The sequence below is a fragment of the Euphorbia lathyris genome, chromosome 3 (genome assembly GCF_963576675.1).
Source record: "Euphorbia lathyris chromosome 3, ddEupLath1.1, whole genome shotgun sequence".
NCBI classification, from domain to species: domain Eukaryota; kingdom Viridiplantae; phylum Streptophyta; class Magnoliopsida; order Malpighiales; family Euphorbiaceae; genus Euphorbia; species Euphorbia lathyris.
In genome coordinates, this window is record NC_088912.1 from 54,876,248 (window position 1) to 54,948,336 (window position 72,089).

The 72,089-nt window shown below is 37.4% G+C and overlaps 2 protein-coding genes across 2 annotated transcripts; one reads left to right on the plus strand and one right to left on the minus strand.

Annotated features, from left to right (window-relative positions):
- The first annotated feature begins 44,273 nt into the window (after positions 1–44,273).
- On the plus strand, positions 44,274–56,214 carry LOC136222953 (BRASSINOSTEROID INSENSITIVE 1-associated receptor kinase 1-like). Its single transcript, XM_066010652.1, has 11 exons — positions 44,274–44,734; positions 45,241–45,373; positions 45,475–45,546; positions 47,763–47,906; positions 52,400–52,471; positions 52,585–52,656; positions 52,740–52,816; positions 54,346–54,474; positions 54,559–54,900; positions 55,164–55,558; positions 55,645–56,214. The coding sequence occupies exons 1-11, from the start codon at positions 44,653–44,655 to the stop codon at positions 55,960–55,962; spliced, it is 1,836 nt and encodes a 611-aa protein (XP_065866724.1). The 5' UTR covers positions 44,274–44,652; the 3' UTR covers positions 55,963–56,214.
- LOC136222954 (pentatricopeptide repeat-containing protein At2g13420, mitochondrial-like) lies at positions 55,967–57,956 on the minus strand. The gene has a single exon (XM_066010653.1). It carries the CDS (start codon positions 57,875–57,877, stop codon positions 56,342–56,344), a length of 1,536 nt encoding a protein of 511 aa, XP_065866725.1. The 5' UTR covers positions 57,878–57,956; the 3' UTR covers positions 55,967–56,341.
- Between the last annotated feature and the right edge of the window lie 14,133 nt (positions 57,957–72,089).

A 72,089-nucleotide genomic window follows, 5' to 3' on the forward strand; every position in this document is an offset into this window, starting at 1 on the left:
CTTTAGCACCTTTTCAATGTGTGTAGCCTGTGAAAGACCAAATAGTCTTCTTGATCTATCTCTGTAGATCTTTATACCAAGTATATAAGCTGCTTCACCAAGGTCTTTCATGGAGAAGTTACCTGATAACCATACTGTCACCGACTGTAGTAGAGCTATATCATTTCCCATTAGTAATCTATTGTCCATATATAATATGAGAAATGCAACTGAGCTCCCACTTTCTTTCTATGTCCAGCTTCTCGATGCTTGCTTGAGTCCATAAATGGATCTCTGTAGTTTGCAATCCTTGTTTGCATCCTTTGATGTGAAACCTTCAGGCTGCATCATATATACATCCTCAAGCAGGTTTCCATTTAGGAAAGATGTTTTCACATCCATTTGCCAAATCTCGTAATCGTAGTTAGAGGCAATAGCAAGCATTATTTTGATTGATTTGGACATAGCCACAGGATAGAAAGTTTTGTCATAATCAATTCCTTGTTTCTGACGATATCCTTTCGCTACTAACCTGGCTTTGTTGGTGCTAACCTTTCCATCCATGTCAGTCTTCTTCTTGAAGATCCACCTGCACCCAATGGGTTTTATCCCTTCGGGTGGATCAACCAAACTCCACACTTGGTTGGTGCACATGGAATCCATTTCAGAATCCATAGCCTCGAGCCATACTTTAGAATTTGGACTGGTTAGAGCCTCTTCGTAATTTTCGGGTTCGTAATCTAACACGGGAACCTCATCATCATCTCCCACTAGAAAACCATATCTAACTCGGAGTTCACGAACTCTTTGTGATCTACGAGTAGGTGGCACTTGAGTCTCATCTAGTGGGACTGGTTCGGGTTCCTCAACCGCCTCTGTTGTTTCAGTCGGTGTTTCTTCTTCTTGAACTTCATCAAGTTCAATCATGCTTCCCTTTTCTGTTTCTTCGAGAAACTCTTTCTCCAAGAAGGTTGCGTGCTTGGATACTATTACTTTCTGATCATCTGAATGATAGAAGTAATACCCCATAGTTTCCTTAGGGTATCCAATGAAGAAACATTTATCAGATTTAGAATATAGTTTGTCTGACGCTACGCGTTTGACAAATGCTGAACAACCCCATACTCTCATGAATGAAAATGTGGGTTTCCTACCAACGAACAATTCATATGGTGTGGAACTGGCGGATTTAGTTGGTACTCGATTTAGGGTGAAGAGGGAAGTTTCTAAGGCATAGCCCCAGAATGTATTTGGAAGTAATGCTATGCTCATCATAGATCGTACCATATCTAGTAAGGTACGGTTCCTCCTCTCGGATACACCATTGTGTTGTGGTGTATAAGGAGGTGTCCATTGTGAGCATATCCCACATTCAGTTAGATAATTCAGGAAATCATCTGAAAGATATTCACCACCTCGATCAGATCGAAGTATCTTTATTTTCTTTCCTAATTGATTTTCTACTTCATTCTTGAAGCATTTGAATTTCTCAAAAGATTCGGACTTGTGCTTCATCAAGTAAACGTAACCATATCTGGTATGGTCGTCTATGAAGCTTATGAAGTATCTGAATCCTCCTCTTGCTTGGACTGATATAGGACCGCATACATCTGAATGTATTAATCCTATAGTGTCTGATACACGCTCACCTTTATTGCTAAAGTGTGTTTTTGTCATTTTACCTTTTTTTTTTGGTAGAAAAGGAAAAGAAAAACGAACAACAACAAACTACCCAGGAATTAGCCTAGGGAAGCTAACCCCAATTCTATCTTCTAAGAGAAGAGGAGAGATGAAACTAGGGGAAACAGGAAGGGTAGTAACGCCTAACGTCCCTTCATGGCCCGCCGCCGCCAAGCGATCAGCAACACGATTCTGCTCTCTAAAAATGTGTCTGAACTCTACGAACTCAAAGGAGGAGCAAAGCCTTTTAATAGCTTTGATGAGGTTGCGACTGTTAAGACCCATAGAATGATTCTCAGAAATCATTTTGATTGCTTCCAAATTATCAGACTCCACAGAGAGCCTCTTAACACCCAGCCTTTTAGCAAGATTGATTCCAGTAAGAATAGCCCAGAGCTCCGCAGAAAAGGAAGAACCCAACCCTAAATTCTGGGAGAACCCAGAAAGCCAGGCGCCCCCTGCATCTCTAAGCACACCTCCAGCCGCAATCTTACCATTACTGAGGCAGGAACCATCCGTATTCAGCTTCACAACCCCCTCTCTTGGCCTGCTCCATCCCACGAGATGGACATCACAACACTGAGAGGCTCTGGCAAGGAACTCTCCTTTAAAACTATCGATAATAGAGAAAAGTTTTTTCGAGAAGAAATCAGCTAAGTTTGTCATAAAAACAGTTTTATCTCCAAAAATCTCCTCGTTTCTCCATTTCCAAACTTGGTGACAGATAATAGCAAAGAAAATGTCACCATGCTCCATGTATGGAAGCAATTTTCCTCTAACACCATCAGAGAACCAGTCGACCTCAGAATGTGCCATGAAGGAAGAGAAAATATGGTGTGGGAGAATTTTCCTCCAAACCTCTTTACTATTAGAGCAATCTCTAAGAGCATGACACAAAGTCTCAACATGGCCTCTGCATCTACTGCAAGCTCCAGAATCAGCCAAGTGCCTTCTGTGCCTATCCGAATTAGTAAGAAGCCTGTCCTTAACGCCCAGCCACAGGAAACTCCTAATACGGAAAGGAACTTTAAGGGTCCAAATCGACTTCCACACATCCGAGGGAGGATCAGATCTAAAGAGAGAGAAAGCTTCAAAGGCCGATTTGCAAGAATAAACTCCATTGTTAGTCAGCGCCCAGCAGTGCCTATCCAAGTCTTCCTCTTGATTACTCACCTTCACTCCCCGCATTCTAAGGAGAGTCTCAAGGCTAAAGAAAGTATCAAACTTTGACAAAATCCAGTCCCCTTCCGAGTCAACCACATCGGCAATCCTCCAGTTGCGTATATCACTAGGCGGGGGGGGGGGGGGGGGGGGGGGGGGGAAGAACACACCTCAATTAACGGTTTATCCCCAATCCAGTTATCAAACCAGAAACTAATGGACTTACCATTCCCCACCTCCAGGCCAACTCCCGAGCAGAACTCATCAAACACAGCACTAAGTCCTTTCCAGAGGAAGGAACAATTAGCAACTCTCTCTTTCGGGCCCCTGAAGATTTTGTCTTTCTGATACTTACCACAAAGGAGGCGAACCCAAAGAGAGGAGGGGTTTTGCTACATACGCCAAAGGAGTTTCATTAATAAAACTTTATTATTGTCCTTTGCTTTCCTAATACCCAGACCCCCAGAATCTTTAGGCTGGCAAACCTCACTCCAAGGCACAAGATGGATCTTCCTGCCCTCCGCAGCTTCCCCCCACAGGAACCTACGGTTAATCTTGTCAAGATCATTAAGCACAGGATCCGGAAGCTTACAAGCCTGCATGATGTGATTGGGAGCAGCACAATTAACAGATTGAATTAACATGAGGCGGCCAGCGATAGACAGAGTCTTAGCTTTCCAAGTGGCACACTTCGAATTAGCTTTATCCAAAGTCTCTTTGAAGGAGCCTTTAGACACACGCTCACTGTGGAGGGGAACGCCCAGATACTTCCCAAGAGAATCAGTAAGAGGAATACCTGAGAGATCACTTAATCTCTTACAGACTCTCTGATTCATATTCTTAGAGCACATCATCCTAGATTTCTGGATATTAAGCTTCTGCCCAGAGGCCGAACAAAAACAATCCAGAATATCCATAATGACTCTCAACTGCTCCTCATTACCCTCAAGAAAGATAAGGACATCATCTGCAAAGAATAAGTGAGTCACCTGGGGACAGAAGCTGTTGATCGCCACAGGGTGGAAACTCCCATTATCAATCGCATCCTGAATCAGGTGAGAGAGCCTCTCTATAGCAATAACAAAAAGGAAAGGGCTCATAGGATCCCCCTGACGGATTCCTCTGCCCGGGGAAAATTCCTCCGACATATCCCCATTGACCATAACTTGAAACACAGGAGAAGAAATACATACCTTAATTAAACTTCTCCACCTGTCCGGGATTCTAGCTCTTTCAAGGCTCTCCATCAAGAAATCCCAATTAATTCGATCATAGGCCTTCTCTAAATCCAGCTTCAGAGCCACAATGTCTTTCCTCCCCTTCCTAATCTTCATCGTGTGGACCATCTCTTGGGCGATCACCACATTATCCATCATTTGTCTACCAGGCACAAAGCTACCCTGATTCTGACAAATGATCGCAGGAAGAATGCCACGGATTCTATTAGCCACAATCTTTGTAACAGTTTTGTAAAGAACATTACAAAGACTGATAGGTCTCATATGCAAAAAGGAAGAAGGCTTATCAATCTTAGGAATCAGAACCAGGAGGGTTCTATTAACCAGCTCAATATCCTTCGAACCACTGAACACCCCCAAGACAAAATTATAGATGCCTTCCTTCACGACATCCCAATGCTTCATGTGTTTCCAATGATTCAAAATCAATTGAATCTATAAGCCCATCTTGATATAGCTTAAGCATGCGTCTTTTGTTTATATGGCCTAAATGACAATGCCACAATTAAGTCGAATTATCTAGCTTATGTATTTTGGTATCAATCGCGAATACAAAAAATTTGTCATCTAGCACATAAATCCCATTTTGTGATATTCCTGAAAAATAAAAAATCCCATCTCTATAAAACTCGCAATGTTTGTTCTTTATTGAAATATGAAAGCCGTCATCAACAAGACAGCTAATAGAAATAATGTTTCTAGACATTTCTGGAACATACAAACAGTTCCTTAATTCTATTACAAGCCCAGAGGGCAAACTCAAAGCATAATCTCCAACAGCGAGGGCGGCAACTCTTGCTCCATTTCCTACTCGCAAGTTTACGCTTCCCTTCTTCAATTCCTTAATCCAATTTAGTTCCTGCATATACGTACAAATATGAGATCCACATCTGGTATCAAGTACCCAAGATTTAGATTATGAAATTGTATTTATTTCAATATAAAACATACCAGATGTTGAAGCACCGTCGTTTCCCTTCTTGAGGGATGCTAGGTACTCCTTGCAATTCCTTCTCCAATGCCCGTCTTTACCACAGAAGTGGCACTCTCCTTTGCGATTCTTCACTTCCTTTCCCTTAGCTCTAGTGGGCATGGCCCTCTTGCCTTTCTTGGAATTTTTAGGATTGGGAAAATTCCCTTTCCTCTTCTTTGATCCCTCTATGACAAGAGCCGGTGTCGCCTTGTCTTTCTTCATATTGGGCTCAACTGTTTTGAGCATGTTTGCAAGCTCTTCAAGAGAGGTTTGCAAGTCATTCATCTGGTAGTTCATGATGAACTGTGAATAACTCTCTGGGAGGGATTGAAGAATTAAGTCCACACTTAGTTCGTTATCCATCGCGAATCTAATATTAGAAAGCTTGGTAATATAGCCAATCATCTTGACACAATGTGTCATCACAGATGTGCCCTCTTGCATCCTGCAATGATATAACAATTTTGATATCTCGTAGCGTTCGCACCTAGTCTGTTTCCCAAACAACTCCTTTAGGTGCATGATGATGGAATAGGCATCCATTTCCTCATGTTGCCTTTGCAATTCCGGTGTCATCGATGCAAGTATGATGCATCTCGCATGATCGTCATCAGCTTTGTGCATTTGGTAAGCATTGATCTCTTCGATGGGAGCATCATCAGCCGGGCTAGGGGGTATCGGTGTATCAAGTATATACCCTATCTTATCGAACTTCAAAACGATTTTGAGGTTGCGATACCAGTCGGTGAAGTTTGAACCGTTCAACTTGTTATCGGTAAGTATATTTTGCAGATTGGTTTTAGTCATGATTTTAGGAGTGTTTTAATTTAACCTGAGGGTGAGAAAGAGTAAACGTATGTTATTCATTTGCTTTAAAGTACATCAATCTAAAATTATAGGTCTTTTAATTTATTTTAAATTGCTCCCACTATTTTGCCAAATTAATAGCCCTCCATATTAATTCGAAGAATTTCACAAATCCTTTAGTGAGCTAGGATCCTAACTCCTGAGATTTCACATTGAGTTTACTCAACAAGCTAGTCTCATTTGTTAGGTAGATTCATGAAATCAATCACATCAATAATGCGATTCCTAGGTTACTGGGTTACTAACCACATTAGTAACTAATATGTTATTCATATTAATCCCAACCATATTGCCCATTAGTTTATGATAACATGAGTTTACCCATCCAATTATCATAATCTAATTTAAGTATTACCCCATATTCATGAAAAATGATTTTTCGATAATTCAGGTGTTACCATAAGACCCCGAGCTTGAGTTTACTCAACAACCCAAAGGCCCCCAGTACTGCCGGTTGAATTATAATATTAGGGAGGGGCAACCGATTTTAATAACTTGCTTATTTACTTAACTTTTAATTAAAGAGGGATTTTTATTTTAAGTCTCATAATCTAACCTAGTCTTGATTTGCTTTAGCATACATCAGACACATACATTGGTGTAATTGACATATTATCTAAATTATTCTGTTGAGCCAGAAACGGAATAAAAGGCCAAACCTAGGGAAATACTAACTATTACATATTTCTCTTTAGGTCCTCCGTCTTCTCCATGGCGCCTTGAAATTACATATTAATTTCTATACTACTAATGAAAACTTCAATTATCTTGAAGGGAATTAGATGAAAGGCGAAATTACAATAGATAGTAGATAGGCAGGACACGCAAGCCCTATTTCAAAAATACCAAAAGACTAAATAAAGGGTCCAAATATGTCCATAACTCTAAACATACATAGACTCAATTAAATAAATTTAATTAGTTGATTACATAAAATATTTATGTAATATTTAGGTTAATCGCATTAACTTATCAAATTAACTTTCATCCAATTTTAATTCTATCAGTTTCGTATCTTCTATATTTAATCTAATTAAATGTAGCAATTCATATTAGATTAATACAACTATACAAAACCTTATATATGCATATCCCGGTTATTTTGATTTTAATTCATTTAATACTTTTGATTTACAAATAGGTAAAACAAACTTTTAAATAAATTCTTTTATCCGATAATCAAAAACAGAAAACTATTAATTTCTGAAACATATATGTATATAAATATATTTAAAAACTATTTTAAAACGATTTTAAAATATGTAGGTTTCAGGCCGGGCCCGAACACGTGGCTGTTGTCGTTTGGCAGCAGCCGTTGCATCTGGTCCGCCGCTGTGCGGTTGCTACCGCGAGGCAGCAACCGCAGGACAGCGGTCGGGTTGCGCCGTGAGGTGCAACCCGAGCTGCTGTCAATTTTTTTTTTAAAATAATAAATAAATATATATATATATATATCAGTTTTAAAACGATTTTCAGAAAATAAGAAAAAACCCATTAAAGATTTTCCGTTTTATCTTTAGAATAATAAAACTAACTTTTATCAATCTAACTATAAAACTAATAGATTTTGTTATAATCATTATCAACCAAAATAATTAGGAACATATGCATAATCTATTTTAATTAACAATTAATTAAAACTTATTTATCTTTAGAATTAATTAATCAAAACAGTTTCGTTAATTAACCTAACTATAAATATTCATTCAATCTGATTGAAAAACTTCTTAATTTTCATATATGAAATAACGGATTTAATGCAGTCTCTGATACCACTGAAGGAAAATAGGCTAACGTTTGGCAGCGGAAATATAAAAAATTTAACCTTTTTCCATTAACCAAGATCTGTTAATCGTTATTTCATATAAAGAGGGATAGAAGGAAATGCCTTTTGAAGATCTATCTACCGTTGCAATCGTAGTGCCCACAACTCTTACTCCGAGTTCCCGAGCACAAGACAAAAACACAATTCAAAATATGATTAGAACTCAACCGTATAAAAGCAACCAAAGTAGATTGTCTCTAATAAATCAACACAAGATCAAGGATAAGAGAAAGAGATTAATAATCAATTGAATGGGAGGAAGCGGTGGATTATTTCATCCTCAACTGGGGTGTCAAAATTCTCTCTCTTCGGTTAGCTAGGGTTGGCCGAAATTCTCATGTAAGGGGGGTATATATACTCTCTTGTATCAAACCCTAGTTAGATAGAATCAGGTTACTGAATAAGAATTTAATTCGGAATAAAATTCTTATTAGTTATTATCTATAATTATATCTAAATATAAAGATAATAATAATAACTTGACATGATAATAATAGAAGCAATTTAATCTCATTAAACCTCCTAACTTTTTTTTAAAAAAAAATTTTGCGCAATGCGCTTACATTAAAGAAGAAAGAAAAATCTCCACCAGATCCAAATGTGATTCGAACCCATGACCTCCCAAGGCATAGGTAAGCTCTCAACCACTAGGCTAAGAGCTTCACCACATTAAACCTCCTAACTTATTTATCCTTTAATTAATTTAATTCACAATCATAATCTAATTAGAATTGTTAAAAATCAAATTAATTATTTATGTATTTTATATACATAAAATCGCCCCCCTATGTACTAGGCCTTAGTGGACTCAGTTGGGCTTCCATCAATTAATTAACATCTGTTTCTCTTTTGGGCTCCAAGACTTATGTGTGACCCATTAGGTTCTTATTGCTTCTAGTCGTATGCAACCATTAAATTAATTTTCTCAGAATTATATTTAATCTTTGCATAATGGAATGAGTACGCGAAATGTGATTGGCAAATCTGAAACATTCCCCCAGAGCTATAAGAAGACAGGTTGATTCTGTCATTGACCTTTCCGTATTAGTTACAGTATAATTCGATCCTTTATCAACTACATCCTTGAACAGAATCTTATGACTATGGATAATGTCAAGTCACATATAGCGAGACGTTCATTTTACTTGTATAGGCCGAGTTAACTCCAATTAGATAGGTTAAGTGAAATCTGCATTTCAAGTCTTAAGCTACCACCTTGCAAGGATTTAGAGTCAAGTCTTCCACAAGCGATCCTTGGACGTATCTCCCATTTATCAGGAGTGAAAAATGCTCAATCCAATGTATAACTATCCTGCAATTACTTCCTGTGATACCCAACGTCTGCCGTTCACACCCCAGAGTCATCTCTGTTATGGATCGTGTTACAACAGGATCAAAGCATCACATTCCATAATCCAGAATCACTAATTAACATTCCTTTGAGTCTTAGGATTACTTATACCTATTAATACCAATGAGATGAACAGGTGACAAGGATAAATCTACCCATCCTGTTATCTCAAGTCGGGTCCCCAATCCTAATGAACTCCCTTTCATCGGATCCATGTAACTGTCCAAATATCTGCATATCTGAGGCTTGTGAGATCAGCTCTCTGTCTCGACAGAAGACATTGTTACATGCAAGTCGCAACAGTGATATGTCAATCCTATTTCTAAACATATTACTTGACTTGGGGTGGTTTTAAGTTTATTAGTTTATTATAAAGTTTCGTCTCACTTCATGCTTGTATGAACACTTTATAATCACTTTAAACAAACTTAGGGATTTCCTTTTATTAGACTTATTTAGTTCTTAAAAGAGGTTGCCTTTATATAGTTATGAAACCATATCTTATTAAAAAAATGATATAAAGAACATTTCATTTACATTAAGTTTATATCCTAGAACAATTGTCTATAGGACACTAAACCCCAACATACTCCCACTTGGACTAAAGCCAATTGTTTCTACAACTTATCCCAGTAGAACTTGGATGACGATCATGTACTTTCTGGGCTAAGGGCTTTGTCAACGGATCTACAACGTTGTCCTCAGTAGGTACTCTTTCTATTCTCACATCTCCTCTTGCAACAATCTCTCTTACAAGGTGGTATCGCTTTAGGTAATGCTTGGATGCATTATGAGACCGTGGTTCCTTTGCTTGTGAAATGGCTCCACTATTATCATAGTACAGAGTAATGGGATTTACAATATCAGGCACCACACCAAGTTCTGTAATGAACTTCTTAATCCAAACCGCTTCCTTTGCTGCTTCCGCAGTAACGATGTACTCTGACTCGGTCGTAGAGAAAGCTATGCTTCCCTGCTTTGAACTCTTCCAACTGATCGCACCCCCATTCAAGATAAACATGCATCCTGATTGGGATCTAAAATCGTTCTCATCTGTGAGATGACTGGCATCTGAAAATCCTTCTATTTTCAGATCCCCTTCTCCGTACACTAGGAACATGTCTTCAGTCCTTCTCAAGTCCTTAAGAATGTTCTTGAAGGCATTCCAATGCTCGTCTCCCGGATTACCTTGATAACGACTCGTTATGCTTAACGCGAACGCTACGTCAGGTCTAGTGCAAAGCATAGCATACATAATCGAACCGATTGTGCTGGCGTACAGAATTACAGCCATGCGTTTCTTATCATCTTCGGTTTTAGGACATTGGTGATTGCTTAACTTTACTCCACGACCATGGGTAAGTTACCTCATTTCGATTCAAGCATGCTAAACTGCTTTACCAACTTTTCAATGTATGTAGCCTGTGAAAGACCAATCAATCTTCTTGATCTATCTCTATAGATCTTTATACCAAGTATATAAGCTGCTTCACCAAGGTCTTTCATGGAGAAGTTACCTGATAACCATACTTTCACCGACTGTAGTAGAGCTATATCATTTCCCATTAGTAATATATCGTCCATATATAATATGAGAAATGCAACTGAGCTTCCACTTGCTTTCTTGTAAATACAAGCTTCTTCGCAATTTTGTTCGAAACCAAACTGTTTTATGGTTTCGTCAAAACACTTGTTCCAGCTTCTCGATGCTTGCTTGAGTCCATAAATGGATCTCTGTAGTTTGCAAACCTTGTTTGTATCCTTTGATGTGAAACCTTCGGGCTACATCATATATACATCCTCAAGCAGGTTTCCGTTTAGGAAAGCTGTTTTCACATCCATTTGCCAAATCTCGTAATCGTAGTGAGCGGCAATAGCGAGCATTATTCACATCAATCTAACTATAAAACTAATAGATTTTGTTATAATGATTATCAACCGAAATAATTAGGAACATATGCATAAACTAATTTAATTAACAATTAATTAAAACTTATTTATCTTTAGAACTAATTAATCAAAATAGATTTGTTAATTAACCTAACTATAAATATTTATTCAATCTGATTGAAAAACTTCTAAATTTTCATATATGAAATAACGGATTTAACGCAGGCTCTGATACCACTGATGGAAAATGAGGCTAACGTATGGCAGCGGAAATATAAAAATTTTAACCTTTTTCCATTAACCCAAGATCCGTAATCGTTATTTCATATAAAGAGAGATAGAAGGAAATACCTTTTAACGAACTATCTACCGTTGCAAGCGAAGTGCCCTCAACTCTTACTCCGAGTTCACGAGCACAAAACAAAACACAACCCAAATCAAGTTAGATATCAACCGTATTAAAACAATCAAGAATAGATTGTCTCTAATAAATCAACACAAGATCAAGGATAAAGAGAAAGAGATGAAATCAATTGAATCGGTAGGAAGCGGTGGATTATTTCGTCCTCGACTAGGGGGGTCGAAATTCTCTCTCTCGGTTGCACTGTGTGTTTCGAAAATCACAGGTAAGGGGGTATTTATATTCTCTTGTATCTAAACCCTAATTAGATAGAATTAGGTTACTGAATAAGAATTTAATTCGGAATACAATTCTTATTTATTATCTATAATTATATCTTAAATATAAAGATAATAATAGTAACCTTATAGGATAATAATAGGAGCAATTTAATCTAATTAAAACTCCTAACTTATTTATCCTTTAATTAATTTAATTTACAATTATAATCTAATTAGAATTGTTTAAGAATCAAATTAATTATTCATGTAATTTTCTTACATGAAAATCGCACCCCTTATATACTGGGCCTTAGTGGACTCAGTTGGGCTTCCATTAATTAATTAACATCTGTTTCTCTTTAGGGCTCCAAGTCTTATATGTGACCCATTAGGTTCTTATTGCTTCTAGCTGTATGCAACTATTAAATTAATTTTCACAGAATTATATTTAATCTTTGCATAACGGAATGAGTACGCGAAATGTGATTAGCAGATCCGAAACATTCCCCCAGAGCTATAAGAAGACAGGTTGATTCTGTCGTTGACCTTTCCGTATTAGTTACAGTATAATTCGATCATTTATCAACTACATCCTTGAACTGAATCTTATGACTATGGATAATGTCAAGTCACATATAACGAGACGTTCGTCTTACTTGTACAGGCCGAGTCAACTCCAATTAGATAGGTTAAGTGAAATCTGTATTTCAAATCTTAAGCTATCACCTTGCAAGGATTTAGAGTCGAGTCTTCCACAAGCGATCCATGGACGTATCTCCCATTTATCGGGAGTGACAAATGCTCAATCCAATGTATAATTATCCTGCAATTACTTTCTGTGATACCCAACGTCTGCCATTCACATCCCAGAGTCATCTCTGTTATGGATCGTGTTACAACATGATCAAAGCATCACATTCCGTAATCCAGAATCACTAATTAACATTCCTTTGAGTCTGAGGATTACTTATACCTATTAATACCAATGAGATGAACAGGTGACAAGGATGAATCTACCCATCCTGTTATCTCAAGTCGGGTCCCCAATCGTAATGAACTTCCTTTCATTGGATCCATGTAACTGTCCAGATATCTGTATATATGAAGCTTGTGAGATCAGCTTTCTGTCTCGACAGAAGACATTGTTACATGCAAGTCTCATCAGTGATATGTCAATCCTAAACATATTACTTGACTTGGGGTGGTTTTAAGTTTATTAGTTTATCATAAAGTTTCGTCTCACTTCATGGTTGTATGAACACTTTATAATCACTTTAAAGAAACTTATGGATTTCCTTTTATTAGACTTTATTTAGTTCTTAAAAAGGGATTGCCTTTATACAGTTATGAAACCATATCTCATTAAAACAAATGGTATAAAGAACACTTCATTTACATTAAGTTTGTATCCTAGAACAATTGTCTATAGGACACTAAACCCCAACATACTCCCACTTGGACTAAAGCCAATTTTTTCTACAACTTATCCCAGTAGAACTAAGATGACGATCATGTACTTTCTGGGTTAAGGGCTTTGTCAACGGATCTGCAACATTGTCCTCAGTAGGTACTCTTTCTATTCTCACATCTCCTCTTGCCACAATTTCTCTTACAATTTGGTATCGCTTCAGGTAATGCTTGGATGCATTATGAGACCGTGGTTCCTTTGCTTGCGCAATGGCTCCATTGTTATCACAGTATAGTGTAATGGGATTTACAATGTCAGGCACCACACCAAGTTCAGTAATGAACTTCTTAATCCAAACCACTTCCTTTGTTGCTTCCGCAGCAGCGATGTACTCTGACTCGGTCGTAGAGAAAGCTACGCTTCCTTGCTTGGAACTCTTCCAGCTGACCGCGCCCCCATTCAAGATAAACAGGTATCCTGATTGGGATTTAAAATCGTTCTCATCTGTGAGATGACTTGCATCTGAAAATCCTTCTATTTTCAGATCCCCTTCTCCGTACACTAGGAACATGTCTTTAGTCCTTCTCAAGTGCTTAAGAATGTTCTTGACGGCATTCCAGTGCTCGTCTCCCGGATTACCTTGGTAATGACTCGTTATACTTAACGCAAATGCTACGTCAGGTCTAGTGCAAAGCAAAGCATACATAATCGAACCGATTGCGCTGGCGTACGGGATTACAGCCATGCGCTACTTATCATCTTCGGTTTTAGGACATTGATGATTGTTTAACTTTACTCCATGTACCATGGGTAAGTTACCTCGTTTCGATTCAAGCATGCTAAACCGCTTTAGCACCTTTTCGATGTATGTAGCCTGTGAAAGACCAAACAGTCTTCTTGATCTATCTCTGTAGATCTTTATACCAAGTATATAAGCTGCTTCACCAAGGTCTTTCATGGAGAAGTTACCTGATAACCATACTTTTACCGACTGTAGTAGAGCTATGTCATTTCCCATTAATAATATATCGTCCACATATAATATCAGAAATGCAATTGAGCTCCCACTTGCTTTCTTGTAAATGCAAGCTTCTTCGCAGTTTTGTTCGAAACCAAATTGTTTTATGGTTTCGTCAAAACGCTTGTTCCAGCTTCTTGATGCTTGCTTAAGTCCATAAATGGATCTCTGAAGTTTGCAAACCTTGTTTGCATCCTTTGATGTGAAACCTTCAGGTTGCATCATATATACATCCTCAAGCAGGTTTCCGTTTAGGAAAGCTGTTTTCACATCCATTTGCCAAATCTCGTAATCGTAGTGAGCGGTAATAACAAGCATTATTCTGATTGATTTGGACATAGCCACATGAGAGAAAGTTTCGTCATAATCAATTCCTTATTTCTGACGATATCCTTTCGCTACTAACCTAGCTTTGTAGGTGTTAACCTTTCCATCCATGTCAGTCTTCTTTTTAAAGATCCACCTGCACCCAATGGGTTTTATCCCTTCGGGTGGATCAACCAAAGTCCACACTTGGTTGGTGTACATGGAATCCATCTCAGAATCCATGGCTTCGAGCCATGCTTTAGAATCTGGACTGTTAAGAGCCTCTTCGTAGTTTTCGAGTTCGTCGTCTAACACGGGAACCTCATCATCATCTCCCACTAGAAAACCATATCTAATTGGGAGTTCACGAACTCTTTGTGATCTACGAATGGGTGGCACTTGAGTCTCATCTAATGGGACTGCTTCGGGTTCCTCAACCACCTCTGTTGTTTTAGTCGGTGTTTCTTATTCTTGAACTTCATCAAGTTCAATCATGCTTCCCTTTTCTGTTTCTTCGAGAAACTCTTTCTCCAAGAAGGTTGCGTGCTTGGATACTATTACTTTCTGATCATCTGGATGATAGAAGTAATACCCCACAGTTTCCTTAGGGTATCCAATAAAGAAACACTTATCAGATTTAGAATCTAGTTTGTCTGACGCTATGCGTTTGACAAATGCTGAACAACCCCATACTCTCATGAATGAGAATGTGAGTTTCCTACCAACGAACAATTCATACGGTGTGGAACTAGCGGATTTAGTTGGTACTCGATTTAGGGTGAAGAGGGCAGTTTCTAAGGCATAGCCCCAGAATGTTTTTGGAAGTAATGTTATGCTCATCATGGATCGTACCATATCTAGTAAGGTACGGTTCCTCCTCTCGGATACACCGTTGTGTTGTGGTGTATAGGGAGGTGTCCATTGTGAGCATATCCCACATTCAGTTAGATAATTCAGAAAATCATTTGAAAGATATTCGCCACCTCGATCGGATCGAAGTATCTTTATTTTCTTTCCTGATTGATTTTCCACTTCATTTTTGAAGCATTTGAATTTCTCAAAAGCTTCGGACTTGTGCTTCATCAAGTAGATATAACCATATCAGGTATGTTCGTCTATGAAGCTTATGAAGTATCTGAATCCTCCTCTTGCTTGGACTGACATAGGACCGCATACGTCGGAATGTATTAATCCTAGAGTGTCTGATACACACTCACCTTTATTGCTAAAGGGTGTCTTTGTCATTTTACCTTTTAAACATGATTCACATGTTTCCAATGATTCAGGATCAATTGAATTTATAAGCCCATCTTGATGTAGCTTAAGCATGTGTCTTTTGTTTATATGGCCTAAACGACAATGCCACAAGTAAGTTGAATTATCTAGCTTATGTCTTTTGGTATCAATTGCGAAAACAGAAATTTTGTCATCTAGCACATAAATCCCATTTTGTGATTCCTGAAAAATAGAAAATCCCATCTCTATAAAAATCGAAATGTTTGTCTTTTATTGAAATATGAAAACCGTCGTCAACAAGACGGCTAATAGAAATAATGTTACGAGACATTTCTGGAACATACAAACAGTTCCCTAATTCTATTACAAGCCTAGAGGGCATGCTCAAAGCATAATCTCCAATGGCGAGGGTGGCAACTCTTGCTCCATTTCCTACTCGCAAGTTTATGCTTCCTTTCTTCAATTACTTAGTCCGTCTGAGTCCCTGAATATTCATACAAATATGAGATCCACATCCGGTATCTAATACCCAAGATTCAGACTGTGAAATTGTATTTATTTCAATATAAAACATACCAGATGTTGAAGTCCTGGCTTCTCCCTTCTTGAGGGTAGCTAGGTGCACCAAACAGTTTCTTTTCCAATGCCCTTCTTCACCACAAAAGTGGCACTCTCCTTTGGGCTTCTTCACTTCCTTTCCCTTTGTTTCGGTGAGCATAGCCCCCTTGTGCTTCTTAGGATGGTTTGGATTGGGAGAGTTCCCTTTCCTCTTCTTTGATCCTTCAATAGCAAGGGCCGGTATCCCCTCGTTTTCTTTCATATTGGGCTCGACTGTCTCGAGCATATTTGCAAGCTCTTCAAGAGAGGTTTGCAAGCCACTCACTTGGTAGTTCATGATGAACTGTGAGTAACTCTCGGGGAGGGACTGAAGAAGTAAGTTTACACTTAGTTCATGATCCATCGCATCTCCAATACTAGAAAACTTGGTGATAAGGCTAATCATCTTGACACAATGTGCCATTACAGATGTGCCCACCTGCATCTTGCATCTATATAACTGCTTTGTTATCTCGTAGCGTTCGCACCGAGTTTGATTCACAAACAACTCTTTCAGGTGCGCGACCATGGAATAGGCATCCATTTCTACATGTTGCCTTTTCAATTCCGGTGTCATTGATGCAAGTATGATGTCTCCCGCATGATCGTCATCAGCCTTATGCTTCAAGTAAGCATAAAATTCTTGGTAGGGAGCACCATCCACCGGGTAAAGGGGTATCGGTGTATCAAGTATATACCCTTTCTTCTCGAACTTCAAAACGATTTTGAGGTTGCGATACCAGTCGGTGAAGTTTGAACCGTTCAACTTGTTATCGGTAAGTATATTTTGCAGATTGGTGTTAGTCATGATTTTAAGAGTGTTTTAATATAACCTTAGAGTGAGAAAGAGTAAACGTACGTTATTCATTTGCTTTAAAATACATCAATCTAAAATTATAGGCCTTTTGTTTATTTTAGATTGCTCCCACTATTTTGCCAAATTAATAGCCCTCCATATTAATTCGAAGAATTTCGCAAATCCTTTAGTGAGCTAGGATCCTAACTCCTGAGATTTCACCTTGAGTTTGCGCAACAAGCTAGTCTCATTTGTTAGGTAGATTTATGTAATCAATCACATCTTTGATGTGATTCCTAGGTTATTGGGTTACTAACCACATTAGTAACTAATATGCTATTCATATTAATCCCAACCATATTGCCCATTAGTTTATGACAACATGAGTTTGCTCATCCAATTATCATAATCTAATTTAAGTATTACCCCATATTTATGAAAGAATGATTTTCGATAATTCAGGTGTTACCATAAGACCCCGAGCTTGAGTTTGCTCAACAACCCAAAGGCCCCCAGTACTGCCGACTGAATTATAATATTAGGGAGGGGCAACCGATTTTAATAACTTGCTTATTTACTTAACTTTTTTTTTTGGTAGAAAAGGAAAAGAAAAATGAACAGCAACAAACTACCCAGGAATTAGCCTAGGGAAGCTAACCCCAATTCTATCTTCTAAGAGAAGAGGAGAGATGAAACTAGGGGAAACAGGAAGGGTAGTAACGCCTAACGTCCCTTCATGGCCCGCCGCCGCCAAGCGATCAGCAACACGATTCTGCTCTCTAAAAATGTGTCTGAACTCTACGAACTCAAAGGAGCAAAGCCTTTTAATAGCTTTGATGAGGTTGCGACTGTTAAGACCCATAGAATGATTCTCAGAAATCATTTTGATTGCTTCCAAATTATCAGACTCCACAGAGAGCCTCTTAACACCCAGCCTTTTAGCAAGATTGATTCCAGTAAGAATAGCCCAGAGCTCCGCAGAAAAGGAAGAACCCAACCCTAAATTCTGGGAGAACCCAGAAAACCAGGCGCCCCCTGCATCTCTAAGCACACCTCCAGCCGCAATCTTAACTTTTAATTAGTGAAGGATTTTTATTTTAAGTCTCATAATCTAACTTAGTCTTGATTTGCTTTAGCATACATCAGACACATACATTGGCGTTATGGACATATCGTCTAAATTATTCCGTCGAGCCAGAGACGGAATAAAGGGCCAAACCTAGGGAAATACTAACTATTACATATTTCTCTTTAGGTCCTCCGTCTTCTCCATGGTGCCTTGAAATTACATATTAATTTCTATTCTACTAAAGAAAACTTCAATTAACTTGAAGGGAATTAGATGAGAGGAGAAATTACAATAGATAGTAGAAAGGCAGGACTCGCAGACCCTATTTCAAAAATACCAAAAGACTAAAAGAGGGTCCAAATATGTCCATAACTCCAAACATGCATAGACTCAATTAAATAAATTTAATTGGTTGATTACATAAATACTTTATGTAATATTTAGATTAATCACATTAACACATCAAATTAACTTTCATACAATTTTAATTCTAACAGTTTCGTATCTTCTATATTAACCTTTTAGATTAATACAACTATACAAAACTTTAATTATGCATGTCCCAATTATTTTGATTTCAATTCATTTAATACTTTTGATTTACAAATAGGTAAAACAAACTTTTAAATAAACTTTTCATTCGATACTCAAAACATAAAACTATTAATTTCTGAAACATATATACATAAATATATTTAAAACTGATTTTAAAATAAGTGGGTCTCGGGCCGGGCCCGAGGACGCGGCTGCTGCCGTTTGGCAGCAGCCCTAACGTGTCTGGCCCGTCGCTGCCTTGCGGCAGCGGCGGCCTGCCGCGCGACAGCAGCTGGGTTGCGCCGTGAGGCGCGACCCGAGCTGCTGTCCAATTTTTTTTTTAAATAATTTTATATATATATATATATCAGTTTTAAAACGATTTTCAGAAAATAAGAAAACCTATTATAGATTTTCTGTTTTATCTTTAGAATCAATAAAATTAACTTTTATCAATCTAACTATAAAACTAATAGATTTTGTTATAATGATTATCAACCGAAATAATTAGGAACATATGCATAAACTATTTTAATTAACAATTAATTAAAACTTATTTATCTTTAGAACTAATTAATCAAAATAGATTTGTTAATTAACCTAACTATAAATATTTATTCAATCTGATTGAAAAACGTCTAAATTTTCATATATGAAATAACGGATTTAACGCAGGCTCTGATACCACTGATGGAAAATGAGGCTAACGTATGGCAGTGGAAATATAAAAATTTTAACCTTTTTCCGTTAACCCAAGATCCGTTAATCGTTATTTCATATAAAGAGGGATAGAAGGAAATACCTTTTGACGAACTATCTACCGTTGCAAGCGAAGTGCCCTCAACTCTTATTCCGAGTTCACGAGCACAAAACAAAACACAACCCAAATCAAGTTAGATATCAAGTGTATTAAAACAATCAAGAATAGATTGTCTCTAATAAATCAACACAAGATCAAGGATAAAGAGAAAGAGATGAAATCAATTGAATCGGTAGGAAGCGGTGGATTATTTCGTCCTCGACTAGGGGGGGGTCGAAATTCTCTCTCTCGGTTGCACTGCGTGTTTCAAAAATCACAGGTAAGGGGGTATTTATATTCTCTTGTATCTAAACCCTAGTTAGATAGAATTAAGTTACTGAATAAGAATTTAATTCGGAATATAATTCTTATTTATTATCTATAATTATATCTTAAATATAAAGATAATAATAGTAACCTTATAGGATAATAATAGGAGCAATTTATCTAATTAAAACTCCTAACTTATTTATCCTTTAATTAATTTAATTCACAATTATAATCTAATTAGAATTGTTTAAGAATCAAATTAATTATTCATGTAATTTTCTTACATGAAAATATCCCCCCTTATATACTGGGCCTTAGTGGACTCAATTGGGCTTCCATTAATTAATTAACATCTGTTTCTCTTTTGGGCTCCAATTCTTATGTGTGACCCATTAGGTTCTTATTGCTTCTAGCCGTATGCAACTATTAAATTAATTTTCACAGAATTATATTTAATCTTTGCATAACGGAATGAGTACGCGAAATGTGATTAGCAAATCCGAAACATTCCCCCAGAGCTATAAGAAGACAGGTTGATTCTGTCATTGACCTTTCCATATTAGTTACAGTATAATTCGATCCTTTATCAACTACATCCTTGAACTGAATCTTATGATTATGGATAATGTCAAGTCACATATAGCGAGACGTTCGTTTTACTTGTACAGGCCGAGTCAACTCCAATTAGATAGGTTAAGTGAAATCTGTATTTCAAATCTTAAGCTATCACCTTGTAAGGATTTAGAGTCGAGTCTTCCACAAGCGATCCATGGACGTATCTCCCATTTATCGGGAGTGACAAATGCTCAATCCAATTAAAATTATTCTGCAATTACTTTCTGTGATACCCAACGTCTGTCGTTCACACCCCAGAGTCATCTCTGTTATGGATCGTGTTACAACAGGATCAAAGCATCACATTCCGTAATCCAGAATCACTAATTAACATTCCTTTGAGTCTGGGGATTACTTATACCTATTAATACCAATGAGATGAACAAGTGACAAGGATGAATCTACCCATCCTGTTATCTCAAGTCGGGTCCCCAATCGTAATGAACTTCTTTTCATTGGATCCATGTAACTGTCCAGATATCTGTATATATGAAGCTTGTGAGATCAGCTTTCTGTCTCGGCAGAAGACATTGTTACATGCAAGTCTCAGCAGTGATATGTCAATCCTAAACATATTACTTGACTTGGAGTGGTTTTAAGTTTATTAGTTTATCATAAAGTTTCGTCTCACTTCATGCTTGTATGAACACTTTATAATCACTTTAAAGAAACTTATGGATTTCCTTTTATTAGACTTTATTTAGTTCTTAAAAAGGGATTGCCTTTATACAGTTATGAAACCATATCTCATTAAAACAAATGGTATAAAGAACACTTCATTTACATTAAGTTTGTATCCTAGAACAATTGTCTATAGGACACTAAACCCCAACATACTCCCACTTGGACTAAAGACAATTGTTTCTACAACTTATCCCAGTAGAACTTAGATGACGATCATGTACTTTCTGGGCTAAGGGCTTTGTCAACGGATCTGCAACGTTGTCCTCAGTAAGTACTCTTTCTATTCTCATATCTCCTCTTGCAACAATCTCTCTTACAAGGTGGTATCGTTTTAGGTAATGATTAGATGCATTATGAGACCGTGGTTACGTTGCTTGTGCAATGGCTTCATTGTTATCATAGTACAGAGTAATGGGATTTACAATGTCAGGCACCACACCAAGTTCTGTAATGAACTTCTTAATCCAAACCGCTTCCTTTGCTGCTTCCGCAGCAGCGATGTACTTTGACTCGGTCGTAGAGAAAGCTACGCTTCCCTGCTTGGAACTCTTCCAACTGACCGCGCCCCCATTCAAGATAAACAGGTATCCTGATTGGGATCTAAAATCGTTCTCATCTGTGAGATGACTGACATCTGAAAATCCTTCTATTTTCAGATCCCCTTCTCCGTACACTAGGAACATGCCTTCAGTCCTTCTCAAGTCCTTAAGAATGTTCTTGACGGCATTCCAATGCTCGTCTCCCGGATTACCTTGATAACGACTCGTTATGCTTAACGCGAACGCTACGTCAAGTCTAGTTCAAAGCATAGCATACATAATCGAACCGATTGTGCTGGCGTACGGGATTACAGCCATGCGTTTCTTATCATCTTCGGTTTTAGGACATTGATGATTGCTTAACTTTATTCCATGTACCATGGGTAAGTTACCTCGTTTCGATTCAAGCATGCTAAACCGCTTTAGCACCTTTTCAATGTATGTAGCCTGTGAAAGACCAATCAGTCTTCTTAATCTATCTTTGTAGATCTTTATACCAAGTATATAAGCTGCTTCACCAAGGTCTTTCATGGAGAAGTTACCTGATAACCATACTTTCACCGACTGTAGTAGAGCTATATCATTTCCCATTAGTAATATATCGTCCATATATAATATGAGAAATGCAACTGAGCTCCCACTTGCTTTCTTGTAAATGCAAGCTTCTTCGCAATTTTATTCGAAACCAAACCGTTTTATGGTTTCGTCAAAACGCTTGTTCCAGCTTCTCGATGCTTGCTTGAGTCCATAAATGGATCTCTGTAGTTTGCAAACCTTGTTTGCATCCTTTGATGTGTGTAATGTATGTAATTGTATATAGATAATAGTTTAGGGACCTATTGGCATATTAGTTCAGGGACCTATTAGCATCTATACCACTTTGTATATAAATACCTAATGTTCCAATAATACATTATTGAGTTTTCCCAAACTACATGGTATCAGAGCCTGCCCTAGTGTGCAGCGTTTTTTCTTTTGTGTTTGCCCTAGTGTGCAAACTGATTTAGGGTTCCACCTTCTTCCGATTTACATATTTCTGGTCACCACCGAGTCTCACCTCCCAGCCCATCCGTCTACCCATCCCCAGATCGGCAGTTTCGCGGCGGTCCGGCATCATTCCGACCGGCGAGTGCACCGCACGCGCCACTTTAACTCCGGCGAGCCTCCTCCACGCGCCGGCGCGTGACGGCGCGTCCGGCCACCGATCCAACTCCGACCGACACCATTGGCTTCGTCTCCCTCTGATCGGCCTCCCTGTCCACTTTATTTTGTGTTCCAGCAACTTTTGTTTTCGCACCCGTGAAGGTTGGTCCCTGTTTGTGTTTCTTTTTTGCTGAAATTTGTTGGTTGTGTTTCTTCTTTGCTAAAATGGCTCAGGATAAGGATAAGAAAGTTGAATCTAGTAAGAATGTGGTTAGTAGCATTATGACAGTTTCTCCTAAGATTACTGATCATAAATTGACGGGTTCCAACTATTTAGACTGGTCTAAAACAATTAAGATTTATTTGCGTAGCATCAAGAAGACCCGTCACTTAACTGATGATCCTAAGACAGATGATGAGGATTGGATGGCAGATGATGCCTGTTTATTTTTGGGTATTAAGAACTCTATTGATGCGTCTATTGTTGGTTTGGTTCGTCATTGTGAGTATGTCAGACAACTTATTGACTATCTGCAAAATATGTATGCTGGGAAGGATAATTTGTCTCGCTTATACGATACGTATAAATCTTTCTATACTACTGATCACCAGGGTCAATCTGCTCAGGATTATTATATGCAGTTGAGGGAAATTTTTCAGCAGTTGAATGAATTGCTACCTTTGAGTACTGATATAAGAGTGTTGCAAGCTCAACGGGAACAAATGTTTGTTCTTCGCTATCTGTGTGGACTTGGTTCTGATTTTGAGGGTGTTACCTCCCAGATTCTCTCTAGTGCCACCATTCCTGATGCTGAGGAAGCTCTTAGCCGTGTTTTGCGAAGTGGGCTGGTTCTGTCACCCACTCCTGCTGTTCCTGCTTCCTGTGTTCTAGTCAGCCACAAGCCTTCATCTGACCGCTCTTATAAGGGTCCGACTAAGGGTGGTACTCGGGATACCAGATATCCAATTGAAGGGAACAGAGTCTTCCGGGACACCAGATATCCAACTGAAGGGAACAGAGTCTTTGAGTGCTATTACTATCATGAGTCGGGTCATACCACGCGTACTTGTCCCAAACTTAAGGCAAAGGGGAAGCACAGGCACCGGTCTGCTCACATTGTCACTAGTGATGCTACATCCTCTGGCCCGACCTACACCCTTACTGTAGATGAGTATGCTAAGTATCAAGAATCATTAGCTCCTCAGCATTCTACTTCACCTATCACTGCTATTGCTGATTCAGGTAATTCTAATAAGTGCTTCATTTCTTCGTCTTCAAAGTGGGTCATTGATTCTGGTGCAACAGACCATATGACAGGTAATTCTGAATTGTTCACCTCTCATAATAAAAATTTTCCTTCACATGTTGCTTTAGCTGATGGTACACATTCCCTTGTCATTGGTTCTGGCACTATTAACCCAACTTCTTCTCTTTCCCTCTCCTCTGTTCTTAATGTGCCTGGATTTACATTCAATCTAATTTCTGTGAGTCAGCTTACTCGTTCACTTAATTGTTCTATCTCATTTTTCCCTGATCATTGCTTATTTCAGGATCTCATGACGAAGCAGATTATTGGTAGTGAACGGGAAGTTGGCGGTCTCTACGTCTTGGATACAACTGTTAGAAGACCGGTTGCTCTCTCTAGTGTATCCACACCTTTTGATGAACATTGTCGGTTGGGACATCCGTCTCTACCAGTGTTGAAGAAATTATGTCCTCAGTTTCAGGATTTGTCTAGTTTAGATTGTGAGTCGTGTCAGTTTGCTAAACATCACCGTTTGTTTTCCCCTCCCTGAGTCAATAAAAGGTCCAGTTTTCCGTTTGAATTAGTTCATTCTGATGTTTGGGGTCCTTGTTCCGTTGTGTCGAAACCTGGTTTCAAATATTTTGTTACTTTTGTGGATGATTATTCTCGAACTACTTGGTTATATTTAATGAAAAGTCGTTCTGAATTATTTACTCATTTTACTACTTTTTGTGCTGAGATTAAAACACAATTTAATGTTTCTGTTCATATACTCCGAAGTGACAATGCAAAAGAATACTTTTCTGGACAATTTCAGTCTTTCATGATCCAGAATGGTATTCTCCATCAGTCTTCCTGCGTTGATACACCATCCCAAAATGGTGTTGCTGAACGCAAGAATCGTCATCTTCTTGAAACTACTAGAGCTCTTCTGTTTCAAACACGTGTTCCTAAACATTTTTGGGCTGATGCTGTCTCTACAGCATGTTTTCTGATCAATCGTATGCCTTCTTCCGTGTTACAAGGTGAGACTCCGTATGGTACTCTCTTTCCTCATAAACCTGTGTTTCCTGTGTCACCTCGTATTTTTGGGTGTACTTGCTTTGTTCGAGATGTTCGTCCACAAGTCACTAAACTTGACCCCAAAGCCCTTAAATGTGTCTTCCTTGGATACTCTCGTCTTCAAAAAGGGTATCGTTGTTTTTCTCCTTCTCTTGATAAATATCTTGTATCTTCTGATGTCACGTTTATGGAACATCTTCCCTTCTTTCCCATGTCGTCTGATATCTCCACAGGTGATACTGATGTTGATGATGAGCTGGTTTATCACGTTCACCAGGTCTCGGATGGATGTCCCTCTAAGCCACCAATTACTCAGGTATATTCACGACGTGAGAGACCTCCTACTTCTGATCCAGTACCAATTTCTGCTCCGCCTTCAGATCCTGCTCCTGAGTCAAGCCAAACCACTGATGAACTTCCCATTGCCCTTCGTAAAGGTACAAGATCTTGCACCCATCATATTTCTGCTTTTGTTTCCTATGAGCGCTTATCTTCTCCTTCACAGTCTTTTGTTGCTTCCCTTGACTCTACTACTACTCCTAAATCTGTATCTGAGGCGTTGTCCCATCCGGGCTGGCGCCACGCCATGATTGATGAAATGAATGCTTTGGATGCTAATGGTACTTGGGACTTGGTACATTTACCTGTTGGTAAGAAACCTGTTGGATGTCGTTGGGTATTCGCTGTGAAAGTTAACTCTGATGGTTCTGTTGCTCGACTAAAGGTTTGCCTTGTTGCAAAAGGCTTTGCTCAGACTTATGGGGTTGATTATTCTGACACCTTCTCCCCAGTGGCTAAAATGGGCTCTATTCGTCTCTTTATCTCCCTAGCTGCTCACTCTAATTGGCCCTTGCATCAGTTAGATATCAAAAATGCTTTCCTACATGGGGACCTTCAAGAAGAAGTTTACATGGAGCAACCACCAGGGTTTGTTGCTCAGGGGGAGTATGGCAAAGTTTGTCGTCTCCGCACATCTCTATATGGGTTGAAACAAAGTCCTCGAGCATGGTTTGGAAAGTTTAGTCAAGCAATTGAGATTTTTGGGATGAAGAAGTGTAAGTGTGATCACTCTGTTTTTTATAAACATTCTGCTTCAGGTATCATTCTCTTGGTCGTCTATGTAGACGATATTGTTATTACAGGCAGTGACATGTCAGGAATCTCATCTTTGAAATCATTTCTCCATGGTCAGTTTCATACCAAGGATCTAGGAGCTTTGAAGTACTTCTTAGGAATTGAGGTGTCAAGGAGTAAGAAAGGAATTTTCCTGTCTCAAAGAAAATATGTTCTTGATTTGTTGTCCGAAACTGGAAAATCTGGAGCTAAGCCATGCAGTGCACCTATGACACCGAATGCGCATCTCACATCAGAAGGAGAGCCCTTTGAAGACCCTGGAAGATATAGGCGTTTGGTTGGAAAGTTAAACTATCTTACAGTGACTAGACCGGATATTGCCTATTCTGTCAGTGTTGTTAGCCAGTTTATGTCATCTCCCACTGTTGATCACTGGACTGCACTGGAACAGATCTTATGCTACTTAAAGGGAACTCCTGGCCGAGGCTTACTTTACAAGAATTATGGTCATACCCAGATTGAGAGTTTCTCTGATGCAGATTGGGCAGGAGACAAAGATGATAGGAGATCCACTACCGGTTATTGTGTCTTTGTTGGAGGTAATTTAATTTCTTGGAAGAGCAAGAAGCAACATGTTGTTTCTCGCTCCAGTGTAGAATCTGAATATCGAGCGATGTCTCAATCAGTGTGTGAGATTATGTGGATTCGTCATCTCCTCTCCGAACTTGGGTTCAACGTCACCACTCCGGCAAAATTATGGTGTGATAATCAAGCAGCTCTTCATATTGCTTCCAATCCTGTGTTCCGTGAACGTACTAAGCACATTGAAATAGATTGTCACTTTGTTCGTGAAAAGCTAGAAGAAAACATCATTGCTACAGCCTATATTGGCACCAATGAACAACTTGGAGACATTTTTACCAAAGCCTTAAATGGGGTTCGGGTAAATTACATCTGTAACAAGCTGGGCATGTCAAATATCTATGCTCCAGCTTGAGGGGGAGTGTAATGTATGTAATTGTATATAGATAATAGTTTAGGGACCTATTAGAATATTAGTTCAGGGACCTATTAGCATCTATACCACTTTGTATATAAATACCTAATGTTCCAATAATACATTATTGAGTTTTCCCAAACTACAATGTGAAACCTTCGGGCTGCATCATATATACATCCTCAAGCAGGTTTTCGTTTAGGAAAGCTGTTTTCACATCCATTTGCCAAATCTCGTAATCGTAGTGAGCGGCAATAGTGAGCATTATTCTGATTGATTTGGACATAGCCACAGGAGAGAGTTTCGTCATAATCAATTCCTTGTTTCTGATGATATCCTTTCGCTACTAACCTAGCTTTATAGGTGCTAACCTTTCCATCCATGTCAGTCTTCTTCTTGAAGATCCACCTGCACCCAATGGGTTTTATCCCTTCGGGTGGATCAACCAAAGTCCACACTTGGTTGGTGTACATGGAATCCATTTCAGAATCCATGGCCTCGAGCCATGCTTTAGAATCTGGACTGGTTAGAGCCTCTTCGTAGTTTTCGGGTTCGTCGTCTAACACGGGAACCTCATCATCATCTCCCACTAGAAAACCATATCTAACTGGGAGTTCATGAACTCTTTGTGATCTATGAGTAGGTGGCACTTGAGTCTCATCCAATGGGACTGCTTCGGGTTCCTCAACCGCCTCTGTTGTTTCAGTCGGTGTTTCTTCTTCTTGAACTTCATCAAGTTCTATCATGCTTCCCTTTTCTGTTTCTTCGAGAAACTCTTTCTCCAAGAAGGTTGCGTGCTTGGATACTATTACTTTCTGATCATCTGAATGATAGAAGTAATACCCCATAGTTTCCTTAGGGTATCCAATGAAGAAACATTTATCAGATTTAAAATCTAGTTTGTCTGACGCTACGCGTTTGACAAATGTTGAACAACCCTATACTCTCATGAATGAAAATGTGGTTTTCCTAGCAACAAACAATTCATATGGTGTGGAACTGGTGGATTTAGTTGGTACTCGATTTAGGGTGAAGAGGGCAGTTTCTAAGGCATAGCCCCAGAATGTCTTTAGAAGTAATGCTATGCTCATCATAGATCGTACCATATCTAGTAAGGTACGGTTCCTCATCTCGAATACACCGTTGTGTTGTGGTGTATAAGGAGGTGTCCATTGTGAGCATATCCCACATTCAGTTAGATAATTCAGGAAATCATCTGAAAGATATTCACCACCTCGATCGGATCGAAGTATCTTTATTTTCTTTCCTAATTGATTTTCTACTTCATTCTTGAAGCATTTGAATTTCTCAAAAGCTTCGGACTTGTGCTTCATCAAGTAGACATAACCATATCTGGTATAGTCGTCTATGAAGCTTATGAAGTATCTGAATCCTCCTCTTGCTTGGACTGACATAGGACCGCATACATCTGAATGTATTAATCCTAGAGTGTCTGATACACGCTCACCTTTATTGCTAAAGGGTGTCTTTGTCATTTTACCTTTTAAACAGGCTTCACATGTTTCCAATGATTCAGAATCAATTGAATCTATAAGCCCATCTTGATGTAGCTTAATCATGCGTCTTTTGTTTATATGGCCTAAACGACAATGCCACAAGTAAGTCGAATTATCTAGCTTATGTCTTTTGGTACCAATCGCGAATACAGAAATTTTGTCATCTAGCACATAAATCCCATTTTGTGATATTGCGGAAAAATAGAAAATCTCATCTCTATAAAACTCGCAATGTTTGTTCTTTATTGAAATATGAAAGCCGTCATCAACAAGACAGCTAATAGAAATAATGTTTCTAGACATTTCTGGAACATACAAACAGTTCCTTAATTCTATTACAAGCCCAAAGGGCAAACTCAAAGCATAATCTCCAACATCGAGGGCGGCAACTCTTGCTCCATTTCCTACTCGCAAGTTTACGCTTCCCTTCTTCAATTCCTTAGTCCGATTTAGTTCCTGCATATTCGTACAAATATGAGATCCACATCCGGTATCAAGTACCCAAGATTCAGACTGTGAAATTGTATTTATTTCAATATAAAACAAACCAGATGTTGAAGCACTGTCTTTTCCCTTCTTGAGGGATGCTAGGTACTCCTTGCAATTCCTTCTCCAATGTCCGTCTTTACCACAGAAGTGGCACTTTCCTTTAGGCTTCTTCACTTCCTTTCCCTTAGCTCTAGTGGGCATGACCCTCTTACCTTTCTTGGAATGTTTAGGATTGGGAAAATTCCTTTTCCTCTTCTTTGATCCCTCTATGATAAGAGCCGGTGTTGCCTTGTCTTTCTTCATATTGGGCTCAATTGTCTTGAGCATGTTTGCAAGCTCTTCAAGAGAGGTTTGCAAGTCATTCATCTGGTAGTTCATGATGAACTGTGAATAACTCTCTGGGAGGGATTGAAGAATTAAGTCCACACTTAGTTCGTTATCCATTGCGAATCCAATATTAGAAAGCTTGGTAAAATAGCCAATCATCTTGACACAATGTTTCATCACAGATGTGCCCTCTTGCATCCTGCAACGATATAACAATTTTGATATCTCGTAGCGTTCGCACCTAGTCTGTTTCCCAAACAACTCCTTTAGGTGCATGATGATGGAATAGACATCCATTTCCTCATGTTGCCTTTGCAATTCTGGTGTCATCGATGCAAGTATGATGCATCCCGCATGATCGTCATCAGCCTTGTGCATTTGGTAAGCATCGATCTCTTCGATGGGAACATCATCAGCTGGGTTAGGGGGTATTAGTGTATCAAGTACATACCCTATCTTATCGAACTTCAAAACGATTTTGAGGTTGCGATACCAGTCGGGGAAGTTTGAACGACGCCTCTTGACGACACGCCAGGGAGTTCAAAAGCCCTAAAGGACTTTAATATTACTTTGGGGGGGCTTCTGATAACATCGAGATATTATTTACGGGACTGAAAGGAATATTAACCAAAACGACCGCGTATTCAGACGATCGGGAAAGCTATGGCGTATCAAGCAAGCTACCAAAGTGGCGGATCACATAGATTCCTCCACACGCTATCCGTAGTCAAACCTATGAGAGACCCGCCATTATGCCTCGATCCGCCCGTTGAAACGCTGAGCCGATTCCCAATAAAGGCAACTAATAACCCATTAATGAGCTAACGGTCATACTTGAATAAGATCAGTAACCGCCATTAATGAGGCATTAATGGAGACTTTCTAGTTACTTGGAGTTACGACTACATGACTATACACTATGCCATTTTCCCTTTTACATGACACAAGATACATGACAGACATTTGTTTTCGTGTCGTCTGAATATGTTTCGTGATATTATTTTAATTCTATGTCATCGGAAGGCGAAATAAAAAATGCGCTCGCGTCTCAGATGACGTTACGGTTACAGTATGCTGTCATCCCAAAAGAACGCGATTTTGATGGAAAAGTCACTTAACCATCAGATGACACTTCGAATAAATGACTGTCATTGTTGTACGGAAATAAAAAAGCGGCAACCAAAACTTAGAAAAGCGGGGGAGCAAAAACTCTAACTTTTAGTTTGCGCGCTTAAAAAAAGAACGGGGTATATAAGGCAAATTTAGCCTAAACCCAGTCTTTCGATCCTCCTCTTCTCCTTCGATCTCCACCTTTGCAAAAGCCCTAAACACAATTCATCTTCTCCTGCTTGGTTTATCTCTCTCAATCAGGTGAATCGTCTTCTAACTCGTTAATTCTTCATCTCGGTAAGGTTCGTTTTAGGGTTTATTTAACACATTACGCTATGTTTATGACGATTGTTCTTGAAATTATTAGACTATCTGCATGTTAGTTTTGACTTAATCTACTGCATATTCTTTCTATAATTCGAAGTTTGTTTGCTTAAAATTAGGTATTGACATTCTGAAATAAGGGTTTTATGTGGTTTTAGTATATCTAGTTATTTTTTGTGTTTATCTGGTTTTTTGGCAATGCTGTTCTATTTGGATGTTTCTTTCATGTACTTTTGATGCTGGGTTTACTTTGGATGGTTCTTTCATGTACTTTTGATGCTGGGTTTACTTTGGATGATTCTTTCATGTACTTTTGATGTTGTGTTTACTTTGGAGATGATTCTTTAATGTACTTTTGATGTTGGGTTTATAGTCTTGCAGATACATTTTCATATATATTTTGGGTTTCTCTGCTGTTTTATGTTTGTCAATGTATGTGTTTATTGTTAATTATTAGTTAGAATACAACTGATTATAGATTATGTTTGTTCAAGATGGATAAATCATGGATGGTGGCTGATAGGACATCACTACAGTTTAGAATAGGCTTACAAGAGTTTCTGAAGTTTGCAACTGCTAATGCTACAAACTCGAACTATATTTTCTGTCCTTGTGTCAAATGTTGTAACCTTAAAGGTGGTAGTATTGAATTTATTAAGGATCATTTAATTTGTAATGGAATTATGAAAACATATACAACTTGGGTATGGCACGGTGAGTGTTCTATTGCAGACTCAAATCATATAAGTGAGAGTTTTGAAACAGTTGAAGTGAACCATGACTTAGGGAGAGACTTAGAAGAATATGGATGCTCAGTAGAGTCAGATGAATTTATGCATTTCGTTCATGATGTAGACAAGCCTTTGTATCCTGGTTGTACTAAATCCACCAAGATGAATGGTTTACTACAAACCTTTAATCTGAAAGCTAAACATGGTCTGACCGAGTCTTGTTATACTGACATTTTATTGTTGTTTCACACCCTACTTCCTGATGGGAATGAAATGCCAATGTCTGCCAATGAGGCCAAAAAAACTCTTCATGCTTTAGGGATGAAATATGAGAAGATTGATGCATGTCCAAATGACTGCATTTTGTATAGAGATGTTAATGAGGGTGCTACTCGATGTCCATCATGTAATGTCTCTAGGTGGAAACTAGCTAGGGATAATACAGAGAAGGTAGAGGTAGCTGCTAAGACTTTATGGTATTTTCCACCAATCCCAAGGTTTAGAAGAATGTTTCAGTCCACAGTTACCGCTAAGGAACTTACTTGGCACTCGACTGGTAGGAAAAAGGATGGATTGATGAGACATCCAGCTGATTCCCCAACTTGGCAAATGATTGACACTAAGTGGCCAGATTTTGGTAGTGAACCTAGGAACCTTAGGATATGACTATCTTCAAATGGTTTTAACCCATTTGGCAATCTTAGCAGCACCTACTCGTGTTGGCCAGTCATAATGGTTGTTTATAACCTTCCGCCATGGCTATGTATGAAACGAAAGTACATGATGTTAACTTTGTTAATTTCTGGACCCAAGCAGCCTGGAAATGATATTGATGTGTACTTGAAGCCTTTAATAGATGACCTAAAAATCTTGTGGGATGATGGAATTGATCGGGTGTATGATGCAGTGAGAGGAGAATACTTTAGGTTGAGAGGGGTCTTGTTGTGGACTATTAACGATTTTCCCTCTTATGGGAACTTATCAGGGAGCATTGTTAAAGGGTACAATGCATGTCCTATATGCATTGACCAGACCAACCCGATAAGGTTGAAGTATTCTAAAAAGATGGCTTATATAAGGACTCGTAGGTGGACTGCAAGAAACCATCCTTATAGGAAGCAAGCTTCTGCTTTTGATAATACTGTAGAAAAGGATGATCCTCCTAAACCATTAACTGGGGAGGAGTTATATGAAAGAGTATAATGCTTGCCCAAAGCTAATGGGAAGGGTGAGAAATATGTTCCGTATAAGGGTGACCCTGAGTCTAGATCATGTTGGAAGAAGAAGTCTGTATTCTACGAACTAGAATATTGGAAATTCCTTCCAGTCAGGCATAATCTAGATGTAATGCATATTGAAAAGAATTGTTGTGAGTCTATTCTTGGGACACTATTGAACATACCGGGTAAAACAAAGGATGGAGTTGCAGCTAGAAATGATATGATTGATACAGGGATCCGTACTGACTTGAAACCCACATCTAGTGAGAAGAGAGACAAGTTGCCTATGAGTCAGGTCAACTTGTATGCGGAAGAACGAAAGATTGTCTGCAATTCATTTTTCAATATGAAGACTCCATCTCGCTTTTCATCTAATGTACGGAACCTTGTTTCGTTAAAAGATTCCAGAATAGGTAATTTAAAGTCTCATGATTGCCATGTTATAATGCAATTGATAATGCCCATTGCATTGCGTTCAGTGTTGGACACACCTGTTAGAATTGCCATCATTCGATTCTGCTTATTCTTTAAATCTGTTTGCACTAAAGTAATCGACATATCAGTCCTTCACAAAATCCAAAGTGAGCTTGTCAATACCCTATGTTTGCTTGAAAAGTTTTTCCCACCCTCTTTCTTTGACATAATGATTCACTTAACCCTACACCTTGTAAGAGAAGTCGAGTTGTGCGGTCCGGTATTTTATAGATGGATGTACCCCTTTGATAGGTATATGAAAGTGTTTAAAGGAATGGTTCATAATCGACAATTTCCTGAGGGTTGCATTGTGGAGTGCTACATTGTTGAAGAAGCCGTAGAATTTGTTCAAGAGCATATGAGTAATGGAGATGTTGCAACTGTGGGGCTTCCTAGAAGGAACGTGAAGGGACTAGTAAATGGATGCAAGTCTTTATCTGCCCCTACAATTGTACATGTGGACTCAGAACAACTGCATTAGGCTCATTTAACAGTTTTGCAAAACTGTGAAGATGTACAACCTTATTTTCTGTAAGTACTATCGTGTATACCTTGTGATTTTGCTTTATTTTTTTTTGTTTGTAGAATAAGTAATTATTGCTTATCTATGAACTATGTATGAATTGCAGGGAGCATATGAAGTTCTTAGAGTTGAGTTATCCCGACCAAAAAAAGAATCCTAAGTGGATGAGAGATAGACAAAACAAGACATTTCCCGATTGGCTTAAAAACAGGGTAATTTTTACATGAATTTATTTTTCAGGGTAATTATGCATATTCAGTTGAAGTAATGGGTTGTTGTGTACTAACTATAAATGATTTCATTCGTCAGGTTTCAAATGAAATAAGAGTTGACAAGTCTGCCATTTCAGAGACCTTGAGGTGGCTTGCTTCTGGACCGAATAGTCATGTTCCTACATATCAGGGTTATCATGTCAACGGCGTTGATTTCAACACAAAAGCACGGGATGTTACCAGATCAGTTCAAAACAGTGGTGTCTTCTTAGTTGCTGATGCTATGCAGTTTGCAAGCGCGAAGGATAAAAGGCCTAAGACTATGGACATGAATTTTTATGGCCGTATCAGTGAGATTTGGGAAGTGGACTACTACCACTTTAGGATTCCAGTATTCCTGTGTGATTGGGTTGAGTCAGATAGAGGGGTGAAAGTAGACGATATAGGCTTTACTTTGGTCAAACTCGATAGAATAGGTCATTTGAACGATCCATTCGTGCTGGCTACCCATGTAAAGCAAATATTTTACATTGAGGACCCCTTGGATCCTGAATGGTCAGTTGTCGTGACGTGCCCAGATAAATATTTCAAATGTGATGACGAAGATGAAGCTGATGTGGTTGATGATGATTATTATGATGATGATAATAGCAGGATATTCGATGAACATCCACTGAATGTTCCTACCTCCGATGATGTTGACACCGATTGTACAGTTTCATATGCTAGACCAGGAGAAGAAGCAATCTGGATTGATAAGTGAAATTATGATGAAATTGTTTGTTTGCTTGTTCTTATACAATGTATGTCAATCTGGATTTACTTGTACACTTTGGAATAATTAATGTTTGATGAAATCAATGTGATTTGCTTGAGTTATTGTGTGTGAACTTGCTTTGGTTATAATGTGATTGATTGTGAGTTATTGTGCATACTCCTAATGTCATTTACCTACAAGTTTCCTTCATCTATGTTTTTATTGATGCAACTTCAGGAATATCATCATGGCACCCAGCTCTAATACGAGAGGAGCACCAGAAAAAATGCATGCACGACAACTTGCAAAAAAAATAAAGCAAGTTGCTAAGAAGTCATTGGAACGCAATAGAAAACGTAAAGAGTCACCCAATAATGATGAGACAGCGATCACAACCCTCAGTAAACGTCAATCGAGTTCACCTCCCTCTGAATCGCCACCTGTTGTCGACGAACCTGAAATCACAAATGTGACTGGTGGGTTAAAACTGCTAAAACGTGAGACCGTGACTATGGCGTGGCTGACCCAAGCCATGATTCGGATGAAGAAGATGCACATTAAGTATAATCGCCATGGAGATCCTATTGGCAAGGAGTTTGGGTGGATGCAATCTTATATAGGAGTGTTGGCACGCACGAGGATATCCATCGCGTACAAAGACTGGAGACAAGTGTCAGTTGATGCAAAGGAACAGCTTTGGGAATCTGTTACGGTATACACATATTTGTATGCTGTTCTTTAGATGTTATTTGTATGTTGTTCTTTAGACGTTATTTGTATGCTGTTCTTTAGACTGTACTTGTATGTTGTTCTTTAGTCTTTGTTTGTGCTATCACCGAGTCAAAAGAAGGAAGTCCTGGTATCTGCTGCAACCAAATGGAGGAACTTCAAGTCTTTACTTATGTCCAAGTATATCATGCCCCACAAGGATGATGTTGAAGTCTTGCAAAAGGTTCCTGATGACTACCGGTTCATGAATAAGGACGACTGGCATCAGTTTGTATCCGATCGGCTTACAAATCAGCACATGGTTTGCCATTTGATTTACGTATATGTTGTACTCTTAATTTGTTAGTTTGTATGTGCCATGCTAACAAATACACACATATATATGGCTTTATTGTTTAGGATATCCGCCAAGTGCAGATATCCAAGCGGCAAAAGAACAAGTACAACCATCGGATGTCTCACAAGGGGTACAGAGGAATCCGGGTTGAAATGGTATAGTCGTTTATTGTCTATTTTCATACTTCAGATTTGCATGATTTTTGATATTATTCGTACTATATGGTAGACCTCAGAGCTATCAAAAGAGGAAGTGGAAAAAATCAGCAGGCACACATATTGGATAAAGGGAAGACAAGACAAACTGGGAAATTTTATGGACACTGAAGTAGAGGAGGCGGTTAAAAGAATTGTAAGTAGCATTTATTCAAATACACAATGTGATTGATAAAACACATATGTATAACTGATTTATATATGTTTATTTCCATAGTTGAAACTGGAAAAGGAGGAGGCTGAAGGTGTGTTTAAAGCCAAAGGTAGTAATGATGTGCTAACTGAGGTATTAGGGAATCCAGAACACAGTGGCAGGGTTAGAGGAGTGGGTGTTGTGAAGCCGGTAGTATTCTTCAAGCTACCGGGTCAGAAGAGGGGAAGAAAGAAGCGAGATGAGGAGTTGCAAGCATTGCTTGAAACAGAAAGGGCAAAGTGGGAGGAAGAGTCAACAAGGAAACATGAAGAAGAATTGAAGAAGATACATGAGATGTATCAAGATGAGTTAAAGAAGTCTGAAGCGAAAATGGTCCAAAACCTAGATCGAATGGAGAAACTTGTGTCCAAGGGGGTTACGACTGAGGAATCCCCAACAGCTGCACCAACAACTTACAATGGCAAATCAGGAGAAGGTAGTTGTAATCGAGATGATATCGATAGAGAGGAGATATTAGGGAAATATGAAGTTGTGGCAAAGAAGAAGTTGGTATTAGAGGTCTCTAATACCATAGAAGAGGAAGTTGTTGGTGAAGGCCCAGGATATAAGATTCCAACGATCTCAGAGGTAAACGGTTATTATGATTGTCAGCTCGTTGAATTTATCACTTATATATACTTAGTTAATTAGTTGTATTTGAAATTGTTGAATCAGGACAATGAACTTAACATTGAGGTTGCACCATCAGTGGAAGAGAGTGGGAAGATTGTTGCCCATGGCAGATTGATACAATCAGACATTGACCAAGAAGAGCAGACAATCTATGGGCGACCACTGGGAAAGGACAATTATAGAGTGGAGATTGTGTCATTTGATGATGGAGATGCATGTCTTCCATACCCGATAAAAGGTGAAATGGAAGTTGTTAGGGAGGCAATGGGGTCTATTGTAGGATGGCCAAAGGTGCTATGTAGTGTCAAATCTGTTGAGGTAATATTCATTTATTTCTTATGTATTATGTGTTTCGATTATTTCTTTGGTTGTATAATGTATGTTTAATTATTGCAATCAGGAGGCAAACAAGGCAACAAAAGTTTTTGCGAAGGCCTTGAAGAAAGTTAATAGTGAGGCTGAGGCGATTGATTTCGTTAAGTTGCCAACAAATTTACCACAACCATTGCAGAAGTTGTGCAACTGGGCGAGAACCAATATGATGGATGGAATCAAATGTATAACCAAAACTTTTGGACCTAAGTTGTTCGGAGCAGAACGAAAGCAATTATTGATGCCTAGCGATTTATATGCAATGGTACACTTTCATGAGATGACCGCAAGCACAATTACATTTTACATTAGGTACATGAATGCAATATACAAATTTATTAATTTGGATATCTATTTCATCAACACTTATACATGTGTTTGCCCAGTCATTTATACCATGTATTGAAAAAAGCACTAATGGAAGAAAGGGTGTTATTTGTTGATCCATGTACCACTTTTGCTCTTGGAACTAAGAAAACTCCAACGGACCGCTCGAAGGAGTTGATGGATCGGTTCAAACAGGGTGGTGCTAATTATATATTCCTTATTCCTTACAACTCAGGGTAACTATGAATCTTTTGTACTGTGTGTTTATCAGTTGATTAACTGACATTGATACAGCTGAAATGGATAATGTTTGCAGATCACATTGGACTCTCACTGTCGTTGACATTGAGAAGAAAAAATCATATTGGTTAGATCCATTGAAAATGAGATTGCCAAATTCCACAGAATGGACGGATGTTGTGAGCAAGTAAGTTACCAAATGCCTCTAATGTGTACGCCATTCAAATAGTTACTCACATAAGCTATCATGTTGTTATGCTTGTTGCAGTGCGATGGAGTTCTATTATGCTCAGAAAGACCCAAAGAAGGTGACGAAGACCAAGCTGAAGATGACACCGCTTCTAGTGAGTTTTACAGTTACACAAGCAAGTGTATATTGTCTTTTTTGGGGTCTAACCATTATATTTCGTGCCACAGAGGATACCTGAGCAACGAGATGATAAAACATGTGGTTTTTGGATAATGCTGTATATGCGGGAGATCGTCATGGATAAGGAATTAAACTTTGTTGCAAAGGTACCAGAATTCATTACCATAATATTATGTTCAGATATATGCAGTTGTTATCAGTGATATAGAGCACATTCCTAATAGTAAAACATTTATGTTTTGTAGTGGATAAACAAGTGTGGATTGACTTACAGCCATTCGGATTTGGATCATCTCCGCACAGAATGGACAGATCATGTTCTTTACTTGAAGTGATTGTGCATGTAATCCTGTTTTCGTACAATATGATAATCAGTTTGTGGTACATTGTTGTTGTGCATATTTTGGGTCTTTTTTTGCTGTACAATGATATCCCATTGGTTCTGTGTATATATTGTGCACAACTGGTGTACATGTTATGTAAATAATGGATAGTTAAGTTATATATATGAAGTTTATAGCTTGGTTGTAATTGGAGTATTAGTATCATGTAATTTCAATTGCAGTATGTACAGGTGCATTAAAGGGTTACATGTTATGCGACACAGTTGGGATAAAAAATCTGGCGTCTAATGCATTAATAAATGAGCGCAAAATTAAAAAAATTGTCATATTATGACGCGTGACACGATACCAGGTTAATGAAATACTGTCATGACTAAAACGCTAAGATGACATTAATAAAAAAGAGGACTGTCGTCTTACAATTAAAGTAGTCAAATTTCATTGACTTTTATGACATTTGATTAAATGAAAAATGTCATGTGAAATCCACGCACAAGATAAAAAAATTAAAGGCAACGTCAACTGAAACATCTTTGAACGACAATAACAAAGAGGAAAACTATCGTCGTAACTTATCTACAATGACACAAACAATAATAAAAAATGTCGTATGACAAGAAAAAGGTCTATGGTTTTACATACTACAATGACGGTTTATATAAAAAAGCTGTCATTAGAAATTATCCAATACTACGGTTTTGACAAAGTCGAACGTCGTTGTAACATGGAAAAGATGACAGACGCTTAGGAAGCGCGTGTCATCTGTCGTGTCGAAAGATGACAGAACTCGACCGTCGTCTGATGCCTTATCAAACGGCAGCGAGCCCTATGACAGATTTATATCGTGCGGGATGACGGTTTTGAACCGTCGTCTGAAGAGGGTTTTGGCGTAGTGATAAATAGCTTGCATCCCAAGCTATTGAAGTACACATTCACGCTCTTCTAAACCCTACTTTGTCATTACCGTTTATTCTTTTATCATATACTGACTTTGGCATCGGAGCTTCCCCCCGCCGAACCCAACGGCGCTCCCCACAGGGAAGGAATCCGATCAAGAGTTCAACATCAGTCATCAATAATATATTGATGTTGCTTCCACTTTAATATAGATTGTAATACTTTTATATTGTAGAAATAATATTTAATTTTAATTGTAGTTTAATTCAATTTTTGTTTAACATAGATTGTAATTCTTTTATATCGTAGATATAATATTTAATTTTAATTGTAGTTTAATTCAATTTTTGGTTTTTCATTATATTCTAATATATTTCTTAATTAATCTCATATTTTATTATTATTGTTTCACATAATTCCAGTTATAAAAAATGAAAATGTATTAAAATTACTAAAAAGTACAAATCATTGAATTTTGTAAAATATATAAAGCATTCACCTTTAATTAAAATTCTATAAAAAAAAATTAATCAATTATTTTCATAATTAATTTAATTTAATTTGAATTATCAATAAAAAATATATATTACAGTTAAACCTCGATAAATGAATGTTCGATAAAGTAATAATCTCGTTTATATCATAAATTCTTTCAGTCCCGACTTGGACCAATAGACTAAAGTAATAAACCCGCTAAATGCATTAAGTAATAAAAATATTTAAATCCTTCAGAGCATAATGAAAATATAAATTAATAATTATTGAATTACATACAAAATATAAATCAATAATTATTGAATTACATGAAAAATAATTATTGGATGAGAAAAGAATGTGTACTTGGAATATATCTTCTACCTTTTATAGCTAAATACTAAACATTTTCATTATCTATGTATATAAACTTAGTTTTAAATGCATTAAGTTTTACCAAAAAAATTAAATGTCTCTAGATTCAAGTAATACTTTAATTGATGTCTTTTGATTTTTCTTACCACATATAATATATGCATTTTACAATGAAAAATTATCTATAAAATAATAAATATTGATATATCGATAAATAAATAATATCGCTTAATGAATATTTTTTTCGATCCCAAGGATATGCATTTATCGAGGTTTTACTGTAATTTTAAATATACATAATGTAAATTTTTTTTATAGCATGATACAAAATTACTTAAAAGTAAATATATTAATTTATTTATTTATTTAAATTACATAAAAGTTTTATATCCCATGCATCTCACTGGTGTTCGACTAGTTTATTTAAAAGTTAAAACCTCTAATTTGACTTGATACCTCAATTCAATCTACCAAAATTGTAATTGTGAATTGTGATAGAAATAGTTTGAGTAGAATTCTTATTATAAAAAGAAATATTAAATTAAGAGGGAGAGAGGGAGGAAGGCGGCGGCTGGGTTGGGCGTGCGTATTTGACCCGACTACTGCTCTCCTTTTCTTTTCTTCTTTTGGAGTAAATAACTTCTAACTATTTTTCTCATAGTAAAAGGAAAAAAACTTGTATTTGTCTTCATCCATCCATCCATCCATCCATCTCGTCTACATTTTTTTTATTTGTTATATTATAAAAATAAAAATAAAATTATATATAAATTATATTGATATAGATTAAATTTATGTTTTATAAAATTTTGGTTAGAATTTAAATTTAATCTTGTTTGGAAACGTTAGGATTAAATTTGTACAATTTCATATGTTAGGTTAAATCTACAATTCGCTTGAAACGTTAAGGTTAAATATTTAGTGCCTTGTTGACAAAAAAAAATATTTAGTGTATTAACAAACTGTAAAATATTTTAAACAGTTTCAAGCGAAGTGCAGATTTAACCCTAACATATCAAATTGTGCAAATTTAACACTAACGTTTTCAAGCAATATCAATTTTAACCATACGATACCAAAAATTTGAAAAGACTTGTTTGATTGTTATTTAGCCACATCGGACCTTCTAAACCAATTTGACGATAAATTGAAGCAATTTCATACATTTTTTTTGTAACTATATTAATAACACTGTCTAAAATATTTTAGACGGTTGTGAAAAACTAAATCTGACACATATAAATTAATCACAACTTTTTTTTTGAAATTGTCTAAAATATTTCACTGTATTATTAATGCACTATATATTTTTCCCAGGTTAGCTTTTGTCTCGGTGTTGGTTTGTTTTCTTTCCTGTTTCTACAAAAAAAAAAAAAAAAACAAAAATGCACTATATATTTAACCTTAACGTTTCAGGCGAGTGCAAATTTCATCATAACATATGAAATTGTGTAAATTTAACCCTAACGTTTCTAAACAAGATCAATTTTAACCATATGCTACCGAAAATTTAAAAAGACTTGTTTGACTGTTATGACTATATATGCACTTCACTTGAAATTGTCTAAGATATTTTACTGTGTTGTTAACGCACTAATTTTTTTTTTGTCAGTAACGCACTAAATATTTAACCTTAATATTTCAAGCGAAATGAAAATTTAACCCTAACATATGAAATTGTGCAAATTTAACACTAACGTCTCTAAGCAGGGTCAAATTTAAATTTTAATCAAAATTTTATAAAATATAAATTTAATCCACATTAAACAAAGGGAAATTACATTAAAAACAAAGGAAAACCCTCAACCCACCCCACCCGTGACCTCTACAATCATAGGTAGGCTCTCAACCAACACGCTAAGAACTTCATCACAAAAATTGTTTTCCCAAGAATCCAAACATAGCTTATTCATTAAGGTTTTGAGGTTTTCTTTCAACTTTTTGCCGAAAGATAAGCTAATTTTTTGTTTAGTTTTGCTTTTTCTTTTATTGAATAATTTTTTTTATTGATATACTATGATAGGTTTGATAGGTTCTTCTTTATTTGTAGTTTCTTTTTTTTGTTCTTTCTCCTTTTATAAGTGATTGTGATATGTCTTTCTATATGGATGTTATCATGTTCTCCTCCGTAGAAAAACATAAGATTTTTTTTATCAGCACATAGATCTTACTCATTGAAAAATCATGAAGTCATTCTTGGAGGAAAATACTACAAAATCGATTATGGGTGGAGTGTGTTTCTCGCTGTTATACTAAAAACAGTTTCAAACACTCTCTACTATTGATATACCACAGTTTATAATATTGAAAATGCAAATTCAAACTGCTATGATGTACTTTTGGATTGTAATTTTTTAATTACTTAGATCGAGATATACTATTTTTCAATAAAAAAACAATTACCCTTCTTCTAAAAAAACATAATATTCATTCTTAATCAAATTTCAATTTAGTAATTAAAATTATTTAAATATATTCTATATATTTACTTAAATACGAGAAATATCACATAAAGTTCAAACTTTTGTACTTGACCATAATTTAAAATGAATTTAACTTCATAAATCTATACTTAAGTAAATGAATATGAATATTTAGGGCCTGTTTGGTTTAGCTGTTAGCTAATAGTTGTTGCGGTTGCGGTTGTTGTTAGCTGTTTGCAGTTGCAGTAAGCTGTTAGCTGTTGTTGTTAGCTGTTTGTTATTAGTTGTTTAATTACTAATGTTTGGTAAAATTATATTGAACTGTTACTGTTCGGATTTAAAATGTCTAAAATGGACATATTTCAAATTAATCAACGATGAAATTATAAAAGAAAAAATGTGACAAAATGCTCATAACGTTTACAACTAGGAATAATTTTACTCTTAACATCTAAATGGTGCAATTTTCCCCATAATGTTGGCAACTAAGAGCAATTTTACATAACATTGGTAAGTTGGGTCGATTTCAGATATTATTAGAAAATATAAATATTTTATTTCTTATTCTACACCAATTACACATATATCAGTAGTTCTAAAAAAAGATTTTTTTTGTGATTTAATAATAAAATTGAAAATTAATATTTATAAATTCGGCAAAATATTTGAATTTTTTTTATCCAACATGTACAAAAGACAATATATATATTTTTTTATTTTCTTAAAAAAAATTCACGTCTAATCATATTCATGACTAAGAAGACAGTTTGATAAATTATTTCTCAAAAAATTGACCAAACTTGTCAATGTTAGGGGTAAAATTGCTTTTGGCTGCTAATATTAGGGGTATAATTGCACAATTTTAGACGTTAAGGGTAAAATTGTTCCTAGTTATAAACATTAGGAGTATTTTTTGCACCTTATCCTATTATAAAATAAAAAATGTGTTACACAAATTAATAAAAATAATCTTTATAAAAAAAATTTATTGAATGCAACAACACCTTGTTCTTTTGGTAATTATGTTGTAGAAATATAAATAATGTTAAAGAATAAACATATTTTATGGAAATACGAAGGATAATTTTGTCAATAACAAATAACTACAAACAGCGGTTTATGAAAAGCTTCAAATAGGAGCTTTTCGTGACTATGAAAAGCTTCAAACATATTTTATAGGAGCTTTTCGTGAAACGCTCCAGAACACTGCAGTTTCCAGAAAAAATGCTAAACGCTGGGATTATATAAACCTAACCAAACATTATATTTTATGCGGTTTGGAGTGAAACGCTAAACGCTCATCCGAAAAGCTGAAACAAACACCCTCTTAGTTTGCTTTATTTTTAAAATGAAAAATGTTTTGAGTTTAAGGTTGAATTATAAATTGTACAAGTATCATTCCTGCTTGTAAAATTTAATTTGTACTTACTGGATTTTATAGAATTAAATTTCTAAAAAAATATTTTTGTTGGTTGTTATTTAAATCTTTTGTAGTTGATTAATTTGGAGCAAAGTATAATGACAGGAATTTTAGTAAAAACTTTAGAAATTAAAGTGTATAGGAAAATGAAATAAAATGAGCTGTTAAATTATGGGAAATGCATATAGTGGAATTTTCAAGTTATTCCCATTGACTACATATAATATAAAAAGATAAATTATATTTTCTTATTTTGGGCATTTTTGGTCCAATTTTCTGTCTATTGATCTCTGTTTCTGAAGACTCAGCTCTCAAAGTCTCACCAAACACAAGCTTCTCTTCTAATTGTAATTGTAATTATGTACAATACATATAAAACTTTCTTCCCAAAAATTCCCAATTCCCAATTTCCACTACCCATCACTCATCAAACTTCGTCAAAAAAAAAATCACTCATCAAACTTCATTAGTATTTTACTCTTTCTGGTTAGTTTCTGACCGAGTCAGCGTATTTGATTGTCTTTGGGCAAGTCAATGGGTGCTAGAGCTTGGATGCTTTTGTTTATGTTATTGGAATCGTTTCAGCTTGTGTTTTTCTAATTTCATTACGATGATTTTGGGGTTTTAATTGAAGACAAAGATGTGGGCGATCTGGCGTTATGCTTTTTTCTTGTTAATTTTGCTGTTTCATTTCGTTTACAGAGTCGCTGGTAATGGTGAAGGTATGTTTTTTATTCTGTTTATTGCTTTTATGTGTACAGTTTTACTTCAATCAGCGTCTTCTTATACTTTTGGATATGGGTTTTTGAGATTTGCTTTGTGTTGACTTTTTGAAATTCAAGGGTTTTTGGACTGGTTGCCTGCGTTGAATTACTTCTTTTGATATTCTGAGATTATAAATTGCTAATAACACATTACAAATGCAAAGCAAACTTCCAATTTAGTAAGTTATTTTAGGTGTGTCTAGAAATTCTGCTTCTGTAGTTTGTGAATTTCCCTTCATCTGCTGTCTGCTGATCTATTCATAGTGGTTTAGAAATGTTTACACTAACTAACATAGAGCTGAATTTCACCTTTCTACACATTTTGGCTAATGGAACTACCTTTTTATTTTGGTTTGAAATATAAATGCATTATGCCATAATTGTCCTTGTAAACACCTTGAGCTATGATGTGATTTGGTTTATTTTATGCTTCTGGCTCTACATATATTATTTGTATGTGGCAGGCGACGCTCTTAATGCACTGAAGACCAATTTGCTTGATCCTAATAATGTTTTACAAAGCTGGGATCCTACCCTTGTCAATCCTTGCACTTGGTTTCATGTAACATGCAACAGCGACAATAGTGTCACCCGTGTGTAAGTTTGTTTATTGTCCTTAACATTCTTCATGTTCTCATGAACATTTTCAATATTTATCTAATAATGATAACTAACTGGTTCTGTTTTTGTCTATTTAGTGATCTCGGAAATGCAAATCTATCTGGTCAACTGGTTCCACAGCTTGGTGGCCTTACAAATTTGCAGTACTTGTAAGTAGTACCATATGCATGCTGAAGTTTTATTTTATTCGTTATGGTTGTTCATGGATCGATTTTAATAATGTTGAAGGGAAGTATGTTTTGTGGGCCTTTTCATTGTTTTCTTTTTCTTCTATTAGTGAAATTAAGATGCGATTATTTATCAATTAGTTTTCCTTTGCTGAATATAGAATAAATTTAAGTAGTATATGGAATATGAAAAATATGTCAATATCTAGTATTACGACAGAAACTTCTTTTACACGCTTATATAAGCGTCTGCGATAGTTAATTGATTAATATAGCTTAATGAATTGGTGGGTTAGTATGACTTGAGGAACTTGATAAATTAGAGAATAATGTTCAAAATTTAAGTGCTTCTTATTCATTGATATATCCTGGAAATGATACAAGATACCACAAATTTCTTCATCTTCTCCATCTGCGCTTTTTCTCTGCCTTTTCATGGTTGTTCATTGTTGCTCTGTTATCATAAGGTGCTTTGTTCAAGATATTGTGTTACATCATCCAAATAATAGGGCAGTCTAAGATTCGGCAGATTCTATTGTGGTTTCATGTTTTATTACTGTAGAAGCTTAGGACTGATTATAGAAAGGAATACGAATAGAATAGCCGAGACTAAGACTTGGATATTTGGGGCGTGACTAAAGGGTGGCCCGGTGCACTACGCGTCCCCGCTGAGCGAGGGTCCGGGGAGGGGTCCCACCACAAGAGTGTACTGGGAGCAAGCCTTCCCCTACCAATTTATTGGCAAGAGGCCACTCCTAAGACTCGAACCCGTGACCTCGTGGTCACACGACAACAACGTTTACCGTTGCGCCAAGGCTCGCCCTCATATTTGGGGCGTGACTAATGAGTATAAAGAATGAGTTGCAAATGCTAGAGCTCTCAGAGGATTGTAGTTTTCATGGTTTGGGGTTTGTTGAAAAAATGATCTCAGGAGTTGTTTGGACCTTTCTACTGCAGCCTTCTTATATAGGAACATCATAAATCAGTGTAACTGATGAAAAAAAGATAAAAGAAAAAAAACAGCTGGAAAGGTAATCTTTGTCTGTTGGGAAATTTATGAAGGGCTTGACAACAAGCTGAGGTTTTATGGCTGTGCTTCATTAAAGGTATCAAGTAATTGGGAAGACAAATAATTCTCATACATATAAAGGTATCAAGTAATTGGGAAGAAAAATAATTCTCTGTTACACAATTAACTTTGCATATTAAATCAAGCAACTTACAGATTTCCACCATTCCTTCCCTCACCCACCCACACACAAATTTTTTTCTAAATACTGGCAATGTCGCTTTGCTACAAGGAAGCATGAATTATTTCATGCCTACGCTACACCAAAAACTTGTAAGATTATATATTGCTTCTTCCCTATGGTTGGAGGGGTTCCGTCGACACTGAGGTAGGTAACACACAATCGTCCAATCAATCAGATGCTAATCCAATCCATTTTAGTAATCCTATTTATTACTCATTAATGCAATATCCTACTTGTTAATAAGCTCATTTACTGGTTCTTTTCTCAAACCCAAACCATATATTAATGCAGTGTAAGGGGACGACTGCATATTTATACTCAAGAGTTTGCAGCCTTGTAGAAGTGGAGATTTTTTTTTCCCTCTTGCTTGTGGATGCTACCAAAATTAAAGCATGTATGATATTGCTCACCATTACTTTGTTAAAGATAATAGAAAAACCATACTTGGAGCCTTTACCTATCAACTTAAATTTTTGGATTGAGTAGTTATTTGACATGATATCAGAATCTTTTAGACCAAGAAGCCTAGAGTTTGAATCTTGATGACCCCAATTTATTGATTAAACTTTAACCATAAGATGGAGTAGGTCTGTGCTTGTACACCATTGAAAAAACTGTTCTCGAAGAGTTTACTCCACTGGCTTAAACTTTTGGGTTGAGTGGTTCAGCAAAATTATATTTATGACTGCTAACTTATCTACCAATAGAAACATAAAATATGATGCCTCAAGGTCACTGTGATACATATACATATTTGTATGGAAGAGTATATGTATGTTGCATGTCCATGAGCAGAACTGTCTCTTTTTACTCTGTGCCATTAATGATATAACTCCTGTATCTGCATGTTTAAACTATTTAAATCAACATTGCTTATGCATATTATCTACATGTATGGGATTTACATCATTTGGACTAAACTCACTTAATCAAGTTCTTAAACAGGGAACTTTATAGCAACAACATAAGTGGAAGAATTCCAGAAGAGCTTGGAAATTTGACAAACTTAGTGAGCTTGGATCTTTACTTGAATAATTTAACTGGTGAAATGCCACCAACATTGGGCAACCTTAAAAGGCTCCGCTTTCTGTAAGGACGCTAATCTTTCATCTTATTTTCTGTAATTAGCTTACCCATATGCCTTGTACTGTATTTTCGTACTTTTATCTATTTTTGGCTCTAGCTCAAGGCCTGGGTTCGTGATTCTGTTAATACTGGGTGATATTTCAGTTGAGTCTTAACTATGTGTTTTGAGGAAATCAGTACCGTAGATTACATTAAGTTAAAGTGTTTTCCCATCTTAATCTTACAGAGAAGAGAAAAGGGAAATTATTGATTTTTAGTGACTCCTACTTTATGAACTGGATCAAAAGAGGATTTCCGATTTGCAGAATAACAGTTGAGTTCAATATAAACCTAGACAGCATGCAAGAAGTAGAAATTGTATAACAAAATTAAGTCCAATTAGCTTTCTCTGGAACTATTCCTATGTCTTTGACCACAATTTCTAAAGCTTTCTCTTCGGAACAGATAGGGCTGTAATCGACCCGACCCGAGCTTTAGGCTGTTCAGGCTCGGCTCGCCAGAAAATTGACGAGCCCGAACTCAAGCTCAACATTCTGTTTGTCAGTTGCTTATGAGCTTGTTAACGAGCTTTGCTCACGAGGAGCTCGTTAATTCAGTTCATAAACTTCGGTCTTGAACAACTCACTAATTATTCATTAATTATATTGATTTGAAATTTCTTTAACACAAAACTATGTTATTTAACATTTCCCCCTTTATAGAAATACAACAACAACAACAACAAAGCCTTAGTCCCGAAATGATTCGAGGTCGGCTAACATGAACCATCATATAAAACCGTGAAATCAAGTCGTGTCAGCGACACAAATTCGATCCCTCCACTCCGTCCTATCCACTACCATATTTTCCTCAATTCCCAGTAAACTCATATCACTCTCGATCACCCTCCTCCAAGTTTGCTTAGGTCTTCCCCTACCCCTCACCACTACATCCCTTTGCCACTCTTCGGTTCTCCTAACCGGCGCATCAAGCGCTCTACGTCTCACATGGCCAAACCACCTTAGTCGGGTTTCTCTCATTTTATTCTCAATAGATGTGACCCCTACTTTTGTCCTAATTATTTCATTACTCGCCCGATCCTTTCTCGTATGACCACACATCCATCTCAACATACGCATCTCCGCCACCGACATCTTATGGATGTGGTAGTGTTTCACTGCCCAACACTCCTTACCATATAACAATGCTGGTCTAATTGCCGTCTGGTAGAATTTTCCCTTCAATCTATTAGGCATGCCGGGGGGGGTCACAAAGGAAACCCGTAGCACTCTTCCACTTCGACCAACCAGCTTTAATCCTATGAGCAACATCTCCATCTACTTCTCCATCCGTTTGGATAATAGATCCTAAATACCGGAAGCAATCCGAGGCCTGAACAACTCTCCCATCTAGGGTGATTGTCCCTGCCTCCCTACTCCTATGGCCGCTAAACTTACACTCCAAATATTCTGTCTTACTTCGGCTCAACTTAAAGCCTCTAGATTCTAGAGTTTGTCTCCATAGTTCCAACTTCCTCTCCACTCCTTCTTTCGTCTCATCAACCAACACAATATCATCTGCAAACAGCATGCACCATGGTATACCATCTTGAAGTGAACTTGTTAGTTCATCCATAACGATGGCAAAAAGAAATGGGTTTAGTGTGGAACCTTGATGCACTTCAATCGTAATAGGAAACTCTTCAGTCTTCCCAACACTTACACTCGTGCATGCTCCCTCATACATGTCCTTTATGATGTCAATATATTTCCGCGAAATGCCTTTCCTTATCAAGGCCCACCAAAGTACTTCCCTTGGTACCTTATCATATGCTTTCTCCAAGTCAATGAAAACCATATGCAAGTCTTTCTTCTTATTTCGATAGTGCTCCATTAATTGTCTCATCAGATGGATGGCTTCCATAGTTGATCTTCCGGGCATAAAGCCAAACTAGTTTTCCGAGATCTTCACCGTCCTCCTTAGCCTTTGTTCGATCACTCGCTCCCAAAGTTTCATAGTGTGACTCATTAATTTGATTCCCCGATAGTTGGCACAATCTTGGACATCGCCTTTGTTCTTATACAAATGGATTAAGATACTTTTCCTCCATTCTGATGGCATCTTATTGTTTCTCCAAATTTTGTTGAAGAACGTCATCAACCATTCGATTCCTCTTTCTCCCAAACATCTCCAAATCTCAATAGGGATGCCATCAGGTCCCACTGCTTTCTTCAACTTCATCTTACTTAATGCCATTTTGACTTCACCCTTTTGAATTCTCCGCAGGCATTCATGATTTATCATATCGTGATGGATACTTATATCTCCAACCTCTTGTTTGCGATCTCCATTAAATAAGTCATCAAAATAGGACCTCCATCGTTCCTTGATATCCTTATCTCCAACTAGGACTTTCTGGTCCACATCCTTCACACATTTAACTTTTCCGAGATCTCGCGTCTTCCTATCTCTCATCCGAGCAATTCTATATATGTCTCTTTCCCCTTCTTTCGTATCCAATCTTGTATACAGATCCCGATTCACCTTTCCTCTAGCATCTCGTATGACCTTCTTTACTTCCCTTTTAGCCTCTTTGTATTTTTCGTAGTTCTCGTCACTCCTACATTTCCCCAATATTTTATAGGATTCTCGCTTACTCTTTACTGCTTGTCGTACTTCTTCTGGCCACCAAGATGTGTCCTTACCCGATGGCATGCTACCTTTAGATTCCCCTAGAACTTCCTTCGCTACTTCCCTTATACTATGCTCCATCTTAGTCCATATCGAATCTATATCTAAATCCATATTACAAGTCCAAATATCTTTTTTGGTCATCTCATCCACAAATTTTTGTTGATTCTCCCCTTGCAATTTCTACCACTTAATCTTAGTCTCTACTTGTGGTGTTTGTTTTCTTATAGATTTCCTACTTCGAAAATCAAGCACCACTACTCTATGTTGGGTTGTCGTACTCTCACCAGGGATCACCTTACAATCAATATAACTCTTTCTCCAAGCACTCCTTACTAAGAAGAAGTCAATTTGGCTCGCATTACCGCCACTCCGATAAGTCACTAAGTGGGATGTTCTCTTCATAAACCATGTGTTCATAATACTCAAGTCATAGGCTAATGCGAATTCCAAAATATCATTTCCTGCTTCATTCTTATTTCCAAAACCATACCCTCCATGAACACTCTCAAACCCATCTCGCCTAGAACCCACGTGTCCATTGAGATCACCCCAGTACCATTTTTTCATCCCTAGGAACCTGTTGCACCACTTCCTCTAAGTCCTCCCAAAAAGCTTGTCTTATAGAGACATCTAATCCTATTTGTGGCGCATATGCACTAATGACATTCACAACCTCATCCCCTATCACTAGCTTAACACTCATAATTCTATCGCTCTTCCTAGACACCGCTACTACATCATCAATATACTCCCTATCAATAAGAATACCTACTCCATTTCTACCCTTATCCTTAGGAGCTATCTCTCTAGCATTGGCTCCAACCCACTTGGTTTCTTGTAGGCACATTATATTTATTCTCATCCTCTTCATAACATCTACAATTTCAGCTAATCTTCCTGTCAAAGAACCTATGTTCCATGTCCCAAAGCGTAACCTACTACCCTTACCCCTACCCCTACCATTACCGTGGACTAGCTTATTTACCCGCAACCCTTGCATATTTGACACCACCCCCGGGTCCTGGGGTGGCGCGCCGCTTCGGGGCGACGACCTAGCAACCCTTGCACATTTATCACTACACCCGGGTCTAGGAAGTGCAGCGCGTCGCTGAGTAGGGAACGCCCCAACGATATTTATATCATGGTTCATGTCATAAGATGTGGCTAAGTTTTACGCTGGCCGCCACAAACCTACCGCAACCCTCCCCTTTTATAGAAATATTATTATTAAAAAAATAATTGAACCAAGCTTGCTCACGAGCGTGTTCATGAACAATATAATCGAGCTTGCTCATGAGCTTGTTCATGAACCTATAATCGAGCTTGCTTGTGAGCTTCACCATGCTCAAGCTCGTCTCGTTTATAAATTGAGCCGAACACGATCGAGCTTTTATCGAGCCGAAGCGGCTCGGCTCATTTACAGCCCTAGGAACAGATTTGTCTTAGTATAATAGAATTAACTCATTTTTGTATAGGGGTTATACAGATTTATATTTATTTCAGATCATCTTTTTCTTGCCCAACCATATAAATTTATTCTTTCTTTTTTCCCATTCAAAAACTTTAGCCCATTTATGTGCTGTAATATAGGTTAATAAATAGTAATGCATATATCATTAACATTATGAAGTGGGCTTTCCCCATTTAATAACTCACACGCTTATTTTGCATGTGTTTAGACCTTTTCATTTATATTAGATTATAAATTACTACTACTACTATTATTATTATTATTATTATTATTATTATCATCTTGTAGTAAGTTGATTCTTGGAGAACTTGATAAGTATCTTGAAAATGATAATCTATACTCTGTGAAATAGGCGTCTCAACAACAATACTTTGTCTGGAACTATTCCTATGTCTTTGACTACAGTTTCATCCTTGCAAGTTCTGTGAGTACTTCTGTACTGATTTTCTTTTATAATAAATGAATGCATTAGTGTTATGTTCTATTCTTAAAATACATTTGCATCATCTATTGTTTTAAAGACATATTGCCATGCAGGGATCTTTCAAATAACAAATTAAGAGGAGATGTTCCCGTCAATGGATCCTTTTCGTTATTCACTCCCATCAGGTTTGTTCAAAGTTAATTATGTCAATTTTATGGGTAAAAGTTACTGAATAAATTGTTTAATTTATCACCGAGTTTCTTTGCAGTTTTCAAAATAATATTCTGAACACTCCACCACCTTCTCCACCTCCTCCTCTGACTCCTCCAGCAACTACTCCCAATGGTTAGTATTGATGTCAACTTCTTATATTCATTAACTATATGTTCTGATGAGATCCACCTTTTCTTGTTTACCAAGCTTTTTGGTCATATTTCTTTTCTTCTAAAGGCATGTGTTCAACTCTTCTGTTTAAATTCAGTGATTACATTTTATATCAAATATAGTTATAATGTACAAGAGGGCGAGCCTTGGCGCAACGGTAAAACGTTGTTGTCGTGTGACCAGAGGTCACGGGTTCGAGTCTTAGGAGCGGCCTCTTGCCAATTAAATTGGCAAGGGAAGGCTTGCCCCCAATACACCCTTGTGGTGGGACCCCTCCCCAGACCCTCGCTCAGCGGGGACGCGTAATGCGACCGGGCCGCCCTTTTTTTTTTTTTTTATAGTTATAATGTACATGTTGTTCTCTTTTGTACTTCTCTAAATTTAAAATTAATACGAGCGCAAATAGTCTCATGTTACAACCCATCTTAGTTCAACACGTCTCCGGGCGCGTTTCTGTAAATATTGAAAATAGGAAATGCTTTTCTGATTTAGGAAACCGTTTCACTGGCAAACACAATCCAATTCCACTTTTGACTATACTTCTGGCTAATTGGAACTTCCTCTTTAGCTAGAACTTCTTAATTTTTGATAATTGCTATTCCACAATCGCTATTTATTCGTAGTCTCTAGTCAGTGTTATAATCATATGTAGAGTAGAAATATCAATTTTTTTTTATTGTTCACTTGCATTCTTTTATCAATAATATGTTTATGATAAGAGTTGCTCCTCTAGGTATTTATAATAACGGGTGATGATACATAAAAGTTCCATATTGATCTTTTTTTTTTAAATATAGCATAAACAAATTCAAATATATTATTGTACTTTTAATATTTATAAATATATCCCTATATTTTAAATATTTACACGTTTCCCCTGCGTTTCCATATCCTATGTTTTTTAGAAATAACATTTCCTGGTGTCCGTTTCTGTGCAACATAGGCTTCCAGTTTCTGTCAAAGTCCATCTGGTTTCTGTAATCTGCGTGTACTACTAACACAAATATTGCACATCTTGTAGTTGCCATTTCACACTTCATACTGACTATAACACTATCCGGCTAGGGACCAAAAGAATATATCTACGAATAAAACCACTAACAAAAGATGTTTTGGACAAGCATGTTTTGGTAGATCAATGGAAGAAAGAAGGGTGGGTGATACGAAGTACACTGAAGAACAAGTGATTGAAAGGCTCATTTAAGGAAAGAGAATATACAAACAAAGAATGAAAAGAGAATGTACAAACAAATTAAAGAAAAGCCATAATTGTTTAACATATAGACAAACAAGCAAGAAATTCAACATCTGACATGAAAAATGAATTGGACTTTAGAGTATCTAGATAAAATACTTGTATTTTATGACCTGTTGAATTTTCTGAATTGTTTCATTCAAAGGTATTTTGATGTAAAAATGCTGATTCTTCTAGTCGTGCCAGCTAATAGCATGAACTTGGTGTCCTATATCAATGAATATCATTCCAATAGGTAACAGTGCAACTGGAGCTATTGCTGGAGGAGTTGCTGCTGGTGCTGCTCTGCTGTTCGCTGCACCTGCCATTGCTCTTGCTTATTGGCGACGCAGAAAACCACAGGATCATTTCTTTGACGTACCTGGTTGGTATTTTAGTGAAGCTAATGTTTTGACTGATCTCAGTTGTTTTCATAAGTTATGTTTTTACTGTCTACTTCTCTTTGCAGCTGAAGAGGACCCAGAAGTCCATCTTGGACAGCTTAAGAGGTTTTCTTTGCGCGAATTACAAGTTGCAACAGATAATTTTAGTAACAAACACATTTTGGGTAGGGGTGGATTTGGGAAGGTTTATAAAGGACGGTTAGCTGATGGTTCTCTAGTGGCTGTAAAAAGATTGAAAGAGGAACGTACACAGGGTGGGGAGCTACAGTTCCAGACAGAAGTAGAAATGATCAGCATGGCTGTACATAGGAACTTGCTTCGTCTACGTGGTTTTTGCATGACTCCGACGGAACGGTTGCTTGTTTATCCTTTAATGGCTAATGGGAGTGTTGCTTCGTGTTTAAGAGGTCCGTACTATTTTGGTCCATCCTTTTTTCTTTAAACATATGTATGGTTTTGATGACATCATGCGTGACATTGGGTCCAAACTGTTTTCAGCTCCAATTGATATCTGAATTATATATATTAGAATTGTAATTTTAAGATTTTAAATCCATACAAGTTTTAACATCAAGAACTGTGGAATCATAAAACTCTCTGCAAATGTATGAGAACTTGAAAGTCTGTCTTGTAAATAATTGCTCATAATTTAACTAATTTCTTCATATAGAGCGCTCGGAAACTATGCCGCCACTTAATTGGCCAATGAGGAAGCGAATTGCATTAGGGTCTGCTCGGGGATTGGCTTATTTGCATGATCACTGTGATCCCAAGATCATACACAGGGATGTGAAAGCTGCAAATATTTTGTTAGATGAGGAATTCGAAGCAGTTGTTGGAGACTTTGGTTTGGCTAAACTCATGGACTACAAAGACACTCATGTTACAACTGCAGTCCGTGGCACTATTGGGCATATAGCGCCTGAGTACCTGTCAACTGGAAAGTCTTCGGAAAAGACGGATGTTTTTGGGTATGGTGTGATGCTTCTTGAACTGATAACTGGACAGAGGGCTTTTGATCTTGCTCGGCTTGCAAATGATGACGATGTTATGTTACTTGATTGGGTATGTATTCACTGTTTTCTCTTCATCAACACCATCATCATAAAGATTTGTTTGTTTTGTTTTTGAGGTTACATTCGAAATTTCAGGTGAAAGGACTTCTAAAAGACAAGAGGTTGGAAACATTGGTTGATGCGGATCTTGAGGGTAATTACGATGATGGCGAGGTGGAGCAGCTGATCCAAGTGGCTCTACTTTGCACACAGGGGTCTCCAATGGAAAGACCAAAGATGTCGGAGGTGGTAAGAATGCTGGAAGGTGATGGATTAGCAGAAAGATGGGAAGAATGGCAGAAAGACGAGATATTCCGTCAAGAATATAACCACACGAATCATCACCCGAACGCGAATTGGATTGTGGATTCCATGTCTCATATACCTCCGGATGAACTATCTGGTCCCAGATGAGATGATCCATCTCTTACCTTGTTCATTTTGTCTAAGAAACACATTTGTGCATATATTTTTTCCTTTTTTTTTTTTTCCCTCTCATGTGTATGTAGTTTATATATCAAATGGTTGAAATTGATCAATGTTGTTGTAATTTCAATAGGGCGTCAGGTGCTGGCTAACATTGAAGCACCCACCATATATTTTTCATGTATTCAAAATTAGTGGACATTGTTATACAAATAAATATATTTTTATATCTTTCATACATATTTTATATATTATCTTAGTTTTTTTTTTTTTTTTAAATATGATATGAAGTACAAATCTAAAACAATAGCTTGATTGTACAGTACTTATTGATACAATCACAAAATTGACAATCTCAACATCATCGTCATCGTCTGTAGGGCTTCAAGTGATACTTGTCAAACTCCGAGCCAAATGCTATTGATTCTTCATCAAGCCTCTTCTTCAATCTTCTCCAAGTTGTCAACTTATTTGACTGAATTAATCCTTTGTACAACATCTCAAAAGTAACCTTCTGAGGAAGCAAACCCCTCTCTATCATCTCCACGAAATAGCTGCATGCTTCTTTCCACTTGTTTTTCTCACATAATCCATGAATCAACATTGTATATGAGTCCAAATCAGGCCCTCCTCTACTGCTTCTGCATAAATCTTCCCATATCTCTTTCACAACTTCCATCCTGTTCAACTTCATAAACATCCCCAACAATATATTGTAGCTCTGTATACTCAAACAGCACACCTCCTTCTCTCTCATTTTCCTATACAACATCAATGCACTTTCCGAATCTTTCCTTCCCCTGTACTCTTTGAAGAAACAATTATAGGTAGCTGCATTTGGACAAACCCCATCTCTCATCATCTCACAAAGCAACTCCTCTGCTTCCTCAACTCTCCCACAAGAGCAAAGACACTTAATCACCGAAGTATATGTCACTACACTTGGATAAATCCCCTTCTCCTTCATCACTTTCAATTTATCAAGCGTCATTTGGGGCTTATGACCCCTACTATACACATGAAGCAATATAGAATAACTGGTGATATCCGCCTCAATTCCTCTCTGCCGCATTTCTTCGAACACATTCTCTGCAAGATTTATCGTCCTCTCAAACCTACCCTCTGGGTGCAGGCTTGCCCTTCTGCAAATCCCATTTAACAACACATTGTAGGTAACAACATTGGCCTCAATTCCCCTCTCATCCATCTCCTTTAAAAACCTTTCCGCCATATCAATTCGACCAATCTTGCACCAACCGTATATCAAAACAGTGTACATCCTCACATTGGGAGAGAACCGAAACTTCCTTTTGTTGAAAATCTCAACAGCAAGTTTGATATAGCCATACTTAGACAAGGTATCAAGCAAGAAACAGAAATGGGTGTGATCAACGGTTTCCGTAATGAATGATTCCATATCATCAAAAGCACGGATGGCCTGACGAGTGAATCCAGCGGCAATCAATCTGCGAATGAGAATGAAGAAAGTGTTTGAAGTGGGGTGGATATGTCTGCTTTCCATGTCAAGCATGAGCTGCCAAGAAACGTCGAATTGACGGACCTTAGAGAGAATATCGATAATGAGATCGTAGGTGGCGGAGGAGGTAACGGCGGAAGAAGGGAGAGAAAGAGCATAGTGAAAAAGAGAAAGGGCGATTTTAGAGTGATTAGAGAGGCGGAGGAGTGTCTGGTGGAGAAGGGAAGAGGTGAGAGAGATACCGTGAAGCTGGAGAGAAGATTCCATGGAATGGAAAGGATTGTGATGGTGGAGGAGGATTTGGGAGAGTAATTCGGCGTCGTTTGAAGGATGGAGAACGGGAAAAGAAGAGGAGAAGAGACGGCATAATGGAGGAGGAAAGGAAGACAAAATGCGATCTTGGAATAACAACCTCAATATCGCCATTGGAATGCCAATTCGGAAGCTGAAGCTGAAGCTGGAAACCACTCTTGGCGTTAAGTAATCTGAAATCTTGCTATTTAACTCGTCACTTATTATTTGTTGTCTATTTGCTTAGTTTTATAAGCCATTTTAGTAAATTAATTCTTTTTCTAATTAAGCATTCAATTTTAACCAATTATATTAATTAGTTTAACTCTATATTAATTGTATTTCTTAATTTGTATGATTTTTTTTTCAATTTACAAATTGAAAACGACATTCACATAAATAGAAAAATTGTCAATGAAAATACATAAATAAGGCGGTTCCATTTTAGATAAAACCAAACATTTTTGGAGAAAAAAAACTAATAAAATTGCAATTTTTTTTTTGTGGCCCAGGGAGTTGACAGGGAAATCGTTGAGCATAGAATTCTAACTGATTCAAAAATCAAAGTAGTAAAGCAGAAATTGAGACGATTCCTTTTAGAGTGGGCTCTTATAGTCAAAGAAGAAATTGCTAAGCAGTTTGCAATTAAGTTTGTCGAGGTTGTTCAACAATGTGACTGGTTTGCCAATATTATGCCTGTAGCAAAGAAGGATGGCAGAGTTCGAGTATGCGTCGACTTTCGAGATCTCAATAAAGCATCTCTAAAAAGACGACTTTCCTTTGCCACACTTCGATGTTTTGATATATAGATAGTGCCGCCAGAGAAGTAATGTACTCCATTATAGATTGTTTTTCCGGGTATAATCAGATCTTGACGAAATGGGGGACTTATTGTTATCGGGTAATGTCTTTTGGGTTGAAAACGTTGGAGCCACTTATCATGGGGTGGTGATAGCCATTCTCCACGACATGATCCATAAGGAAGTCGAAGTCTATGTTGATGATATGCTCGTCAAAGCTATGACCAGAGAAAAACATCACATCATTTTTGGATCGTTTTTTAACTTGAATTGAGAAATACAATCTTCGCCTGAATCCTAAGCAGTGTGTTTTTTGGGTTACCTCTGGAAAATTACTGTGACACATCATAAGTCAGAAAGGTATTGAGATGGATCCAGATAAGATTAAATCTATTACGGATATGCCCGCTCCAAAGATAGAAAAAGAGGTTCGGTCCTTCCTGGTATCACTTTAGTATGTCAGTAGGTTCATTTCGCGACTTACTATAGTCTGTGAACCGATCTTCAAGCTGTTAAAGAAAGAAAGCCGATAGTCTAGTCAGTTGGCCTTCGAGAAAATTAAGAAGTACCTCATTAATCCTCATGTTTTGAAGCCGCCAATGACGGGCAAACCCTTGATCTTTGATAACTTGTGGAAAAATCCTTGATCGGAGCACTTTCATGTGAGGCGCCGTTGGGATCGGCCGGGGACACTCCGATGCCAAAGTCAGTGATATTTCTAAGAATAAACTGTAAGCACAAAAGTAAAGAATCAGTAAGTGTACCTTTGATCCTAGGAAGTTGGGGTATTTATATAGGTTTTTGTAACCTTCAGCATTAATGGGGAAGCAGGTGAAGAGTCGTGTCATTACTCGTCTTTAATTGCTATCAATTCTCCATTAATCCCAGTATTTAGCATTGAAACCCTCAGAGTTGAGGTATTCGAACAATCAAGTCTTTATTCCCCTTTAATGGCTATTAATTGCCATTTAATTGTATTTATTCCCATTCATGGATGGTAATAAAGGCGCCTTTTCGTATTCTTTGATCCGTCAAGGCGTATGTACGCTCTCCTTGAGAGCTATGGCGGGTCTCCGCTACTCGCTCTCATCGGGCGTATATCGTTATGGCGTATCTCGCCATGGTCCACGTGGCGTGGCATAATGCTAGAGACTCCTTCCTTTTCCTCATTATTTGCATATTCGCCCCTGCATTAATTATCATTAATTCCACATTAATCATGCATAAATATCTCTTTTAGAATGAATAATGGTTTGCCATTATTTCTATTAATTTTCCCTTATTCCTTATTCAAGAATAATTTGGGTTGTTATCAGAAGCCCCCCCTAAAGGTATAAAAGCTCTTTAGGGCTGTCTAAATGGTGTTTTATTTTTCTATCTTGGAGGAAAGTGGACCCGCCCTAGATGGGATCATATATGGATATGATGCACTTTTAGGGGTTTTTTCTTCTTCGTGAATAGGTGGTCAGCTGTATCCATTGTTAGCCTCTAGGGGCTTTTTGAGAGTTATATTTCTTTTAGAAATGGAATAACCCGCCCTTTATGGGACCATTTGTTCCTACCGCATAGGATTATGATTCGCCTTATGGACTTTTTTTCTTCAGTTCTGCCATATTGAGGAGAATGACCCGACCTTAGGGATCAGTAAGAATGATCAACCATTTAGGGACTTTTGTGCATTTTGTGGAGGGTTTTGGCACTCTAGGCACTTGCCTTTTTAGCCTTTACTCATTTTCCAAAGTGTTTTTACTTTGCATTTGTGAAGGCGAGACTTCGTTATTTCTATGATGAAGACGTGAATTCATTACTTTGATGAAGACGAGGCTTCATTGTTTGGAGATGAAGACGATGCTTCATTACTTGGATGAAGACGAGGCTTCATTATTTGGAGATGAAGACGAGGCTTCATTACTTGGATGAAAACGAGGCTTCATTATTTGGAGATGAAGACGAGGCTTCATTGATTGGATGAACCCTTTTCTTTCCAGAACTATTTTTACTAGTGCATTATATCTTTTAGCAAGTAACTTTTTAGAATCTGGTTTAGGATTTCTCCGATTGTTTAGGGTAGGTGGCCAGCCGTACCCCAATGTGTGAACCTTTGTGAAGGTTAGAAGCTTTTATTCCTGGTGAGGAAGTTAAGCTGCCTTAGGCGATCGATTTGCTTCCTATCTTTGAGGTGAATCGATCCGCCGCCAGGTCTTGAGACTCTTCTTTGGGAAGAGTATTTGAGAGTGTAAAGTTCTCACGTCTGAGAAATGTTTTAACTCTGTCTCTAACGACGATCAATCGTTTCCTATCTTTGAGGTAGATTGATCCGCCGCTGAGATTATTGTTCTCCTATCTTTGAGGAGAAAGTTTAGGGTGTAATTTTCTCATGTTTGAGATAATTTTAACCCGCTTTTGATGGTGACCAATATTTTTCCTGTCTTTGAGGAGAGAGTTGAGCTCATTTGAAAGCTCTTGAGGGTCTGTGTTTCTTATCTTTTGTGGAAAGGGGATCCGCCCGTGATGGGGATCAATTGTCCTATCTTTGAGGTAATTGATCCGCCTGTGGAACTTTTCATTCGCCAGCCACTGGGCGTATATCACCTCTTTGATTACATCTGCCTTCTTCAGCTTTGCTATTTCTTTTTCTATAGAATTTGGAAAGATATAGAACAAAACTAGGCAAATGAATATAAGAAGTATGGTAAGAAAGATTAAAGGATAATATAACAATTTAATGCATATATAAGAATACGTAAAAATACTGATTTTTAGACCCATGGTTCCATCTTTGCTGAGCAACTGCATTTGCATCTTCCATGATGTTTAACTTATGAGTAATCACATCTGGGCCTACTCCTGTGAGGATCTCATTCTTCCATGCAAACACGCTTTCAGACTCAATGAGAACTTTTGTAACATCCTCCTTGATCTCAAGTTTTAATCCTTTGGCGATCTTCGTCATCTTTGGATTGTGGGCGGATCGATAGTGACGCCGAGTAGGTCTCTTGAGCCACCTTTTGGTTCCCGTTAATCATTACTCCTTCTTTGCTGGTGGGAATGTACATTGCCAGACAGCGGATGGAAATTAGGGCTGCAACCTCTGAGATGAACGGCCGCCCAAGAATGATGTTATAAGTTAATTGTCCATCCATAATAGAGAACTCCAGATCACCAATCCACGCTCGATCATCATCCACCATCTTGCATTCCAAAGTTACCTGGCCCTTGGTCCGGATAGTGTGACCTGTCACTCCCATGATATCAACAATGGTTGTTTCTATTTGGATCGGATCGGCCTTTAGTTTGGCGAATGCACCTCTGGTGATGACATTGTAAGAACTGCCCGTGTCTACCATTACTCGCTTCATTTTATCTCCCATCCTTCAATCGTCATTGTTACTACCAACGCATCTGTATGTGGAGAGATTACTGGACCTGTTTCTGCAAAAAGGGCAATTGAGGGATGTTTTATCCAGAGCGGATATTTTTGCTTTTTTCACGGGTGGCTGATACACCGGTCCATCTGCTATGACATTAATGACACTTTTGAATTTCTTTCTGGGATCTGTCTTCTACTTGTCGTCTTGTTATTTGTTATTCTGGACAAATCTATTTAGTTTTCCAGCTCCCAGCAAGCTTCAAAATGTGGTGGCCATTTCTTCTATGGAACCTGTAATACGTCTTGGCGTACATGCTCCCCTCCTTTGGGTTCGGGATATGTAATGTCCCGTTTATATTGCACTCTCCTCCTTTATATTGTGGCAAGTTGGAAGCTTTAAACTTTCTGTCCGCCTCGTACCACATGATCCGTGCTGTGAATGGCGAATTCCTATTAACTGGACGGGCGTACCTTTCTGCATTGTTCTCTCATCTATCTAGAGCGGCATGCACTCGCCTTTTAATCTCATCATCCATATGTTCAGTGGTGGCGAAGTCGGCTCTTGATTTTGATCTCGATCATGTTGAGGTTATGTTTGGAACTACGGTTTGACGCGAATGGATGTTGTCACAACCGCTGGAGCCATTTTATCTAGCTTCGAATATCTTGTCTCCACATCCTTCAATATTTTGCTAACATAATAGATGGGGAACTGTTGACCTTCTTCTTCTTGAATAACCACGGTGCACATATCTTTATCCATGACAGATAGATACAAATGCAGGTCTCCCCTTCAAATTATTTTGCTCATCAAGGGTGGTTCTACTAGGAATTGTTTTGTACCTTGAAATACTTGTTGACAATCTTCCTAGTACGATGATTCACCCGTTCAACCTCTGGATCTTTCTCACCCTTTGTGGGGCTTTCATTTAGGCGCTCTTTTCACCTTTCTCCTCGTAAGGCTTTTATTTAGGCGCTCTTTTCACCATTTGCCTCGTAGGGCTTTTACTTCATCTGGATTTGCTCTAACTCCTTTTTGGCTAATGACGTAGTCAAGGAATTTTTCTGAAGTGACTTCGAATATACACTTCTCTGGATTGAGCTTTATTTTTCATGCTAGTGTTTGGCACTGGTTGCAGTATTAGCAATTTCCTTGTACTTGTGGGTTAGTACTGAAAGAACTCCAGAAGTGGGGCATATCCTGTCCATTATTAAAAGATTATGGTAAGGCATAAAAGTTATATTCACTTACCTTGGGGATCAATGGCACGATCCATGAAACAGACTTCATAGCAGAAGATTGTTTGCATTGGCCTTTGTTGGCAAATATTATGTGCGATGCAATGTCCCTTTATGGAATTTTCAGTTCATCCTGGAATCAACTTAGTAATTCCTTCACGTTGGTCCCTGACTCTAGAATGAACTTAGTCAAAGGATAAAACCGAGTAAATATTATATGCCAAACAAATTCATAATAGAATTTTATTCATGCTTGTGTTAATAATACCACATATAACGGTCATAACCATAAAGATTACTACTGCACATAAATATCATAATGAATTCTTAATAAATAACCATAATGAGAATGGTTTAAGAACAATGTCCTTTTGTATTTCAATGCGCATTAATATCCAAGATAGCATATTTATTTTAAACATCATATGACATTCTATATTGGGTAAGATATCTTACATAGTTGCTATTTACTTGCAATTAATATTGTGCATCCATGCATTAATGACATTCAGAGATCATTAAGGCCTTGTTTGGATGAAATATAATTAAAATAAGATAAGTGATGGTTTAATAATGTAGTTATATATGAAATTACTCTTATATCATTTCATTTGTATAAATAAAATAAAAGAGAAAGGGTAATTTTGGAAGAAAAAGACATGTACCATGATTCTCCTCTAATTTGGGGTGTATGGAAAATTACCCAAAATTCATCCTCACATACTTTCATATACCATCATCCAAACAATCTCTAAAGAATTATCATGTATATTCCAAGAACTTTGCATAAATTAATGTTCTGATCGAAACTGAACTTGCACTATTTTATAGTTAGTTAAGGACATGCAAGTTTCATTTATCCAATTTGGTAATTCATCAGCCCATAATAGCCTTAATAGTTAGGGACAATTACAGGATAATCATAAATAGATTCAATATATTCAAGTCTCTTACGCTGGTAAAAGAAATTCTAACAATGTCAAATAAACAGTTTTTATATGAATAAACACATCATTGTAAAAGAGGGAATGAAATAACTGTTTGACAAAACAATATTCAAAAATATGAATTTCTGATATTAAAAGTACTATATATGAGAAAAGCTATACATAGATGGTGAATTGTACAAGAAAAACCAAATATGATTTTTTTGTAATTTCTTCTAATAATTATATGCATGTTCATCCAAAAGACTGATCAGACCTAAGTGATCTGTAATTATACGAGCCTTTTTATGACATTTTAATATCAAATGACAAAATCACCTTGAATGGATGAATTTTTTATAAAATTCCAAGATTACGGATCTTATACATGCATCTTGTACTAATTCAATGATAATGGCATATTACACTTGTCATGCATAAAAATATGAGGGCATAGTAAGCATGCAAGATTTAATGAAAGATTTGTGTCTATGACTTTATCTTTCACAATTTATTAGATTTATCATAATAACATGTAATGATATTCATAGCACTTTATAAGGGTGAGGGATCTCAATTTTCTTTAATTAAAAATAGAATAAAAAAGGGGAGGAAACTTATCTGATTTATCATAAAATTCCAAATTTAATGTAGAAAACTCTTTCCCACCAATATATGGAGAACCCTATCTTTGGATAGATTTATTGTACTGATTGAGCCAAGGTTTGAGATTGTGATTTCTATTCCGTTGACTCCATTGTTTTGTTCTTTGTGAAACTCACGCTCACCGCACCAATTGATAACTTATGGAAAAATCCTTGATCGGAGCACTTCCCTGTGAGGCGCCGTTGGGATCGGCCGGGGACACTCCGATGCCAAAGTCAGTAATATTTCTAAGAATAAACTATAAGCACAAAAGTAAAGAATCAGTAAGTGTACCTTTGATCCTAGGAAGCTGGGGTATTTATATAGGTTTTTGTAACCTTCAGCATTAATGGGGAAGCAGGTGAAGAGTCGTGTCATTACTCGTCTTTAATTGCTATCAATTCTCCATTAATCCCAGTATTTAGCATTGAAACCCTCAGAGTTGAGGTATTCGAACAGTCAAGTCTTTATTCCCATTTAATGGCTATTAATTGCCATTTAATTGTATTTATTCCCATTCATGGATGGTAATAAAGGCGCCTTTTCGTATTCTTTGATCCGTCAAGGCGTATGTACGCTCTCCTAGAGAGCTATAGCGGGTCTCCGCTACTCGCTCTCATCGGGCGTATCTCGTTATGGCGTATCTCGTCATGGTCCACGTGGCGTGGCATAATGCTAAAGACTCCTTCCTTTTCCTCATTATTTACATATTCGCCCCTACATTAATCCTGCATTAATTCCACATTAATCATGCATAAATATCTCTTTTAGAATGAATAATGGTTTGCCATTATTTCTATTAATTTTCCCTTATTCCTTATTAAAGAATAATTTGGGTTGTTATCAATCTTATATGTGGCTGTTGAAGAAACATCAGTTGGGGGCTAAGTTGGTTTAGGAACAGGATGACAAATCCAAGCATTCCATTTGTTACCTCAGTAAGAAGCTTCTAGATTATGAGACTCGATATACGATACTGGAGAAAACTTGTGCAACAATGGTATGGTTAACAAAGAAGTTGCGTCATTACTTCCAGTCTTACCATATCCAAGCAGTGGCGAAAGTCGATCCGATGAAATATTTATACTCTGCCCCAGCTATTGTAGGAAAACTACCTAGATGGTTGCTTTTACTTTTGGAGATCGACATCGAATATCTGACAAAGAAAGTTATCAAAGGAAGGGCAGTAGCAGAATTCCTCGCTAATCAACCTATAGAGTCAGATTACGTCGAGAATTTTGATTTCCCTGACGAGAAATTGAATGTCATTGAGAGCAAACGATGGACGATTTTCTTTGATGGAGCTATTAATAAACATGGCGCAGGTATAATAGTTATCATTGCCACATCTGATAGAGAGATTATTCCTTTATCTAAGCGACTAAAGTTTCATGTTACTAATAATGGAGCAGAAAATGAGGCTTACTTATTTGGTCTGGAGGCATTGATTAAGCTAGGTGCACATGATGTACGGGTTATTGGTGATTCCTTACTTGTAGTCCAACAAGATCAAGAGATATGGGAAGTCCACGAAGAAAGTTTGAAGTCGTACTCCGAACTTCTTTAGGATCGAAAAGCTATGCTTGGTAGTTGTGAGTTCAATCATGTAGCCCGCGAATATAATCAAATGGCTGACGCCTTGGCGACATTATCCTCTGTGGGACGGGCTGCCTAAAGCACCCATGGATCCTATTATCATCTGTCATTCTATTGTTCCTTACTTCTCTACTCCCGAGCTAATGGAGATTATAGTAGATAAAAAGCCATGGTCTTATGATATTTCACACTTTCTTGAAAAGGGAGAATATCCTGATGGCACCGAGTAGTTCGATAGAAATACAATACGAAGGTTAGCAGTCCAATTCAGACTTCTTGATGGTCAGTTATTCCGACGCACGGTCGATGGTCTCCATCTGCGTTGTTTAAATGAGTCAGATGCACAAAGGGTTATGCAAGAAATACATCCAAGTCATTGCGGTCCTCACATGAACATAATCACTTTAGAAGATCCTTCGATAAGGTTTCTTCTAGTTAACTATGCAGATAGATTGTGTTGAATGGGTGCGGAAGTGTCACGAATGTCAGATCCACGCGGGTCATGTTCATGTGACTCTAATTGACTCTAATTGAGCTTCAGAGTCTTGTTTCTCCTTGGCCATTTGCAGCGTGGGGGATAGATATAATAGGCAAACTTCAGACGTCAACGTCAAATGGGCACAAGTTTATCATAGTTGCAGTAGATTACTTCTCCAAATTGGTTGAGGCCGAATCCTATCCCAATATCACCGGTTCGAAGATGACCAAGTTTATTGAGAGAAATATTTTTGCTTGTTATGGCATGCCTCACCGTATCATTTATGACAATAGAGTTCAATTTCAGGGGGCAACAAGAGGTTTATTTGAACATCATGCGGTAGAACATCATAAATCTTCTCCTTATCATCCACATGCCAACGGTGTTGTAGAGGCGGCAAACAAGTCCATCAAGAACATCTTGCGGAAAATGGTCGTCACTTACCGTGATTGGGCTGAAAATTACCTTTTTCTTTATGGGGTTATTGTACAAGCATTAGAACTCCAACCAGGTGTTTACAGAATGGATGCACTTTTACCAATTGAGATGGAAGCCAAATCACTCTGTGTGTTGATGGAAGCCGAGCTTCCGGAGGCAGAATGGATTCGTCTCAGGTATGAGCAGCTCACTATGATTGATGAGAAAAGGCTTCAAGCTTTAGACATGCTTCAAATGTATCAGCAGTGCATGGCTCGGGCTTATAATAAGAGAGTTAAGTATCAGAGAGTTCCTTTGAAAGTTGGAGATCTTGTTTTGAAACATTTAAAGAAGGCTCACATGGATGTTCATGGAAAATTCAAGCTTGGATGGGAAGGACCATATGTCGTCAAATGGTTTTTATCAAAAGGGGCTGTCAAAATCATGATATGGATGGGAATGAGTTTACCGATCCGACCAATCAAGACTATTTGAAGGATTACTATGTCTAATTTCTTCTGCCTAGGAAAGCTTCACAAAAGGTCTAAAGAAAATAAATGGTCGTCCAAATAAGAAAATATTGAGTCGCCTGTTAGTTTGAAAATCCGAAAGGACAAGCTAAGCAACAATAGAGCATCGAGTGAAAAATTTCAGTTTGAAAACCTTAATGGGCTAACTAATAACAAAGGGTTCGTATGTTTGATATCTTAATAAACCTTTGTACTGAGGTTATTTTCAAATGCATAAGAGTTATGTTTGTTGAATAGCTTTGTCAAAGAGATTAATGCATTCATCATACCCTATCACATGATGTCACTCACTTAAGACTGTGTATTTTTTTTTTAAATGCATATCAAGAAAATAGTTGTTTGTTTCTATTTATTCTTGCCAATACAAAACATGCTAAGTCAGAAACTCATGGCTCACGAAGCAGATCTCGAGTCTTCTTTTAGCGAATCTCAACATGTGTTTCACTATTCAACATTAGAATCCAAGATTTATGTCTCTCAATCGCTGGAGCATAGTAGATCTCTTCGGTCCTTACTACAACAGACTTTATGGCATTCCATCTCTCGGTCAGATGAGCAGTATATCGATCGAGTATTCTCTCACAACTGAATCCTATTACGTACAACAGGATATCTTGTGGTAACCGAAACTGTCGGCACAATCGAGTCGGAGAGTAAAAGCATGTCAGGTTCAGTCCTCACAATTGAATACAGTTAGCATGCATCTTCATCGCCATAAGAGTGATCTTCCACCAAGGACATGTCCAATGGATCTGCTCATCGGTGATGGCATTAAACCAAAATGTAAGTCATCAAGACTTAACTCGAGCCTCGGGACAGGAAATTACGTCGGATATATTTCCTCTAAGAGATTCGTGGTGGATCAATAACGCCTAGTTTCTCTTCAAGCCATACATGCAAAAAAGGACAAAAAGCTTGTTAAATTGAAAACCCATAAAGGGAAGTTTAAGCAAAAGTCAAGCTAGCTCGCTAAATTGAAAACCCGCAAATGGAGATTTAGGCAAAATGTAGAGCTTAAATGTAAATATAAGCTTACAAAGAGTAGCAAAGGGCAGCATGTCTAATAGGTTTGAGTTCCAACACGCTGTTGATCCAAGCATATCAAGGTCTCAGCCAATGCCAGTTCAATTGGGCAAGATCCTCTTGATATTGTTCAGCAATAGACACCAACTTGTAATCATAGATCAAGTCTGAAGGTATACAGAAATACAACATCAAGTAGCACAAGGTCATCAGCCTTAGCCAAAAGGCATCTATTTTCTCCACAGTTGTACACAGATCGAGTATAACGCTCATCTTTAAACCATATGATGACCCCGATTCTTCCATCAGTTTATGCACTCGAATAGAGGGGATATTCAGGAATGAAGCCAAGATGTTGACGTTTGCATAATCAGATATCGGTAGAGCTAAAGGTTTGACCAAAGTTGAAGGAACTCCCATCATAGCACAAAATTTCTCATTGGAAGGGTAGAGTTCTTAGGTTGTAAATCTGAAAAAACATGGGCAGACTCATCCCAATAGCTCACTGCAGCATTCAAGAAGTCCTCGTTCAACCTCGTTGAAGTGTAACATTGGAGATTCTACATAAAGAGTGGGATGTGCGTGTTGTACTCAGCCTTTGAAACAGTTCTCCCATAGTCGCAGAATTGTTTTTGAAATCCCTGCATGTCTAGGTCAACAACAAGTTTGGTTTTAGTTCGTGTAATGGTAGAAATATTAAGCATTCGAATGATATGGCAAATAAATAGCTAATGTATTTTATTTATCATAATAAAATATAAAGTTCATGTTTCTATTATCCTAAAAAGATTTGGTGCAACGGCTACATCCTAGTCCTATCATCCTAGTTCATTTGGTTTAAAGCTAACATTTGTTCTCTCTACATACCTGATCCCGAGACATAGCGGCTAGATAGTTCCTGATCCCATCTACTAAGAAGTCTACAGTCCAAGTCTAGTTAGACCTGATATATCCTCTCAAGACTGGGGAGCAGCAACACACTGGCTCAGCATGGGTAATGGTACCAACCCATGCTCATAAGCCCAAATCTGCAAACAAGCGAATAAATTAGTACATATGAACAAAAGAGATCACCAAATCAAAATCTTAAGGTTAGCATTGTACATGAACAAGGACACACATGCCCTTGAGCTCATTCTACCCATCACGGACGCAGAGGTCAAGCCCGTGGTGCAAGATGAGCTAAAGAAAGGACTAACTCCGGGTCCCTGGGACGCTTCTCAAGTAGCATAGGAGCGGCCCTCTCATTCGAGTCATTACTCGAAACGCTGGAGGCACCACGTCTAGCACGTCTTTAGGCTTCCATTTTCAGAGAAAAGCAAAGGTTTGTCTTAAGGAATGCCAAAGGTTGCTTAAAATTGAGTAACCAACAATGGCATTCCCATGCAATATTTATAGGCTGTTTGCCCGTAGGGGTCATCGATCGGCAACCTAGTCATCGATCGGCGATCTATGCAACCGATCCGCGACCAAACTGTCGATCAATTACCAACTTTCCATATTCAGAATATGGGAATTAATGGCATGTCATTCAAATTCATTTAATCAGATTAAATGCATTGAAGGCAATTTTATCAATTATTATTTCGATGTATTTTTGTATTTATATAAATTGAATAACCACATTTATTATAAACTAATAAACTTAAAACAACCCCAAGTCAAGTAATGTGTTTATGGGATTAACATAATACTGTTGAGACTTGCATGTAATAATGTCTTCTGTTTTAAACAGATAGCGGATCTCACAAGCTTTAGGTATTCAGATATCTAGGCAGTTACGTGGATCCGGTGAAAGAGTTCATTAGGATTGGGGACTCGACTTGAGATAACAGGATGAATGGATTTATCTAGTGTCACCTGTTTCATCTCAAATTGTATTAGTAGGGATATGTAATCCTCAGACTCAAATAAACATTAATTAGTGATTCTGGATTATGGAGCGTGATGCTTTGATTTTGTGCGAGCACGATCCGCTACAAGGGCCCCTGGGGTGTGTGAGAGTAGGGTTGGATATCACATAAACTAATTGTAGGATAATTAATATTAGATTGAGCATTTGTCACTCTTGATATATAGGAGATATATCCATATCTCTTGTGGAAGAATAGACTGAAACCATTGCAAGGTGATAAGGTTAAGAGTAGAAATGGAGATTTCACTTAACCTATCTATCCAGAGTTAATTCTACCTGAACAAGTAAAACATACGTCTCATTATATGTAACTTGAAATATTCCATAGTTACGAATTCGTCTAAGGATATAGCTGTTGAAGGATCGAATTATATTGGACCTAATACTGAAAGGTAAACGTCAGAATCAACCTGACTTCTTATCGCTCTAGGGGAATGTGATGATTCTGATAAAATAGTTTGCACACTCATTCCGTTATATGTTTAGGATTAAATTAATTTAAATAAAGATATACGGCTAGCTGCGGTAAGAACCTAATGGGTCACACATAGAATTAAGATCAGAGGACGAAATAATAATTTAAGAGGGAGACATAGGGGGCCGAAATTCATAGTATATAATTAGGATATTTAATTGATTTATTTAGATAAATATAATTATGTTATATTTATGTTTAAATCAATTAAAGGGATAATATTAATTAGATAGTATAATGTGACTATATATCTATGTTATTACCCTAACCTAATTAATTATCCTAATGGGATTAGGATAGTATTTATTAAATATATTATATTAGATATAAGATAATGCTTCCTAAAGTTATCTCGGAAAGCCAATCAGCTTTTGTCCCTGGCAGGTGATGCGCCTACTAGTGATGGCCCAGTAAGCTCACTAAGGGATAAGTGTACCCCATCGTTATCAAGTAATAAAATTTGGACAAGTCCAGGTATCGAATCCACAGGATTTATTCCTGCAAGTATCAAGCTACTCGGTCTCTAATGTTATCTAGGCTTGGGGGGGGGGGGGGGGTTGAGATTGAGTTTTGATTAAGTTAACCTACTCCTAATTAAGTTACTCTACTCCTAGGTGATCTTTCACTAAAGTAATTACCCGAAGGGATATGGAATGGTACGATAATGATGGATATAGGATGTTTAGACAACCAATTAAAAACCTAATCTAAGTCACTTGTGTCCGAGGCGATTAACTCTACTTATCCTTCTGAGGTTCCTAGTTCGTGATTCCCTTGCAAGGCCGAAACTAGCTCTAAGGCTCAGCAATTTGGGCTTAATCATCTATAAGGTCGTCAATCTTATAGGCTTTGACTAGGTCAGATTCAGCTCGCAATATATGCCAACTTAATTTTTAGATTTATGAATGAGTTAAACCAATCAGACAAAGCGTA

Bases quoted from the DNA above. Each gene is read 5' to 3' on its own strand.
- LOC136222953 (XM_066010652.1), top strand. From the start codon at position 44,653: ATGTGGGCGATCTGGCGTTATGCTTTTTTCTTGTTAATTTTGCTGTTT. The intron at 45,374-45,474 runs GTAAGTTTGTTT...TTGTCTATTTAG, and splicing joins GACAATAGTGTCACCCGTGT to TGATCTCGGAAATGCAAATC. The intron at 55,559-55,644 runs GTATGTATTCAC...TCGAAATTTCAG, and splicing joins ATGTTATGTTACTTGATTGG to GTGAAAGGACTTCTAAAAGA.
- LOC136222954 (XM_066010653.1), bottom strand. From the start codon at position 57,877: ATGGCGATATTGAGGTTGTTATTCCAAGATCGCATTTTGTCTTCCTTT.